The sequence below is a fragment of the Hordeum vulgare genome, chromosome 4H, assembly GCF_904849725.1.
Source record: "Hordeum vulgare subsp. vulgare chromosome 4H, MorexV3_pseudomolecules_assembly, whole genome shotgun sequence".
Lineage (NCBI taxonomy): Eukaryota > Viridiplantae > Streptophyta > Magnoliopsida > Poales > Poaceae > Hordeum > Hordeum vulgare.
Genome location: NC_058521.1, coordinates 13,848,949 through 13,920,320, shown reverse-complemented (window position 1 = coordinate 13,920,320; position 71,372 = coordinate 13,848,949). Strand labels below are relative to the sequence as shown.

General features: G+C 46.4%; 5 protein-coding genes across 5 annotated transcripts in view; 2 read left to right on the top strand and 3 right to left on the bottom strand.

Moving 5' to 3' along the window:
- Positions 1-2,188, bottom strand: part of LOC123447346 (receptor-like protein 2) — a 2,327-nt gene extending 139 nt beyond the window's left edge. Inside the window, exon 1 of the mRNA XM_045123941.1 lies at positions 1-2,188. This exon is cut by the window's left edge and continues 139 nt beyond it. Within this exon, the coding sequence (XP_044979876.1) occupies positions 1-2,042 (2,042 nt within the window). The 5' untranslated portion in view covers positions 2,043-2,188.
- Positions 2,189-20,578: 18,390 nt separating this feature from the next.
- On the top strand, positions 20,579-24,422 carry LOC123447343 (beta-glucosidase 8-like). Its single transcript, XM_045123938.1, has 11 exons — positions 20,579-21,009; positions 21,143-21,201; positions 21,381-21,456; positions 21,549-21,620; positions 21,728-21,815; positions 22,233-22,476; positions 22,926-23,041; positions 23,132-23,349; positions 23,452-23,483; positions 23,601-23,703; positions 23,829-24,422. The coding sequence occupies exons 1-11, from the start codon at positions 20,802-20,804 to the stop codon at positions 24,269-24,271; spliced, it is 1,659 nt and encodes a 552-aa protein (XP_044979873.1). The 5' UTR covers positions 20,579-20,801; the 3' UTR covers positions 24,272-24,422.
- A 17,671-nt stretch (positions 24,423-42,093) lies between these two features.
- Positions 42,094-46,112, top strand: LOC123447344 (beta-glucosidase 7-like). Its single transcript, XM_045123939.1, has 11 exons — positions 42,094-42,537; positions 42,842-42,900; positions 43,423-43,498; positions 43,604-43,675; positions 43,803-43,890; positions 44,213-44,456; positions 44,781-44,896; positions 44,989-45,206; positions 45,299-45,330; positions 45,444-45,546; positions 45,663-46,112. Exons 1-11 carry the CDS (start codon positions 42,315-42,317, stop codon positions 45,935-45,937), a joined length of 1,506 nt encoding a protein of 501 aa, XP_044979874.1. The 5' UTR covers positions 42,094-42,314; the 3' UTR covers positions 45,938-46,112.
- Positions 46,113-47,644: 1,532 nt separating this feature from the next.
- LOC123447345 (eukaryotic peptide chain release factor subunit 1-3-like) lies at positions 47,645-50,766 on the bottom strand. Its single transcript, XM_045123940.1, has 3 exons — positions 50,577-50,766; positions 48,068-49,494; positions 47,645-47,985 (listed from the first exon to the last, which is right to left on the bottom strand). Exon 2 carries the CDS (start codon positions 49,464-49,466, stop codon positions 48,153-48,155), a length of 1,314 nt encoding a protein of 437 aa, XP_044979875.1. The 5' UTR covers positions 49,467-49,494; positions 50,577-50,766; the 3' UTR covers positions 47,645-47,985; positions 48,068-48,152.
- A 1,737-nt stretch (positions 50,767-52,503) lies between these two features.
- LOC123447342 (probable sugar phosphate/phosphate translocator At1g48230) lies at positions 52,504-58,546 on the bottom strand. Its single transcript, XM_045123936.1, has 9 exons — positions 58,204-58,546; positions 57,530-57,637; positions 57,276-57,307; positions 57,127-57,177; positions 56,143-56,204; positions 55,809-56,070; positions 53,987-54,252; positions 53,769-53,863; positions 52,504-53,113 (listed from the first exon to the last, which is right to left on the bottom strand). Exons 1-9 carry the CDS (start codon positions 58,288-58,290, stop codon positions 52,922-52,924), a joined length of 1,155 nt encoding a protein of 384 aa, XP_044979871.1. The 5' UTR covers positions 58,291-58,546; the 3' UTR covers positions 52,504-52,921.
- Positions 58,547-71,372: the final 12,826 nt, after the last annotated feature.

The window sequence follows — 71,372 nt, the reverse complement described above, 5'->3', positions numbered from 1 at the left end:
ATGACCTTGATGCTGGGCTGTTTTGCAGAGATAGCGTAGACAACATCTGCTCCGGTTGAACTACAACGGTGAACAAGCATAATGCCACACAGCTTTGGGTTCCCATCAAAACTGGAATCTGGAAAAGTGCTCAACTGGCCTCCTGTCGGCACAGGCCCTTCTAGGTCATTGTTCGAAATGTTGAATGCAGAAAGGAAGTGAAGTATCTCCAGTGCTGCGGGGATTACACCACTCAGATGGTTATTAGACAAGTCTAGCACCTCAAGCTTCGTGAGATTGCAGACCGACAGCGGAACCACTCCATATAATTTGTTTGAGCTGAAATCGAGTTCAGAAAGCACTTTCAGTTGACCAATCTCTGGTGGAATCACACCTGTGAAATTGTTGATACTCAGATTCAAGATTGTAGGGAAAGCTGTAAGAAAATGGTATTGGCGCGATATATTCCTCCAAAAAAGAGGTAGTTCAACGTGGCCAGGATCCAAATAAGCTGCTGTATTATCTTTGAGCATTGGGATGTCCATCAAGGTGATTGGGATCTGCCCAGTAAAACTGTTGTTTGATACGTCCAGATAGAAGAGGCTATGCAAGGAGTTGATCCAGCCTGGCATTGGTCCGCTGAGTCGATTGTTGGATAACTTCAGTACCTTCAAGTTTCTGAGCTTTGATAACCAAACTGGCAAGTGTCCAGTTAATGCGCTGTCGGCCATGTGGATATATTCAAGATTCCGTAAACCATCTAGGGTCTCATCTTGTGGCATCATCTCATTCACAAAGTTCTCGGCAATAATCAGAATGGTGATGTTCCTGAAGCTATTAAAGACATGAAAAGCTTTTGTAATATTTGTAAAAGGGTTTCTAGCAAGCGATAGGAAGGATAGGTACTGCAGATTCCCTATTCTTGGTGAGATCTCACCATGGAAATGATTCAACGACACCCGCAGTGCAACCAAATTGCTGCATGAGTATATGTTTTCTGGAACTATGCCACTGAAGTTATTTCTCAAAACATCTAAATGTGTTAGGTTCTGCAGGGTGGAGAAGTTCACCCTGCCTAGATCTCCACTGAAGTTGTTGATCTTCAGATCAATGACCATGAGACGTGTGCAGTTACTCAGAGTTGATGGCACCTCCCCAGACATGTTATTGTTACCCAAATAGAGTTCCTCTAGCCTCTTCAACTGACCTATGGAGCGTGGGATCTTTCCACTGAATCTGTTCTCTCTGAGGTCGAGAGTAACCAGATTACTGAGTTTTACTATGCTTGTTCCATCAAGTTCTCCTTGTAATCCATTGCTGGCGAAGGAGAGGTGCTCCAGGGAAGTGGCATGGAAGAGCTCAACAGGGAGAGTGCCACTTAGCTTATTGTGCCCGACCTTGAACAGTCTGAGCATGGAGCAATCACCAAGTGCAGCAGGAACACCACCACTCAATTGGTTGTAACAAAGGTCAAGCATGGCCAGTGATGGTGAGAGGCAAATAGAAGGCGGTATGTGCCCGGTGAAGCTGTTGTTGCTGGCGTTGAGCACCACCAAATTCTGCATCACCTTCCATGTGTGTGATGGAAATTCTGCACCGAATTGGTTGCTTGAGATGTTCAGTACCTGTAGAGGCCGGGTGGCGGTAACGGAAGATGGCGGCTCGTGCAGCACCCCACTAAGCCTGCTGAAGCTGACGTCGAGGACGATGATGCTTCTGGAATACATGAGCTCCGGTGGAAGGCCACCAGAGAATGAGTTGTGTGAAAGGTTGACACGCAGCAGGCCGGTGAGACCAGCAAGGTGCGGCGAGATGTGCCCTTCAAGTCCTCTGGATGCCAGGGAGACCTCAGCGACGCCCCCCTCCCTGTTGCAGGTTATGCCTTCCCACCCGCAGCAGTCTGTGCCGTTTCTCCACGACACGACGAGGCCGCCATCTTGAGATAGCCTGGTGAGGAACTGGAGGAGGGACTGCTCCTCGTGCTCGGTGCATGAGTTGGCAGGAGAGGCCAAGCAGAGCAGCAGCAGAAACAGCTGCAGCGCGACCAGGGCTTTAGAATGCATGGCTAGTAAGCTTAAAGGCTTCTCATCTTAACCTGTTTGTGCAATGGTAGTCTGGTGGTGGTTTCCAATGTTGAAATGGTATCGTTATAACTAGAGAAGATGGTGCTAGTGTAGTTAATGCATCAGAATACGTCTTCTGTCAGCGAGGTAAGGTACCAACCTAGTCACTGACTCTTAGACTTTGTTGGCTCTTGAGGTCCATTAACACATTTTAGTGCTATTTTTAGACATGGTCATGTGGTTCTTTCTGAGCATGCCCATTAAGGCTTTAAGATGGCAATGGATAATTACCTGGCCGGGTAAAGCCTCTTTTTCCATGCACCTGCAAAGCACATAGTTGCCCATTACCAACCCATCGCGTGGAAGAATTTTGCCCATGCCTGTCACCCGACGGGTAATTCTGCCCAGCAGGTATAGCAGCTCGTCTGATGCCAAACTCCAGGAGCAATTTACACATATCAAACCAACAACTTACTATCCAGAATCAGAACATTCTGCGGTTCAATAGCATAGTTGCATAGCGCAATTGCATACCATTACATCATAACATTATCGGTCATCAATTCGATAGAATAATTGCACAGCACAAGTGCATACCATCACATCATGACACTATTATCCATCAATTCTATAGAATAATTGCACAACAAGTGCATGCCATCACATCATAACAGTGATAACACTAACATCCATCAATTTAATAGTACAATTTATGCATCACATCATTATCATAACAAGTAGCAAGGTTCAAATGATCAAGTTTCAAAACTTTCCCATATCTCACAAAGTCACAAGTCATAACTCTCAAGAGTGATTCTAGATGGCATAGTTCATCGCAAGACAAATGACAATGATATAGCTCAAAACTGAGCAACAAAAGACGGGGTCCACATATTAGGCCTTCACTACTGGGTACCAATGGGTAGCAAGCATGGGTAATCACTAATGGATGAACGTACGTGTACCTCTGTTACCCAGTGGGTAAGCATTTTTTTGCCATTTACTTACCCGTCGGCACCAAATGTGGCCCAAACTCGTTCCTTGATAGAGTAGTTACCCGTCGGGATCGGGTAACAGGTACCCGTTGCCATCTTGTTAGGCTTTATTGGTTCATGAGGTCCGCTAACACATGTTAGTCATAGATTTAGGGCTTCCTCACCTCTTATTTTGATAAATAATCTTAGAAGTAAAGCTCTGAATCATATGTTTTGTGTTCGTTTTCTATGGTTGCGTATGTTGTTGATCATACGTCCGCAACTTCATACTACACGGGTAAGCTTGTTAGAGCATGCCCAATGGGTAGCCCCAAAGGTGATGCTTCATAGGCCAACTAGGCTCGGATGCCACTCTGGCAGGAGGACCGCTGCTTGCATGCGCCAGGTGAAGCTTGCAGAGGAGGCTGGTTCTTTAATGAAAAAAGTAGGAAAAAGTAAGGAAGGAGAGAAAAAGAAAGGGAGAAAGAATGAAAAAGATGAACATATGAGGACAGTGGATGACGGCTGTGAGGCAGCATCACCATAGCCACCATTGGACTGAACAATAGCCTCAATCCTTCCAATCCTATGTGTTTGATGGGGCACCTGTCTTTTTTCGCCACCAGTGTTCATGTCCTTATACAACCCATACCACGGATAAACCTCATTGACCATGATCACATTTTCATTCCAGGTGATGCATTCCCAACGAGCCAGAGCTGATGGTGGGAGAGGCACCAGGCATGGACAATGACTATTTCGAGATGAAAATCGGACGAGGGGTTCAATCTAATTTATCTAGAGAAACAATCCTCCTTTAAATGAGCCTCCAATATAATCTAAGCTAGGCCTCGCCTTAAAGGATGGAGTTAAGTTAGGTTCAGTTAGCCTCCAATAACTGTGCTACTGAATTGGTACCCTTAAAGTTCGCTGCTGCCATTTATGTACTGAAGCAGTTCTCTCTTCAAGATACGGGAGCTCCAATCTATGTAAACAACTTTTTTGGTTCTTGAACTGGTTTGGGGCAGCCATAAAAGGGTACTATTGCTGCAGAGCAAAAATTTTTTGACAAACTGCTGCAGAGCATCTTTATATAGTATCAGCGTACGTTTGACGGAAACGTGTCTGATCACATAGCACTCGATTAAAAGAAAAAATAAGACAATATAACTTTTACATGTCTGATCGCAAAAAATTCTCAACTCGACAGTCTATGTAAAAAAATGGATTTATTGTCTTGTCGTCCCGGCTATCCGAGCCTTCACGCTCAACCTGCCGCTGACTCCTTTTCACCATACTCCTCCAAGCAAATGGAAAGTGTGAGATCTTTTATTACATATAAAATCGACCAAAATATTTTACATTTGGTAACATGGGATAGTTTAGGGCATCTCTAACCTAACCTTAAATTGAACACAGTACCCGTTCATGAACTGGTCCAAACCAATTCGTGGATAATGATGCCGGAGCCGACCATCCAACTTCATTTTCTAGACGTGGGTTAAGGTCCGACCAATTTAAAATAAAATGTATAGTGTCTGATCACATAACGCTCGATCATAAAAAAAAAGATAATATAGCTTTTACATGTCCGATCACAAAAGAATCTCAGTACAACAGTCCATGTAAAAAAATTGGATTATTGTCTTGTCGTCCCGGCTATCGGAGCCTCCACTCTCAACCTGTCACCGATCCTTCTTACCATACTCCTCATCGGCGCCTCCAGCTCGGCAGTCATGTGCTTCAACGTCCTAACACAAACGACTTGCACCATCATCCTTGAGTTGTTATTCAACTCCTCCATCTTCAAGGCCAACATCTTCATGTCCTCTGAAGCGACGTGATCTGAACCTTCTTCTTTTCAAACATTATCTTCTTCTCTTCGAGCTTAAACTTCTTTCGGTCTTTTTTCTCCTTGATGTCGGAGCGCTTGACACATGCATCCTTCTTCTTCTCCAAGATGTCCTCAAACCTCTCCGTCATCTTGGCCGCCACGCATTCTCTCTTATCCTTCTCTTCCTCCCACTTCTTTCCTCAGAACCCTCCTCTAACTTTCTTGGATAGTTCTTTTATTGGGTCGACTGAATCACCCGCTTCTTCCTCGGTGCCGATACCGACGGTCTTGACGGTAATTTCACTTGAGTTGTGTGACAGCCCGATGCCGACGTTCCAGAAGATTTTCCCTTCTATTCCGTTTCCGTCGTGTGATTAGATTTATTTGTTGCATCGTCATGTAGTTTGCATCATCGCATCATGCATGGCATCATGTCAACTGTGTTTTGTCGGTGTTGCTTGTTGCCGTGTTGTTGGGTGTTAGTGCCTTGTGAGTGGCGTTGTTTTATTGGAGCGTTGAGAGAGGGTGCGCGAGAGCCACCGCTAAACCATGTTGCACCGCGGACCAAAAACCTTCTCACCCCTCTTTTAGTTGTTGTGCGGTTTGCTAAAGTTTTCGTTTTAACCCCGTCAAAAGATTCGTCTTCTTTTAAAAACCCTTTTGTTAAAAGAGGGGGCAACCCTTAGGTTTTTATTTTATTTCTCCGTTTGTTTTATTTTTAAACCGTCCCATTTTATTTTCTCTTTTAAAAGGCTTTTATTTTATTCGTTAAATAAAAGAGGTTTTATTTAATTCTTCAAAGGGGTTTGATTTTTATTCTTTTGTAAACGGGTTTTAATTTTAATTCTTCAAAAGGGTTTTATTTTATTCTCTTGTTAAAAGAGTTTTATTTTAATTCTTAAAAGGGTTTCATTTTTATTTGTTTAAAAATGCCCAAGCTATTTTTATAGTTGGGGTATATTTTTTTCGAAGGAGCCAAAAGCATTTTTTTTCTTAACCATTTTTTCCTTTTGTTTATGTTTTCTGTTTTTTTTAAACAAAGAGAACAAATTGGGAGAGAGGGTCATGCCAACCTGGGCCAAGCCGACCAAGGCCCAGCCGCCCGGCCCAGCTTACCCCTGCCCTAGCGCCCTCCAGCGTCGCTCGATCCCTCCTTCTTGTCCCGACTGCGCCGTCCTCCCGTGCGCCTCCTCCTCTCGGTTCCATGGCCCCGATTCCCTCTTTCTCATGGAGCTTCCCCCTCCTCTGCCTAGCCCCAAGCCCCCTGCTCCATCCCCTCGCCCCGTCCTCGTTCTCCCGTCGCCTCCAGGGCGATCCCCTTCGCCCAGCGCTCCCTCCTCCACGCCATAGCCTCGATCTCCTCTCTGCTCCTCCCCGCGCGCGCCGCCCCTAGCTCGCCGGCGGTCAGGGCCCCTCAGCGGCGCACCTCGCCGGCCTCCCATCCGAGTCGCGCGCTGCCTCCATCATCCCAGCCGCCCTCGACCTCGCCCCTTCCGCGTGCTGCGTCGCCGCCGTGTCGCTCCGCCGTCGCCGGCCTCGTCCTCCTCGCGCCCACCTCGCCGGCCTCCTCCTCCCGAGCCGCGCCGCCCCCGCCGTGCTCGCCTCCCAGTCGCCCTCGACCTCGCCCCTCCCGCGTGCTGCGTCGCCGCCGTGCCGCTCCGCCTCGCCGGCCTCTCCTTCGCTGCCGTTCCCCTCAGCGGCGCCGCCTCTGCGCGTGGCCCGAGGCGTTGCCGTGCTCGCCATGTCGCCGTGCATGTTGCTGTACCGAGCCGTTGTTGTGGCTGTCTCGTGCTGATGCCTGTTGCCGCAACTCCTGCTGTTGTTCTGCTTGCTATACCTGGCCGATGCATGTTGTCGCTGTTGGAAATATGCCCTAGAGGCAATAATAAATTAGTTATTGTTATATTTCTTAGTTCATGATAATCGTTTATTATCCATGCTATAATTGTATTGATTGGAAACACAATACTTGTGTGGATACATAGACAAAACACTGTCCCTAGTAAGCCTCTAGTTGACTAGCTCGTTGATCAAAGATGGTCAAGGTTTCCTGGCCATAGGCAAGTGTTGTCACTTGATAACGGGATCACATCATTAGGAGAATCATGTGATGGACTAGACCCAAACTAATAGACGTAGCATGTTGATCGTGTCATTTTGTTGCTACTGTTTTCTGCGTGTCAAGTATTTGTTCCTATGACCATGAGATCATATAATTCACGGACACCGGAGGAATGCTTTGTGTGTATCAAACGTCGCAACGTAACTGGGTGACTATAAAGATGCTCTACAGGTATCTCCGAAGGTGTTCGTTGAGTTAGTATGGATCGAGACTGGGATTTGTCACTCTGTGTGACAGAGAGGTATCTCGGGGCCCACTCGGTAATACAACATCACACACAAGCCTTGCAAGCAATGTAACTTAGTTTAAGTTGCGGGATCTTGTATTACGGAACGAGTAAAGAGACTTGCCGGTAAACGAGATTGAAATAGGTATGCGAATACTGACGATCGAATCTCGGGCAAGTAACATACCGAAGGACAAAGGGAATGACATACGGGATTATATGAATCCTTGGCACTGAGGTTCAAACGATAAGATCTTCGTAGAATATGTAGGATCCAATATGGGCATCCAGGTCCCGCTATTGGATATTGACCGAGGAGTCTCTCGGGTCATGTCTACATAGTTCTCGAACCCGCAGGGTCTGCACACTTAAGGTTCGACGTTGTTTTATGCGTATATGAGTTATATGGTTGGTTACCGAATGTTGTTCGGAGTCCCGGATGAGATCACGGACGTCACGAGGGTTTCTGGAATGGTCCGGAAACGAAGATTGATATATAGGATGACCTCATTTGATTACCGGAAGGTTTTCGGAGTTACCGGGAATGTACCGGGAATGACGAATGGGTTCCGGGAGTTCACCGGGGGGCAACCCACCCCGGGGAAGCCCATAGGCCTTGGGGGAGACACACCAGCCCTTAGTGGGCTGGTGGGACAGCCCACAAGTGCCCTATGCGCCAAGGAGAAGAAAATCAAGAGAGGAAGAAAAAAAAAGGAGGAGGTGGGAAGGAAGGGGGACTCCCTCCCACCAAACCTAGTCCAACTCGGTTTGGGGGGGAGAGTCCTCCCCCTTGGACTCGGCCGACCCCCTTGGGGCTCCTTGAGCCCCAAGGCAAGGCCCCCTCCCTCCCACCTATATATACGGAGGTTTTAGGGCTGATTTGAGACGACTTTTCCACGGCAGCCCGACCACATACCTCCACAGTTTTTCCTCTAGATCGCGTTTCTGCGGAGCTCGGGCGGAGCCCTGCTGAGACAAGGTCATCACCAACCTCCGGAGCGCCGTCACGCTGCCGGAGAACTCTTCTACCTATCCGTCTCTCTTGCTGGATCAAGAAGGCCGAGATCATCGTCGAGCTGTACGTGTGCTGAACGCGGAGGTGCCGTCCGTTCGGTACTAGATCGTGGGACTGATCGCGGGATTGTTCGCGGGGCGGATCGAGGGACGTGAGGACGTTCCACTACATCAACCGCGTTCTCTAACGCTTCTGCTGTACGGTCTACAAGGATACGTAGATCACTCATCCCCTCTCGTAGATGGACATCACCATGATAGGTCTTCATGCGCGTAGGAAAATTTTTGTTTCCCATGCGACGTTCCCCAACAGTGGCATCATGAGCTAGGTTCATGCGTAGATGTCTTCTCGAGTAGAACACAAAAGTTTTTGTGGGCGGAGATGTGCGTTTTGCTGCCCTCCTTAGTCTTTTCTTGATTCCGCGGTATTGTTGGATCGAAGCGGCTTGGACCGACATTACTCGTACGCTTACGAGAGACTGGTTTCATCGTTACGAGTAACCCCCTTTGCTCAAAGATGACTGGCAAGTGTCGGTTTCTCCAACTTTAGTTGAATCGGATTTGACCGAGGTGGTCCTTGGATGAGGTTAAATAGCAACTCATATATCTCCGTTGTGGTGTTAGCGTAAGTAAGATGCGATCCTACTAGATACCCTTGGTCACCACGTAAAACATGCAACAACAAAATTAGAGGACGTCTAACTTGTTTTTGCAGGGTATGCTTGTGATGTGATATGGCCAACGATGTGATGTGATATATTGGATGTATGAGATGATCATGTAATAGAAATATCGACTTGCACGTCGATGGTACGGCAACCGGCAGGAGCCATAGGGTTGTCTTTATACTAACGTTTGTGCTTGCAGATGCGTTTACTATATTGCTAGGATGTAGCTTTAGTAGTAATAGCATAAGTAGCACGACAACCCCGATGGCAACACGTTGATGGATGATCATGATGTGGCGCCGGTGACAACAAGATCGTGTCGGTGCTTTGGTGATGGAGATCAAGAAGCACGTGATGATGGCCATATCATGTCACTTATGAATTGCATGTGATGTTAATCCTTTTATGCACCTTATTTTGCTTAAAACGTTGGTAGCATTATGAGGTGATCTCTCACTAAAATTTCAAGACGAAATTGTGTTCTCCCCGACTGTGCACCGTTGCTACAGTTCGTCGTTTCGAGACACCACGTGATGATTGGGTGTGATAGACTCAACGTTCACATACAACGGGTGCAAAACAGTTGCGCACGCGGAACACTCGAGTTAAGCTTGACGAGCCTAGCATGTGCAGACATGGCCTCGGAACACATGAGACCGAAAGGTCGAGCATGAATCGTATAGTTGATATGATTAGCATAGAGATGCTTACCACTGAAACTATTCTCGACTCACGTGATGATCGGACTTGAGATAGTGGATTTGGATCATGTACCACTCAAATGACTAGAGAGATGTACTTTTTGAGTGGGAGTTCTTAAGTAATATGATTAATTGAACTAATTATCATGAACATAGTCTAATGGTCTTTGCGAATTACGATGTAGCTTGCGCTATAGCTCTACTGTTTTTATATGTTCCTAGAGAAAATTTAGTTGAAAATTGATAGTAGCAAACTTTGCAGACTGAGTCTGTAAAATCGAGGATTGTCCTCGTTGCTACGCAGAAGGCTTATGTCCTCAATGCACCACTCGGTGTGCTGCACCTCGAGCGTCGTCTGTGGATGCTATGAACATCCGACATACACGTTTCTGATGACTACATGATAGTTCAGTGCAAAATGCTTAATGGCTTAGAAGCAAGGCGCCGAAAACATTGTAAAACGTCACGGAACATAAGTGATGTTCTAAAGAGATGAAATTGTGATTTCATGCTTGTGCCCTTGTTAAGAGGTACGAGACCTCCAACAAGATTCTTTGTCCACAAAGTAAAGGAGAAAAGCTCAATCGTTGAGCGTGTGCTCAGATTGTCTGAGTACGACAATCACTTGAATCAAGTGGGAGTTAATCTTCCAGATGAGATAGTGATGGTTCTCCAAAGTCACTGCCACCAAGCTGTGAGAGCTTCGTGATGAACTATAACATATCAAGGATAGATACAATGATCCTTGAGCGATTCGCGATGTTTGGCACTGCGAAAGTAGAAATCAAGAAGGAGCGTCAATAGTTGATGGTTTGTAAAACCACTAAGTTTCAAGAAAGGCAAGGGCTAGAAGGGATACTTCGTGAAACGGCAAAACAGTTGCTGCACTAATGAAGAGACCCAAGATTAAACCCAAACCCGAGACTAAGTGCTTCTGTAATGAGGGGAACAGTCACTGAGGCGGAGCAACTCTAGATACTTGGTAGATAAGAAGGCTGGCGAAAGTCGAAAGAAGTGTATTTGATATACATGATGTTGATGTGTACTTTACTAGTACTCCTAGTAGCATGAGGGTATTGGATACCGGTTCGGTTGCTAAGTGATTAGTAACACGAAATGAAAGCTACGGCATAAACGGAGACTAGCTAAAGGCGAGGTGACGATACGTGTTGGAAGTGTTTCCAAGGTTGATATGATCAAACATCGCACGCTCCCTCTACCATCGGGATTGGTGTTAAACCTAAATAATTGTTATTTGGTGCTTGCGTTAAGCATGAACATGATTGGATCGTGTTTATTGCAATACGATTATTCATTTAAAGAGAATAATGGTTACTCTGTTTTCTTGAATAATCACCTTCAATGGTTTATTAAATCTCGATCGTAGTGTTACACATGTTCATGATATTGGTGCCAAAAGATACGAGTTGATGATGATAGTACCACTTACTTGTGGCATTGCCGCTTGAGTCATGTTAGTATAAATTGCATGAAGAGGCTCCATGCTGATGGATCTTTGTACTCACCTGATTTCGAATCACTAGTGACATGCAAATCATACCACATGAGCAAGGCCTTGTTTTCATTGAGATGAAATAAGATAGTAACTTGTTGGAAGTGATACATTTTGATGTATGCAGTCCAATGGGTGCTGAGGCACGCAGTGGATATCATTATGTTCTTACTTCACTGACGATTTGAGTAGATACAGGAGTATTTACTTAATGAATCACAAGTCTGAAATGTTGAAAAGTTCAATTCCGTTTCAGAGTGAAGTTCGTCGTAACAAGAGGATAAAACTGTCTACGATATGATCATGGAAATGAATACCTGAGTTACGAGTTTTGGTACACAGTTAAGACAATGTGGAAATTGTTTCGCAGTTCATGCCACCTGGAACATCATAGTGTGATGATGTGTCTGAACGTCATAGCCACGCACTATTTGGTATGGTGCATACTATGATGTCTCTTATCGAATTACCACTATCGTTTATGGGTTATGCATTAGAGACAACCGCACTCACTTTAAATAGGGCACCGCGTATTTCCGTTGAGATGACACAGTATAGACTGAGGTTTAGAGAAATCTAAACTGTCGTTTCTTGAAAGTTTGGGGCTTCGACACTTATGTGAAAAAGTTTCAGTCTGATAAGCTCGAACCCAAAGCGGATAAATGCATCTTCATAGGATATCCAAAACAGTTGGGTACATCTCCTATCTCAGATTCGAAAGCAAAGTGTTTGTTTCTAGAAACGGATCCTTTCTCGAGGAAAGGTTTCTCTCGAAAGAATTGAGTGGGAGGGTAGTAGAACTTGACGAGGTTATTGAACCATCACTTCTACCAGTGTGTAGCAGGGCGCAGGAAGTTGTTCCTGTGGCGCCTACACCAATTGAAGTGGAAGCTGATGATGGTGATCATCAAGCATCGGATCAAGTTACTACAAGCCTCGTAGGTTGACAAGGTCGCATACTACTACAGAGTGGTACGGTAACCCTGTCTTGGAGGTCATGTTGTTGAGCAACAGTGAACCTACGAGTTATGGAGAAAGCGATGGTGGACCCAGATTCCGACAAATGGGTGGAAGCCATGAAATCCGAGAGAGGATCCATGTATGAAAACAAAGTGTAGACTTTGAAAGAACTACTTGATGGTCATAAGACTATTGAGTAAAGATGGATCTTTAAAAGAAGACAGACGATGATGGTGATAAGTCACTATTAAGAAAAGCTCGACTTGTCGCAAAGATGTTTTCGACAAGATCAAACAGTTGACTATGATGAGACTTTCTCACTCGTAGCGATGCTAAAGGTCTGTTAGAATTATGTTAGTTGTTGATGCATTATTTATTAAATATTGCACGTAGGATGTCAAAACATTGTTTTCTCAACGGTTTCCTTGAGCAAACATTGTATGTAATACAACCAGAAGGTTTTGTCGATCCTAAAGATACTAGCAAGTATGCAAGCTCCAGCGATCCTTCAATGGACTGGTGCAAGCATCTCGGAGTTGGAATATATATACTTTGATGAGATGATCAAAGATTTTGGGTTTGTACAAGGTTTATGAGAAACTTGTATTTCCAAAGAAGTGAGTGGGAGCACTATAGAATTTCTGGTAAGTATATGTGGTTGACATATTGTGGATCAGAAGTAATGTAGAATTTCTGTAAAGCATACAAGGTTGTTTGAAAGGAGTTTTTCAAAGGAATACCTAGATTGCGCTACTTGAACGTTGAGCATCAAAGATCTATGGAGATAGATCGAAAGCGCTTAATAGAAGTTTCAACAAGATGCATGCCTTGACAAGTTTTTGAAGGAGTTCAAAATAGATCAGTAAAGAAGGAGTTCTTTGTTGCGTTGTAAGGTGTGAATTTGAGTAAGACTCAAAACCCGACCACGGCAGAATAAAGAGAATAGACGAAGGTCGTCTTCTATGCCTTAGCCGTAGAATCTAAAGTATGCCATGTTGTGTACCGCACCTCATGTGTGCCTTGACTCAAAGTCTGTTGAGAGGTACAGAGAGTGATCCATGATTGAATCACTAGCAGCGGTCAAAATTTATCCTTAGTAACAAATGGACTAAGGAATTTTTCTCGATTATGGAGGTGGTTAAAGAGTTCGTCGTAAAGGGTTACGTCGATGCAAGCTTTGACACTAATCCAAATAACTATGAGTAGTGAAACGGATTCATATAGTAGAGTAGATATTTGGAGCATTTCCGAATAGCACGTAGTAGCAGCATCTATAAGATGACATAAAGATTTGTAAAGAACGCACGGATCTGAAAGTTTCAGAACCGTTGACTAAAACCTCTCTCACGAGCAAGACGTGATCAGACCCCATAACTATATGGGTGTTGGATTCGTTGGAATCACATGGTGATGTGAACTAGATTATTGACTCTAGTGCAAGTGGGAGACTGTTGGAAATATGCCCTAGAGGCAATAATAAATTAGTTATTGTTATATTTCTTAGTTCATGATAATCGTTTATTATCCATGCTATAATTGTATTGATTGGAAACACAATACTTGTGTGGATACATAGACAAAACACTGTCCCTAGTAAGCCTCTAGTTGACTAGCTCGTTGATCAAAGATGGTCAAGGTTTCCTGGCCATAGGCAAGTGTTGTCACTTGATAACGGGATCACATCATTAGGAGAATCATGTGATGGACTAGACCCAAACTAATAGACGTAGCATGTTGATCGTGTCATTTTGTTGCTACTGTTTTCTGCGTGTCAAGTATTTGTTCCTATGACCATGAGATCATATAATTCACGGACACCGGAGGAATGCTTTGTGTGTATCAAACGTCGCAACGTAACTGGGTGACTATAAAGATGCTCTACAGGTATCTCCGAAGGTGTTCGTTGAGTTAGTATGGATCGAGACTGGGATTTGTCACTCCGTGTGACGGAGAGGTATCTCGGGGCCCACTCGGTAATACAACATCACACACAAGCCTTGCAAGCAATGTAACTTAGTTTAAGTTGCGGGATCTTGTATTACGGAACGAGTAAAGAGACTTGCCGGTAAACGAGATTGAAATAGGTATGCGGATACTGACGATCGAATCTCGGGCAAGTAACATACCGAAGGACAAAGGGAATGACATACGGGATTATATGAATCCTTGGCACTGAGGTTCAAACGATAAGATCTTCATAGAATATGTAGGATCCAATATGGGCATCCAGGTCCCGCTATTGGATATTGACCGAGGAGTCTCTCGGGTCATGTCTACATAGTTCTCGAACCCGCAGGGTCTGCACACTTAAGGTTCGACGTTGTTCTATGCGTATATGAGTTATATGGTTGGTTACCGAATGTTGTTCGGAGTCCCGGATGAGATCACGGACGTCACGAGGGTTTCTGGAATGGTCCGGAAACGAAGATTGATATATAGGATGACCTCATTTGATTACCGGAAGGTTTTCGGAGTTACCGGGAATGTACCGGGAATGACGAATGGGTTCCGGGAGTTCACCGGGGGGGCAACCCACCCCGGGGAAGCCCATAGGCCTTGGGGGAGACACACCAGCCCTTAGTGGGCTGGTGGGACAGCCCACAAGTGCCCTATGCGCCAAGGAGAAGAAAATCAAGAGAGAAAAAAAAGGAGGAGGTGGGAAGGAAGGGGGACTCCCTCCCACCAAACCTAGTCCAACTCGGTTTGGGGGGGGGGAGAGTCCTCCCCCTTGGACTCGGCCGACCCCCTTGGGGCTCCTTGAGCCCCAAGGCAAGACCCCCTCCCTCCCACCTATATATACGGAGGTTTTAGGGCTGATTTGAGACGACTTTTCCACGGCAGCCCGACCACATACCTCCACAGTTTTTCCTCTAGATCGCGTTTCTGCGGAGCTCGGGCGGAGCCCTGCTGAGACAAGGTCATCACCAACCTCCGGAGCGTCGTCACGCTGCCGGAGAACTCTTCTACCTCTCCGTCTCTCTTGCTGGATCAAGAAGGCCGAGATCATCGTCGAGCTGTACGTGTGCTGAACGCGGAGGTGCCGTCCGTTCGGTACTAGATCGTGGGACTGATCGCGGGATTGTTCGCGGGGGCGGATCGAGGGACGTGAGGACGTTCCACTACATCAACCGCGTTCTCTAACGCTTCTGTTGTACGGTCTACAAGGGTACGTAGATCACTCATCCCCTCTCGTAGATGGACATCACCATGATAGGTCTTCGTGCGCGTAGGAAATTTTTTGTTTCCCATGCGACGGTCCCCAACAGTCGTTGTTGCTGCGTAGACAGTAGCTAGCTTGCTGCCTTGCTTTTGCTCTTGTTGTTCCTGCCTATGCTGATAGGTGCTGGTGATGTTGTTGCCTTGCCTGCTGCGGCCGATGCGTGTAGATGATTGCTGTTGCCCGAAGCTTTGTTGTCATATGTTTGCTTGCGTGTGCTGTTGCTCGTGCTAGTGGTAGTTGCTGTTGTTTGCCTTGTTGTTTGCTTTGCTGCTGCTAGGTAGATTTTTGCTAGCTGTTGCCTGCTAGATGCCGTCGTCGCTGCGGTCCGCTAGTTGCTGCCGTAGCGTGCTGTGTTGTGGCCGAAGCTAGTTGCTGTAGTTGTAGTCGGCCGCTGCCCGCTAGATGTTGTTGTGTCGCCGTAGCTTGCTGTTAGTTGCTGCCGCCGGTGCTGCTGTTGCGGCGCTGGTTACCGACGGCGAAGGCCGTGTGCACCTTCCTCGCCTGCCGTGGTTCGTCGACAAGTTCGCCGAGTACCACGACGTTCTCGACGACCCCGGAACGTGTTCGACTACCGACGCCGAAGACCCTGTGCCGACGAGAAGAACCGTGTACGACTACCATCGACAGAGACGTGATCGACTACCAATGTGAAGACCGTGATCCACGAGGTCGAGAGAACGACTACTTCCATGACTTCCACGACGACCACGACCTCCACGACGTCCGCTTCGACCGAACCGCTCCGATGTGCACGCTCCGCAGGTATAACGTTGAGACGTTGTCGTGTACCGTGTACAAGTGATGTATGAATATATGTATGTATGCACCGTATGTTTGACCGTTGCACGTTGTCCCTCTATGTTGTGCCCGACACATGGGAACCCGAGATACGGGATCACCCCATCTTTATTTAGCGTTCCCGCACACGCTTCCTATACGTTGGCACGATATCTCAATGAGTTATCGGGATAGGAACGTTGCCATGGCATCGTTTCCGTTTTGCCGCCATGGTTCCCCTTTCGCTCGCTGTGGCGACACCTGCTTTTTCCCTCCTTGTCGTGATGTGTTATACTTGCACGCATGAGGCATTCATGGCATATATATATTGTGTTGCATGTCTCTTGTGCCGTAGCTCCGATCTATGTTTCGCGTGTTACCCGACTAGGATGTCGTGTAGGACCATCGCTTCACCCTTGCTATGTTAACAACATGTAATATTGCCGTGATAATTAACGGGAGTGAATTAAATAATTAAACGTGGAGTTTCGTCGATATGCAACCCGTTGCATATCGAGCTTCATTTAATGTGTAGTGTTTGCGTGAGGTGATTTGCCATGCCATCCCTTGCATATTGAACTGATCATGCATCATATTAGGGTATGCATCATGTTGTGCATCGTGAGGTGAATATCTATGTTGATGTTTGTTTCCGGTTTGCCCCGTCTCGATAGAGTTCCGCAAGCGTGTCAGAATGTGAGGACCCGTTCGACTACGTTGGTTCGCTGACTTCACAGAGTTGTTCTTCTTCCAAGCGGGATCTCAGGCAAGATGACCATTTCCCCAGATACCATTACTATCATTGCCATGCTAGTTTTACCGTTTCTATCGATTATGTCTCGTTGCCTATCACATGTTAAATATCAGCCTCTCAACAATGCCATGATCACCTTCAACCTGTACGACCTAGCAAACCACTGACTGGCTATGTTACTGCTTGCTTAACCCTGTGTTAGCGTTGCTAGTTGCAGGTGCAGATGCTTCCATGTGATAACATGGGTTCCTTTTCATATCACCTTATTAAATGCTATTTAATTTAATGCACCTATATACTTGGTAAAAGGTGGAAGGCTCGACCTTTCTAGCCTGGTGTTTTGTTCCACCTTTGCTCCCTTAGTTTTCGGCTACCGGTGTTATGTTCCATAAATGAGCGCTCCTAACACGATCGGGGTTGTTATGGGGACCCCCTTGATAATTCGTTTTAGATTAAAGCTGGTCTGGCAAGGCCCAACTTTGGTACTACATTTGCCTAATAACTAATGAACTACATGGGAGTAATTAACCCGAGGATAATTTAATCAACCCCCGGGCCAGTGCTCCTCATGAGTGTTGGTCCCACCTGAGCGATGTCCGGCGCCCCTCTGGTCACCCGGAGGTTTAGCGATCCCGACGTCTAGCTCATCCGTCATGTCCTGAGAATGAGGTACGCGACTCCTATCGGGATCGTCGACACGTCGGGCGGCCTTGCTGGATTAGTTTTACCTTTAACGGAATATCTCTTGCATCGGGATTCCGGTGATGCTTTGGGTAATCTCAGAGTTGAGGTTTTCCACTAGGGAATCCGACGAGATCGCGAGCTTCGTGATTGAGGATTTCTATGCGGCTTGTGGTAATTTGTGATGGACTAGTTGGAGCACCCCTGCAGGGTTAAATCTTTTCGGAAAGCCGTGCCCGCGGTTATGTGGCAACGTGGAAACTTTGTTTAACACTGGTTCTAGATAACTTGAAGTAACTTAATTAAAACATGCCAACTGTGTGCGTAACCGTGACTGTCTCTTTCGTGAGTTCCTTCTCCGATCGAGGACACGGTGGGGTTATGTCTCACGTAGGTAGGTGTTCAGGATCATTCTTTTGATCATCAGTAGTTCACGTCCGTTATGCGTAGATCTTCCCTCTCTTATTTCTTGTACTCGTAAGTTAGCCACCATATATATATGCTTAGCCGCTGCTGCAACCTCACCACTTAACCATACCTCACCCATCAAGCTTTGCTAGTCTTGATACCTTTGGAAATGGGATTGCTGAGTCCCCTGTGGCTCACAGATTACTACAACACCAGTTGCAGGTACAGGTAAAGGTTACTTGACGCGAGCGCGTTGATTGTTTATTTGGATTTGCTTCTTCTTCTTCATCATCATCGATCTAGGACGGGTTCCAGGCCGGCAGCCTGGGATAGCAAGGATGGACGTCGTTCTTATTTTTCTCGTTTGTTTTTCGTCCGTAGTCGGACCCTGCTCTTACTCTTGATGATTATGTAATGTACTGATGTGACTCTGATGTAGCTTGTGGCGAGTGTAAGCCAATTCTAAATATATCTCTTCTTTTCAGTACATGTACTTGTAACGATATCCATTCTTGCGACACGACGAGATGCGCTTCTACCCCTGACGAGGCCTTCGTGCCAAATTAAGGATAGGCTCGCATCTTGGGCGTGACAGGTTGCCCACTCAACTTCAGCCATCAATGCATGAGGACAAAATTCTTCTTCTCCGCCTTCAAGAACAAGTTGCACGCACGAGAAGAATACAAAGAAAAACATTGTCTTCAAGTTGCATCCAACCAAATGACCAACACACATAACAACTTACTTGATCGGTGATGTGTGCACCACTTGGACACCGACTGGTCAGTTGCTTCAAGTGGTCGGAATACTTGGACACAGTCTCTTGAATGATGTACCATCGATGGTTGATCCACTTTACCCCACGGTTGCGGATTAGTTCGTCGGTGTAGCGTTTGAAATGCTTGTGCTCATGGAACCAATTATGAATGTTGGCCCAAAATGTTGCGCCCTTTTGCTCCTTGCCATGGGCACATCGATGCTGGTGGTCAACCACGAATCACACAACAATCTCTCTTATGCTAAAGTTTTCTCCTCCACCATTCTTCTTTGGATTGACAACAAATTCATTTGGATCAAAATTGTCGCCGTCCTCCCCCTCTTGCTTCTGCTGGCCGTTGTACAAATCTGGTTGTTGGGTGTATGTGCCCAAATGTGTGGACTCCAAGTCATCCACTTGCCAGTACCCCCAACAACCTTCAACTCTGTCATGGGTCATCTTAAACATCTACATGTACACGTCATAGTACGTTGTCTCGTCCAGTTGAGACATACCAACGAACAGAGAGCGGACACTCATTCTAGGCAAGTGGACTCGCTTATTCGGGCATACTCATTAATGAGATCATCGGATACTCCATATGCAAGCATCCGAATAGCTGCAATGCATTTTTGATAAGAGGAGAAATCAATCTTTTCGAGGGCATTCTCATTACACTTGAAATACTTATCATATGCCACCCCCCTCCCGGATACGGACGAACACATGTCTAGTCATCCGAAAACGGTGTTGGAATAGGTGGTGTTTGAAAAGCGGGTTAGGGGACTGGAAGTAGTCCTGCCAGAGTAAGTAATGGCCGCTCTATCGGTTGCGATTCAATGCCGGAGTATGCCTCCGGATCGAGCCCCTAAACATCGGCCGCTGCGTACTCATGTGGTCATGGACGACCAAAGCAACAACAACAATCTCCTCACATCGGATGAAGAATCATCCGAATCGCAAATGAAATTGTGGAAAAAGTACTCGTCACAAGAGTCCATTTGTACCTTGGGGCCAAACCGTCGAACACCTCGCGACCGTCCTGGAAGAAGCCGGCCGGTGAAGAGCCTCGCGCCTCTTGGAGACCATGTAGCAGACCTGGAGGCGTGAAGGCGAACGTGGCGACGTTCGACGAGCGAGCTAGTCGCGCTTGCGTGCTGCCGGCAGGGAAGGCAAGGGTGTGGCAGCGTTGACGTCGGGATGCTGCAATGGCGGCAAAAACGGTCCACCAAACGCCGATGTTGGGGGTCATCGAAAAGTGGCGTGCTGCTGGGTGAGGTGTGGGTGTGGGCAACCGGCCTGGGCGGCGGCGGCGGTGGGTGGGGTGACCGGATGTGTTGGTTGTCGATGGAAGGAAGGGGAAATGGCCAATGTGCCATCGACCGACGGACGAGGGGAGTACAAGGGCGAGCGTCACGCACGTCCGCGGTGTGTCTACACCGCTTTGACGGACCAGGGGAGTACGAGGGCGGGCTTCATGCGCGTACGTTGTGTGTCCGCGTCGACGCAAGCGATGTCCAAATTTATGCCTGAAATACGTCACAAGTACGAATAAAATAAAAAAAATGCATGATTCGTCCGTTTGGGTCATCGCGTAGGGTTGACTTTTCAGGAATTTTCGGTCGGCCCGTTGAAGTTAGCTCTAAGTTGGTCATCCACCCACTGAAGATGCTCTAATCGTTTGCATGATGACAGCGCGCTCGAGTCGTCGCGATTCGAGGAGCGAGGCCCGCGGATTTCTACCGCTCTGCTGCCCTGCTGCGCAGCTGGCGTGCCGATGGGCGGGACCGCCGAGCCAGATCGCATCACCGTCGGCGTGCGCGCACACACACTCATCCCCGTCCCAATCCAGTCCGATCCAACCCCGTCCGACCACCGGCGAAAAATCGGGATCACACCACCACGGCACGGTCAGAAAGCGCTCACTGTCACTCCCACCCAGTCCAGTAGGGTACGAGAGCGAGCGAGCGGGACGAGGCTTGTCGTGCTCCGACCACCGGCTAAAAGAACTGGATCGCGTCACATGCGCCACCGAAAAGGCGCTCACTTTTTTCACCGGCCACTTCCACCTGCGAGAGCGAGTGAGTGAGGCCGAGCCCCTGCCGCTGCCGCTGCTCGCTTGGTACCTGCGGCCTAGCTGAGCAGCTCGGATGGCGCCGCCGCGTCTGCTGCTGCTGCTGGCCGCCGCCGCGCTGCTCGGATGCGCGCGCGCCGCGACGGGCACGGGCGGGCTGAGCCGGGCGGCGTTCCCCAAGGGCTTCGTCTTCGGGACGGCCACTTCGGCGTTCCAGGTCGAGGGCATGGCCACCGGCGGCGGCCGCGGGCCCTCCATCTGGGACCCCTTCGTCCACACCCCCGGTAACCCGCTCCTTCTTCTCCTGCTCCACCGGCTGCTAAGCTAGATCCCGCATCATTATGTTACTACCAGTGCGATTGGCAACGAAATTCGCGGAAGCTAACACCTGGCCCTGCTCTCTGCTGCCGCCGACAGGGAACATTGCGGAGAACGCCAACGCAGATGTCGCCACGGACGAGTACCATCGCTACAAGGTAGTACTGTAGGAAGTAGTGCATGATAATCCAGGTTCAAGTCCATTTTTTTACTTCAATTTCATATTACCATAGCTTTGGGAGCCGCAGAAATCTGTTGTAATGAAAAAAGAAAATCATCCCGAGCGAAAAATGGATTCTGTCGGACTCGATTTTTTTATGCTGTTGTGGCACTGCAGGAAGATGTTGATCTCCTGAAAAGCCTGAATTTCGACGCGTATCGGTTTTCAATCTCATGGTCCAGGATCTTCCCAGGTAGGAGTAGTACATAAACTCTGACTCTGCCTACTGCATCTACCCGGGCAGCTTCTCTGTTTGTTTCACTGATGCATTTTGGTTTGATTCAGATGGGGAGGGGAAAGTCAACAAAGAAGGTGTGACGTATTACAACAATCTGATAGACTATGTCATTAAGCAAGGTACGACGGCATCAAAATATCAAACGGAGTAATTCATTCCTTCAAGTGTTCATGTGAACTGAAGTACATTATATTCGGGTCTTAATGTTTCTGTCAAAACTGAGCAGGGCTCACTCCTTATGTCAATCTCAACCACTATGATATCCCTCTTGCACTTCAGAAGAAGTATGATGGCTTCTTAAGCCCAAAGATCGTGTAAGTCACACTAAATATTACTTCTCCCTTTTCGCACACGCACTTCTGACTATTGGTATTGCCTTGCCATTTTGGAGTAAGTACACATTGATAAAATACATATGGACCTTCCAACATTTTAAATATTTAGTCTAGACATCATTTTTTCTAACACAGGATAAGATGAAAGGTATTCTCTTTGAAGATTCCATAAGAGCAGAAACAGCTTAATAAGTACAATTCTTGACCATGACCGAGTTTTCACTTTTCATTGTGAACATACCAATATAAGATAGATAAACCATCTACATTATGCTATCTGTAATTTCTGTGTATAATTGTTGATACATGTAAGAAAGTAACTTCTATGCTTATGAGTTATGACAGTTTTTACAAGGGTCAGGGAGCATTAAAAAGTTTCTCGATCTTCTTTTGTAGGAACATATTTGCAGACTATGCTGAATTTTGTTTCAAGACTTATGGCGATCGAATTAAGAACTGGTTCACATTCAATGAGCCAAGGATAGTAGCAGCACTTGGCTTTGATACTGGAACGAACCCCCCTAACAGGTGCACCAAATGCGCTGCCGGTGGGAACTCAGCAACAGAGCCTTACACTGTTGTCCATAACATTCTCTTATGTCATGCTACTGCAGTTGCGAGATACCGCAATAAGTACCAGGTTAGTAACATGGTAGTTGTATGTACACAATAATAAGCCTAATTTTCAGCCTAAAGTTCTGGGTGTTTTCTTGAATTTGTTTCTGAATGGAATTCAATTCAATATCTTGCAAAAAACAATCCATGCTATGCCAAGTGGTTAAAGTTTCTTATCAACATTTATTTTTTCAAAGAAGGATATTCGGCTGCAAGTTTGAAATTCTTTTGCTTTCCCATATGGTTTGTATATGGTGCGAAATTAGCGAAAACATTTTTGCCTACTAAAATAATGTGCTTCTAATATGTGAATATAACAAATAGTGTGGGAACTCACTTGCACTTGGGAACAACTGGAATATATCATATGTTATGTGCATGCGTAGCGGAAAAACAAGTATTGAGGCAACCATGTCACATATGTATTTGTATTGCTGTGTACGATCCTGTCATCTGACTTCAACCAAAATTTAGGCAAGTCAGAAAGGCAAAGTTGGGATAGTTTTGGACTTCAACTGGTATGATGCTGCTACCGACTCACCTGCCGACAAAGCAGCAGCCCAAAGGGCCAGGGACTTCCATGTTGGTTGGTAAGACCATGGCAGTAATGCGTCACAAAACTTCAGGTTTTCATTTGACACAGTTATCCTTTATTGACAAATTTTCTTCCGGAAATTCAGGTTTCTTGATCCACTACTAAATGGTCAATACCCGAAGACCATGCAAGATATAGTAAAAGAGAGGTTACCTAGTTTCACACCTGAACAATCTAAGTTGGTCAAGGGCTCTGTAGATTACATTGGGATAAATCAGTATACAGCGACCTACATGGCAGACCAACCAACGCTCCAGCAACCACCAACAAGCTACTCATCTGACTGGCATGTTCAATATATATGTGAGTTGTCCGTCAACTTTAGTATGATTCAGTTTTTATAAATACAAATCAATGCGGTTACTCAAAATAAGTCACTTTTCACCTTCCCCTTTAAATCTGCAGTTCAGCGAAATGGCGTACCGATTGGACAGAAGGTACATATAGCTGTTTCCTCTTGCAACATCACATTGCGGTTTCTTCAGCCATTAAAACAAGATTTGATGAGTGCGAAACTAACACGCGTGTATCTGGCTGTGTGTCAATGTGTGCAGGCGAACTCCAATTGGCTTTACATCGTCCCAACAGGCATGTATGGATGTGTGAACTACATAAGGGAGAAGTACAACAACCCGACGATCATTATATCCGAAAACGGTATTCGAAACGGCCTTATCCTCCTTTTCTTTAACTTGAAATAAACAAGTTCCACATCCAATGCCCGTCGAAAAACAAATGTACATACATAATACGAATCACGGCGCGCTATGGTGGCATGCCAGGAATGGATCAACCCGCGAACCTGACCCGCGAGGAGTTCCTGCACGACGCCTCGAGGGTCGAGTTCTACAAGACCTACCTCGCCGAGCTGAAGAAGGCGATCGACGACGGCGCGAACGTGGTCGGCTACTTCGCCTGGTCCCTCCTCGACAACTTCGAGTGGCTGTCGGGCTACACCTCCAAGTTCGGCATCGTGTACGTCGACTTCACCACCCTCAAGCGGTACCCAAAGGACTCGGCCTACTGGTTCAAGAACATGCTGCAGGCGTCGGGGCCCGGCTCGAAAGATGGCACGGTCACTTCTGGCAGCACCCAAGCTGGCTCTGGCAGCTCGAGCGGCAACCTGGCGGCTGGTTCGGCCACCTCGAGCAGCCCCAGGGTTCTGCTCTCCCTGCTGGTCTGCTTGTATCTGGCTCTTCCGTCCATCTTCGTGCTCTCCTTCTAGTGGTGAGTTTATTTTCCATTGGTGTGGCCGTTAGCAGTGCTTGTTAAGCAGTGGACGCCAGCAGCATATTCGTTTTGAGAATCTGATGCGGCGAAGAGTGTGTTGGAAGAACATCCTGAAGGGTCTGGTCCTGTAGCTCAGTTTCACATTATTGTGTGTGTGTGTGACATGATTGGATGCTGTGATTCGCACCCAGATCTGTTTGTTTGCACAGACTGGGCCTTAGAGCAACTCCGTTTGGGGTCGACGCGAACAAAATGGATGCCCCAACGCGCCGATCCATTTTCAAAACACCTCCGCTGCGCGTTCGCACCGATCCATTTTCCGGTCCAAATTTAGGAATGAAATGCGTCGGCGCGGACGCACGCATCCTCTCGATGTCCGCTCCCAACCACCGCGGTCAACATTATTTATGACGATCGTCCTTTTCGGGCTCACGCGTCAGTGACCGCGGTCGGCCTTTTTTAATCCGAACGTACTGTGGGTTCCGCCTCATCTGCTTCTAGAATCCACCTGTCCCCATCTCGCCACCTTTTCGCCGACCAAACCCTAGCACCATGACCGGCTCCCTCCTGCTCAAGGGCAAGGCCCCACTCTACCCCGCGCCATCTCCACGCTGGCGTCTTCTGGTTCCCTCCCGTCCAAGGGCAAGGCCCCGCTCTACCCCCGCGCCATCTCCTGTTGGGGAACGTCGCATGGGAAACAAAAAATTTCCTACGCGCACGAAGACCTATCATGGTAATGTCCATCTACGAGAGGGGATGAGTGATCTACGTACCCTTGTAGATCGTACAGCAGAAGCGTTAGTGAACGCGGTTGATGTAGTGGAACGTCCTCACGTTCCTCGATCCGCCCCGCGAACAATCCCGCGATCAGTCCCACGATCTAGTACCGAACGGACGGCACCTCCGCGTTCAGCACACGTACAGCTCGGCGATGATCTCGGCCTTCTTGATCCAGCAAGAGAGACGGAGAGGTAGAAGAGTTCTCCGGCAGCGTGACGGCGCTCCGGAGGTTGGTGATGACCTTGTCTCAGCAGGGCTCCGCCCGAGCTCCGCAGAAACGCGATCTAGAGGAAAAACCGTGGAGGTATGTGGTCGGGCTGCCGTGGAAAAATCGTCTCAAATCAGCCCCAATACCTCCGTATATATAGGTGGGAGGGAGGGGACCTTACCTTGGGGCTCAAGGAGCCCCAAGGGGGTCGGCCGAGTCCAAGGGGGGAAGGCTCCCCCCCCAAACCGAGTTGGACTTGGTTTGGTGGGTGGGAGTCCTTCCCTTCCTTCCCACCTCCCTCTTTTTTTTTCTTTCTCTTTGATTTTCCTTTGTATGGCGCATAGGGCCCTTTTGGGCTGTCCCACCAGCCCACTAAGGGCTGGTGCGCCACCCTTATGGCCTATGGGCTTCCCCGGGGTGGGTTGCCCCCCCCCCCCCCCCCCCGTGAACTCCCGGAACCCATTCGTCATTCCCGGTACATTCTCGGTAACTCCGAAAACCTTCCGGTAATCAAATGAGGTCATCCTATATATCAATCTTCGTTTCCGGACCATTCCCGAAACCCTCGTGACGTCTGTGATCTCATCCGGGACTCCGAACAACATTCGGTAACCAACCATATAACTCAAATACGCATAAAACAACGTCGAACCTTAAGTGTGCAGACCCTGCGGGTTCGAGAACCATGTAGACATGACCCGAGAGACTCCTCGGTCAATATCCAATAGCGGGACCTGGATGCCCATATTGGATCCTACATATTCTACGAAGATCTTATCGTTTGAACCTCAGTGCTAAGGATTCATATAATCCCGTATATCATTCCCTTTGTCCTTCGGTATGTTACTTGCCCGAGATTCGATCGTCAGTATCCGCATACCTATTTCAATCTCGTTTACCGGCAAGTCTCTTTACTCGTTCCGTAATACAAGATCCCGCAACTTACACTAAGTTACATTGCTTGCAAGGCTTGTGTGTGATGTTGTATTACCGAGTGGGCCCCGAGATACCTCTCCGTCACACGGAGTGACAAGTCCCAGTCTTGATCCATACTAACTCAACTAACACCTTCGGAGATACATGTAGAGCATCTTTATAGTCACCCAGTTACGTTGCGACGTTTGATACACACAAAGTATTCCTCCGGTGTCAGTGAGTTATATGATCTCATGGTCATAGGAACAAATACTTGACACGCAGAAAACAATAGCAACAAAATGACACGATCAACATGCTACGTCTATTAGTTTGGGTCTAGTCCATCACGTGATTCTCCTAATGACGTGATCCAGTTATCAAGCAACAACACCTTGTTCATAATCAGAAGACACTGACTATCTTTGATCAACTGGCTAGCCAACTAGAGGCTTGCTAGGGACGGTGTTTTGTCTATGTATCCACACATGTAAATGAGTCTTCATTCAATACAATTATAGCATGGATAATAAACGATTATCTTAATACAGGAATTATAATAATAACTATATTTATTATTGCCTCTAGGGCATAATTCCATCAGTCTCCCACTTGCACTAGAGTCAATAATCTAGCCCTCACATCATCATGCGAATTACATTGTAATAAATCTAACACCCATACAGTTCTGATGTTGATCATGCTTTGGCCGTGGAAGAGGTTTAGTCAGCGGGTCTGCTACATTCAGATCCGTGTGCACTTTGCATATATTTACGTCCTCTCCCTCGACGTAGTCGCGGATGAGGTTAAAGCGTCGTTTGATGTGTCTGGTCTTCTTGTGAAACCGTGGTTCCTTTGCTAAGGCAATGGCACCCGTGTTGTCACAGAACAAGGTTATTGGATTCAGTGCGCTTGGCACCACTCCAAGATCCGTCATGAACTGCTTCATCCAGACACCCTCCTTAGCCGCCTCCGAGGCAGCCATATACTCCGCTTCACATGTAGAATCTGCTACAACGCTTTGCTTGGAACTGCACCAGCTTACCGCACCCCCATTAAGAATAAATACGTATCCGGTTTGCGACTTAGAGTCGTCCGGATCTGTGTCAAAGCTTGCATCGACGTAACCTTTTACGGCGAGCTCTTCGTCACCTCCATATACGAGAAACATCTCCTTAGTCCTTTTCAGGTACTTCAGGATATTCTTGACCGCCGTCCAGTGATCCGCTCCTGGATTACTCTGGAACCTACCTACCATACTTATGGCCAGGCTAACATCCGGTCTAGTGCACAGCATTGCATACATGATAGAACCTATGGCTGAAGCATAGGGGACGGAGCACATATGCTCTCTATCTTCATCAGTTGCTGGGCACTGAGTCTTACTCAATCTCGTACCTTGTAAAACTGGCAAGAACCCTTTCTTGGACTGTTCCATTTTGAACCTCTTCAAAACTTTATCAAGGTATGTGCTTTGTGAAAGTTCTATCAGGCGTTTTGATCTATCCCTATAGATCTTAATGCCTAGAATGTAAGCAGCTTCTCCTAGGTCCTTCATAGAGAAACTCTTATTCAAGTAATCCTTTATGCTCTCCAAAAACTCCACGTTGTTTCCAATCAGCAATATGTCATCCACATATAATATTAGAAACGCCACAGAGCTCCCACTCACTTTCTTGTAAATACAAGATTCTCCAACCACTTGTATAAACCCAAATGCTTTGATCACCTCATCAAAACGTTTGTTCCAACTCCGAGATGCTTGCACCAGTCCATAAATGGATCGCTGGAGCTTGCACACCTTGTTAGCATTCTTAGGATCGACAAAACCTTCGGGTTGTATCATATACAACTCTTCCTTAAGGAAACCGTTAAGGAACGCCGTTTTGACATCCATCTGCCAGATTTCATAATCGAAAAATGCAGCTATTGCTAACATGATTCTGACGGACTTAAGCATCGCTACGGGTGAGAATGTCTCATCGTAGTCAACTCCTTGAACTTGTGAAAAACCCTTTGCCACAAGTCGAGCTTTATAAACGGTCACATTGCCGTCAGCATCCGTCTTCCTCTTAAAGATCCATTTGTTCTGAATAGCCTTACGGCCCTCAGGTAGTACCTCCAAAGTCCACACTCTGTTCTCATACATGGATCCTATCTCGGACTTCATGGCTTCTAGCCATTTGTTGGAATCTGGGCCCACCATTGCTTCTTCATAATTTGCAGGTTCATTGTTGTCTAACAACATGATTGATAAGACGGGATTACCGTACCACTCTAGAGCAGCACGTGGTCTCGTCGACCTGCGTGGTTCGACAGAAACTTGAACCAGAGTTTCATGATCATCATCATTAACTTCCTCCTCAACCGGCGTCGCAATGACAGAGGTTTCCCCTTGCCCTGCGCCACCATCCAGAGGGATGAGAGGTGCGACAACCTCGTCAAGTTCTATCTTCCTCCCACTCAATTCTCTCGAGAGAAACTCCTTCTCGAGAAAAGCTCCGTTTTTAGCAACAAACACTTTGCCCTCGGATTTGAGATAGAAGGTGTACCCAACTGTCTCTTTTGGGTAACCTATGAAGACGCACCTTTCCGCTTTGGGTTCCAGCTTTTCAGGCTGAAGCTTTTTGACATAAGCATCACATCCCCAAACTTTAAGAAACGACAACTTTGGCCTTTTGCCATACCACAGTTCGTATGGTGTCGTCTCAACGGATTTTGATGGTGCCCTATTTAAAGTGAATGCAGCTGTTTCTAATGCATAACCCCAAAATGATAACGGAAAATCGGTAAGAGACATCATAGATCGCACCATCTCTAGTAGAGTACGATTACGACGTTCGGACACACCATTACGCTGTGGTGTTCCAGGCGGTGTTAACTGTGAAACAATTCCACATTGTCTTAAGCGAGTACCAAACTCGAAACTTAGATATTCACCCCCACGATCAGACCGTAGGAACTTCATCTTCTTGTTACGATGATTTTCCACTTCACTCTGAAATTGCTTGAACTTTTCAAATGTTTCAGACTTGTGCTTCATCAAATAGACATAACCATATCTACTCAAATCGTCAGTGAAGGTGAGAAAATAACGATATCCGTCGCGTGCCTCCACGCTCATCGGACCACACACATCAGTATGTATGATTTCCAACAAGTCACTTGCACGCTCCATTGTTCCGGAGAATGGAGTCGTAGTCATCTTGCCCATGAGGCATGGTTCGCACGTGTCAAGTGAATCAAAGTCAAGTGACTCCAAAAGTCCATCAGCATGGAGTTTCTTCATGCGCTTTACACCAATATGACCTAAGCGGCAGTGCCACAAAAATATGGCGCTATCATTGTTAACTCTAACTCTTTTGGTCTCAATGTTATGTATATGCGTATCGCTATCAAGATTCAACATGAACAATCCTCTCACATTAGGTGCATGACCATAAAAGATGTTACTCATAGAAATAGAACAACCATTATTCTCTGACTTAAAAGAGTAACCGTCTCGCAATAAACAAGATCCAGATATAATGTTCATGCTCAACGCAGGCACTAAATAACAATGATTTAAGTTCATCACTAATCCTGATGGTAACTGAAGTGAAACTGTGCCGACGGCGATTGCATCAACCTTGGAACCATTTCCTACGCGCATCGTCACTTCATCTTTCGCCAGCCTTCGTCTATTCCGTAGTTCCTGTTTCGAGTTGCAAATATGAGCAACAGAACCGGTATCGAATACCCAGGCACTACTACGAGAGCCGGTTAAGTACACATCAATAACATGTATATCAAATATACCTGATTTTTCTTTGGCTGCCTTCTTATCTGTCAGATACTTGGGGCAATTGCGCTTCCAGTGACCCATACCCTTGCAATAGTAACACTCTGTTTCAGGCTTAGGTCCAGCTTTGGGTTTCTTCGGCGGATTGGCAACAGGCTTGCCGCTCTTCTTCGAATTACCCTTTTTGCCTTTGCCGTTTCTTTTGAAACTAGTGGTCTTATTCACCATCAACACTTGATGCTCTTTACGGAGTTCCGACTCTCCGACTTTCAGCATCGCAAACAACTCGCCGGGAGACTTGTTCATCCCTTGCATGTTGTAGTTCAACACAAAGCTTTTATAGCTTGGCGGCAGTGATTGAAGGATTCTGTCAGTGATAGCCTCTTGCGGGAGTTCAATCCCCAGCTCAGCTAGACGGTTTGAGTAACCAGACATTTTGAGCACATGTTCACTGACAGGCGAGTTTTCCTCCATCTTGCAAGCATAGAATTTATCGGAGGTCTCATACCTCTCGATCCGGGCGTTCTTCTGAAAGATAAACTTCAACTCCTGAAACATCTCAAATGCTCCATGACGCTCAAAGCGACGTTGAAGTCCCGGTTCTAAGCCATACAAGACTGCACATTGAACTATTGAGTAGTCCTCCTTACGTGCTAACCAAGCGTTCTTAACATCCTAATCAGCCGTAGCGGGTGGTTCATCTCCTAGCGCAGCATTAAGGACATAATCCTTCTTCCCAGCTTGTAAGATTAGCTTAAGATTACGAGCCCAGTCTACAAAGTTGCTTCCATCATCTTTCAACTTAGTTTTCTCTAGGAACGTATTAAAATTCAGGATGACTGTCGCGTGAGCCATGATCTACAACACAAATATATTCAAAGTGGACTTAGACTATGTTCAAGATAATTAGAGTTTAACTTAATCAAATTATTTGTTAAACTCCCACTCAAAAAGTACATCTCTCTAGTCATTTGAGTGGTTCATGATCCACTTACACTAGCTCAAGTCCGATCATCACGTGAGTTGAGTATAGTTTCAGTGGAAGCATCCCTATGCTAATCATATCATCTATATGATTCATGATCGACCTTACGGTCTCATGTGTTCCGAGGCCATGTCTGCACATGCTAGGCTCGTCAAGCTTAACCCGAGTGTTCCGCGTGCGCAACTGTTTTGCACCCGTTGTATGTGAACGTTGAGTCTATCACACCCGATCATCACGTGGTGTCTCGAAACGATGAACTGTAGCAACGGTGCACAGTCGGGGAGAACACAATTTCGTCTTGAAATTTTAGTGAGAGATCACCTCATAATGCTACCGTCGTTCTAAGCAAAATAAGGTGCATAAAAGGATTAACATCACATGCAATTCATAAGTGACATGATATGGCCATCATCACGTGCTTCTTGATCTCCATCACCAAAGCACCGGCACGATCTTCTTGTCACCGGCGCCACACCATGATCTCCATCAACGTGTTGCCATCGGGGTTGTCGTGCTACTCATGCTATTACTACTAAAGCTACATCCTAGCAAAATAGTAAACGCATCTGCAAGCAAACGTTAGTATAATGACAACCCTATGGCTCCTGCCGGTTGCCGTACCATCGACGTGCAAGTCGATATTTTCTATTACAACATGATCATCTCATACATCCAATATATCACATCACATCGTTGGTCATATCACATCACAAGCATACCCTGCAAAAACAAGTTAGACGTCCTCTAATTTTGTTGTTGCATGTGTTTACGTGGTGACCATGGGTATCTAGTAGGATCGCATCTTACTTACGCAAACACCACAACGGAGATATATGAGTTGCTATTTAACCTCATCCAAGGACCTCCTCGGTCAAATCCGATTCAACTAAAGTTGGAGAAACCGACACTTGTCAGTCATCTTTGAGCAACGGGGTTACTCGTAGCGATGAAACCAGTCTCTCGTAAGCGTACGAGTAATGTCGGTCCAAGCCGCTTCAATCCAACAATACCGCGGAATCAAGAAAAGACTAAGGAGGGCAGCAAAACGCACATCACCGCCCACAAAAACTTTTGTGTTCTACTCGAGAAGACATCTACGCATGAACCTAGCTCATGATGCCACTGTTGGGGAACGTCGCATGGGAAACAAAAAATTTCCTACGCGCACGAAGACCTATCATGCTAATGTCCATCTACGAGAGGGGATGAGTGATCTACGTACCCTTGTAGATCGTACAGCAGAAGCGTTAGTGAACGCGGTTGATGTAGTGGAACGTCCTCACGTCCCTCGATCCGCCCCGCGAACAATCCCGCGATCAGTCCCACGATCTAGTACCGAACGGACGGCACCTCCGCGTTCAGCACACGTACAACTCGACGATGATCTCGGCCTTCTTGATCCAGCAAGAGAGACGGAGAGGTAGAAGAGTTCTCCGGCAGCGTGACGGCGCTCCGGAGGTTGGTGATGACCTTGTCTCAGCAGGGCTCCGTCCGAGCTCCGCAGAAACGCGATCTAGAGGAAAAACCGTGGAGGTATGTGGTCGGGCTGCCGTGGAAAAATCGTCTCAAATCAGCCCCAATACCTCCGTATATATAGGTGGGAGGGAGGGGACCTTACCTTGGGGCTCAAGGAGCCCCAAGGGGGTCGGCCGAGTCCAAGGGGGGAAGGCTCCCCCCCCCCCCAAACCGAGTTGGACTTGGTTTGGTGGGTGGGAGTCCTTCCCTTCCTTCCCACCTCCCTCTTTTTTTTCTTTCTCTTTGATTTTCCTTTGTATGGCGCATAGGGCCCTTTTGGGCTGTCCCACCAGCTCACTAAGGGCTGGTGCGCCACCCTTATGGCCTATGGGCTTCCCCGGGGTGGGTTGCCCCCCCCCCCCCCGGCGAACTCCCAGAACCCATTCGTCATTCCCGGTACATTCCCGGTAACTCCGAAAACCTTCCGGTAATCAAATGAGGTCATCCTATATATCAATCTTCGTTTCCGGACCATTCCGGAAACCCTCGTGACGTCCGTGATCTCATCCGGGACTCCGAACAACATTCGGTAACCAACCATATAACTCAAATACGCATAAAACAACGTCGAACCTTAAGTGTGCAGACCCTGCGGGTTCGAGAACCATGTAGACATGACCCGAGAGACTCCTCGGTCAATATCCAATAGCGGGACCTGGATGCCCATATTGGATCCTACATATTCTACGAAGATCTTATCGTTTGAACCTCAGTGCCAAGGATTCATATAATCCCGTATATCATTCCCTTTGTCCTTCGGTATGTTACTTGCCCGAGATTCGATCGTCAGTATCCGCATACCTATTTCAATCTCGTTTACCGGCAAGTCTCTTTACTCGTTCCGTAATACAAGATCCCGCAACTTACACTAAGTTACATTGCTTGCAAGGCTTGTGTGTGATGTTGTATTACCGAGTGGGCCCCGAGATACCTCTCCGTCACACGGAGTGACAAATCCCAGTCTTGATCCATACTAACTCAACTAACACCTTCGGAGATACCTGTAGAGCATCTTTATAGTCACCCAGTTACGTTGCGACGTTTGATACACACAAAGTATTCCTCCGGTGTCAGTGAGTTATATGATCTCATGGTCATAGGAACAAATACTTGACACGCAGAAAACAGTAGCAACAAAATGACACGATCAACATGCTACGTCTATTAGTTTGGGTCTAGTCCATCACGTGATTCTCCTAATGACGTGATCCAGTTATCAAGCAACAACACCTTGTTCATAATCAGAAGACACTGACTATCTTTGATCAACTGGCTAGCCAACTAGAGGCTTGCTAGGGACGGTGTTTTGTCTATGTATCCACACATGTAAATGAGTCTTCATTCAATACAATTATAGCATGAATAATAAACGATTATCTTGATACAGGAATTATAATAATAACTATATTTATTATTGCCTCTAGGGCATAATTCCAACATCTCCATGCCGGCATCTTCCCGTCGGCCTCGCTAGCGTGTGAGCGTTCCGGTGCATCAAGCGCGGCGGCACTGGGAGCACCGCGTGCCGCTGCCTTACCCCGATGTCACCCTGCGGCACCACTGGCATCTGGATCCGGAGAGGATCCCGGTGTCAGTTGTGTCGCGGTCGGCGCGTGTGCACGCGAACGAGGTGAGCCGCCGTCGGTGTCTGCTGACGCCGGAGCAGCGACAAAACCCTGCATACGCGACCGACTCCCCCAACTGGGAGTTGTGGTTCGCGGTGGAGCACGAGGAGCAGCGTCGTCGTGGCGTGCGCGACGTGCAGCCAAGAGGCCCTCCGCTGGCCCCTCCTGTCGTCAGCGACGAGGACCAGGATGTTGAGGCCTCCTACCAGGCGGTGCTGGCAGTTGTTCTCCATGACAGCGAGGAGGAAGAGCTGCGCAGGGCCGACGAGGAGGCAGCGTACCACCACCAGCTCGCGGAGGCCATCGCGCTGTCGGCCACCGGCAACTGCGTCGTGCCACCTCCGCCGAAGCCCGAGCCCACAGAGCCGCGGGAGGTCTACCAGTGGAACGACGTCGTCAGCGGGTTTGTCAATGCGTCGCCCATATGGTTGGGTGTGACACCGCAGCAAGAGCAAGCCTACCTCGAGCACTGGTGGACGGAGCACCTGCGGGCGGAGCGCGCCGAAGGCCTTCGGCTGATGGAGCTGGAGAAGGAGGCGGAGAAGGAACGACGGGAGATGGAGGAGGAGGAGCGCGCCCTGCTGCTGCGCTGCTGCCGCCACGAGCACAACCCACGCCGACGTGACAGACGACGGAGGCGCAGGCAGCTGCGCTCTAGAACGCGACGTTTCCCTGGGCCGGCCCTGCGCCTATGCTGGTCGATCTCACCGTCCCTAACGACGCCGTCGCCCCCGCCTAGGGCTGCCTCGTAGTTTTAGGTTTTTTTTATGTTTAATTAATGTAATGCGGACGAGTGAACTCTCGCCGGCTTTCGTGGTCAGCTTTTAATATTTAATTATGCATGTTTATTATTTTCGTATATTTTTTTTACATGACAAAAATTGACCCGCGAGCGTTGGACGCATGCGTCAACCCAAACGCGAAAGGGACATTCATGTCTGTTGGATCGATCCAAACGAACAAAAAGCAAACAAAATCACGTCCGTTTGGATCGGTCCGTTAGAGTTGCCCTTAGACAGCTCACCACCATCAAAAATTTCTTTGTATGTAAGTCGTTCGCACTAACTCAAGCACATGCCTATGCTCCTTAGAGCAAGTGTCACAATGTGCCCTTTTTCATAGAGTTGGTAGTGTTGGCAGCAATCTTTAATGGAAGGGTACCAACCCTACGTGGATGCAAACCGAGGTTCAAAGTGGAGTTGATTTTTTTGTTTGATTTTTTTTACTTACTGTTCACATCAGGAGTATTTGAGCTCAGGTATAGAAAGGTACTTTCGGCCATAAGGCCTCTTTGAGTGCTTGGATGAGGTACTGAGTGCATTAAAAGGCTCACAACTTATCTTTTCATTAAATAGGTGTTTAGCTTTTGTGGCTAAACTCTCGTCATTTAATTGTTTAGAAACTAAACTCTTTCATGCATTGGTTAATAGGCATTCTTCATCGGTTCGCACCGCACGCTTGGCATTATTTAACCTAAGGTCATCAAAATGCTCTCTCTTTTTCTTGATTGCTTTGTCACATAAGGTTTTTGCCTACTCTCTTCGTTTTGGTTTATAAGTCATCTTACGTTGTGCACTGTGATCAATATTAAAAAAATGAGAGAATTTAATGTTTATTTGCTAATTAATATCATTACATACAAGAACTAACCACTGCATGCTGTGTTAGGTAGTCTCAAGTCATTAAAAACATAAATGTCTCACGTCTCTTATTGACTAATTGTTTTAATTATTTCAAAAAACAATAAACGAGGTGGTAGTTAATGAACCGTGTCTAAATATTTTAAAATTATTTAATTTTCATAAGATGACTTATGCACCGAGACAAAGGGAGTATATGACATTCTAAGTATTTGTATGCCGTGGGGCACCAGAAGTGCCTAAAATCATCCTAGGAGCTAAGGTCCTTCTCGATGCTTTGTGGTGTATAGCGGTGCATGGCGGTGGGTACAAAACGCAGGTGCGCACAAACTGCGACAGGTTAGCTCTTGCCATGTTCGAGGTTTGCTTGGCCCATGCCGCATTGAAGCGGGATGATGCCCCTTCGTCTAGCCTGGCCGCGACTATTTAAGGCTTCCGTTGGCGATGCATAGAGCCGCGCTCCCCCCCCCCCCCCCCCCCAGCATCGGTCCTCTCCTCCTCCCATTCCCCAAGCACCGACCCTCTCCTCCTTCCCCTCCCCGTCATCGTTCCCAGCGGCGATGCCGAAGTCCTGGTTCAATGCGTCGGCGGGCGAACGTCGGCGCCGCCGCGTTTTCTCTTCGGCCCCTCGGCACACAAACTATTTATATACACTTTTTACTTAAACGGTTGAAACATCATCCGTTTTATGTAAATTATATCCGAACTTTAATAAAATCTGTAGCGTTTGCACGGATTTCGCACATGTTTAGTCGAACCACGTTTGAAATGCACACCAGTAACATTGGCCGGGCCGGCACCCGCATACGTGTCCGCAGACGGATACGGTACCAAATTTACAGGTCAGTGTTGGAGATGTCGTAAAGTTTCAAAAAAAAAAAAAACAGATTTGTCCGTCTTCTCACCAATCATGCCATGAAACTGCCCGGGTGGAATGGAACTAGTGATGTTCGGTCAATCAAGCGAGGTCTCAACTGCCAATCAACGGCAGCGCGTCTTCCACCTGTACCAACGTGCCTAGCGCACGCAGCACCGACCGGTGCCGGTGCAGCTCAGAGCCCCAGCCCAGGCCACAGCTCCGAGGTAAACCGCGCGCACATGTTGGGCGCTGCCATGTTCGAGGCTCGTACCTCCGCTATCCGCGTCAGAACCAGCTTCCCTCCACAGAGTCCACACTCCCACATGCCGCGTCACATGGCTGAGCTGATTCCCCCCGGAGGCAGGGGCGGAGCCAAAAAAATTGGTCATTGTGTTTACCCCATGACTCATTGTGAGAACTTGATACAAATATGTTTATGTAAAGTCAATTATAAATCATCTTACAACAAAATTATAGCACCCAAAAACAACATAATGAATAAAAACATGGTATCCGATATCACATATTGTGTTGCATTAAAAACTGAAGAGTGTAAGACATACATGTTCAATAAAATTACGAACTAACTTGTTTACATATTATAAATAGAGTAGTATCAAATAATGTTGTAACTTCAGGTGTAGCTTCTCAGCTTACTGGAACATTGAAAAAACGGCAAGCTAGTAAGACGGGTTTACAATAAGCACTACAAAGCGAAAGAATTTTATAAAGTCAACCACATTTTAGAGTGTCCCCTTCCAATATTTCTCTGCCTTAAAAAGATTAAGCACTGCATCATTACTAATGGTCAAAAAATATCTTTCTCCATAGCAAATTAAACACTCGTGACATGATCACCTATTTTGTAGCACGACTTGTTTTTAACATTCATAACTGAAAATCTCTCAATATTAGTATTAGCTGTAAAATGTGATATACCAAAGGAAACGTTACATGCTTATTTGTTTGCACCATTACTTTAGCAAGATCACCAATTTCAGCCAAATTGGCAAATCTTTCATCTGCTAACACATTGTCAATGTAAGTGCGAAGTTCGGGACTAAGATCATTCTATTTTATTTGTAATCAAAGCCATCTAGATAAAACTTATCTAGCTTCACTATCTGGTGATCGAATTCTCTTTGAAAGAAGCAAGATCTGGATGGGTGATCTTGATGTGCTTGTATCAATATTGAATCCAGTGACCGAGTTCTGTTTGAAAAATACCATAGCCTAGATCAATCAAAAAACAAATAGAAAACTTGGGAAAAAATCACTGTTACTAGGCTATTGGGCTAGACAGAGCATATGAAGCAATTTTGATCTAATTACCTTAAATTTTAGGTTTCAACTGTTGTGCTGTCGATCTGTAGCGGTTTGCTTGCCACTGGCGTACCACGGCCGACCGCCGAGGCGGCGAGGCACCGAGGAACACCAGCAGAACTGATGAGAGGGGAGATCAGATGCGAATTACAAAACGAAGGGCGTGCGTGCGTGCGACAAAACGCTAGTACGCGACTAATCAACAGGGGCTGCTAATCACGATTTAGGGCTGGCAAGGACTCCCGTAGGCTTTTCACTTTTGTGCCCTTTATTTAGTTGTTCACATGGCAACCTTTCGATTGATGGGGTCAGCCACGATTTTTTAATGGGTTCATGAAGACAAATAAGCACCTACACACGCGTACGAGTTAAAATCTCTTGGGTTCATTTGAACCCAATGCTTATACCTTGGCTCTGCCACTAGCATGAGGACGACCCCGCCACGTGAACGTTCTCCTCCCCGAACTGGCCACCATCATTGAATGGGCACGGGACGACTACGTCGGAAGGAGATGAAACGCTAGCGTTGCGTCCTGGAGGAGATTGCTGCCCGTCGCCGCGGCCTCGAAGAGGACGACGTCATCATCCTCGACGAGAGCGGCGAGGAGGCATCGGAGCCTTCGAACCCCGCTCGCCACGGCGCCCCAAGGCAGACAGCGAAGAGCGGACGGCAAACTAGATATAACTTATTGAAGTAGTTATATGTTAAGATGTTGATTGATGACATGACATATTTTATTAACAAGCTAATCAACAAACTGTTGGAGATGCCCTAAGTTGAATGTTGGTATCGCCGTCCTCGCTCCCCGTGCCCCTTGAGATACAAACTATTTTTATATAGTTTTTATTTAAATGGTCGAAATATCGTTTGTTTCATATAGATTATATCCAAACTTTACTGAAATCCGTATTGTTTGCACGAATTTCACCCGGTTTAGTTGAATCACGTATACGGGAGACGTATCCTCCTGCTGCCGAGCTCAAATGAGCTTGGCTGAAAATAAATTCGAAAAAATAGAAAAATTCCTTTTTTGATAAAATTTAACGCCTTTTTTAAGATGTTGTCAATTTCCATTCTTGAAACGTCGATTTTATTGCTCAGGCAGGCTCATTTAAGCACGGGGCTCAAAATAGTTGTGTCTGATTGGTTCTCACCTGTGCGGGACGGATGAGAGAGCAAATTTGTAATAAAGGACCAGATTTGTCTATTTTATCACCAACCATAACATAAGAGCAACTTTAATGTGACGATCCATTTCGTCCGTCATCGTCCGTTTGGGTCGGCGCGGACACAAAAGTCGGCCCAACACGCCGAGCCAAACGAACGCGCGTCCGCTTGGCGATCCATTGCCGGCCTAATTTTAAGCCGGATTTGCGTCGGCGCGGGCACGAGACGGACGCGCGCGCGCCTACTCCTCTGCCATGGCCCGCCGGTCGGTGGCATCCACCACCATTTACCCTTATTTCCCCCAAAAACCGTCCCGCCCGCGCGCGCTCCCGCCCCACGCCCGCCATGGACGACGACCTCGACCTCGCCGCCGCCGCCGGCCTCGCCTCCCTCGCCTCATCCGACAAAGGCAAGCCTCGCGCCCCCCGTAAGGCCGCCACGCCGAAGCCGAAGAAGGCGCTGACGCCCGAACAACGGGCAAAGGAGTCGGCCAAGAGGAAGGACCAGAGGCACGCGGCGAACGCGAGGGATGAAGCCATCGCGGCGGCCGCCGCGCAGCAGCGGGTCACCAACGCCCGCGTTGCGGCGGCAACGAGGGAGGCGCTCTGCATGCTGGGGTTAAACCCTAGCCAGCATGACCTCGTCAACACCGCCGTGGCCGCCGTGGTCAGCACCGATTCATCCGCCTTCCCTCGGACGGTGCTGCCCGATGCGTCGGCTTGCAACCTGGTGCCCGGCTTCCACGTCTACCCCCAGCCCCCCGTCTCTCGGTGAGTGCTCGCCCGAGGTGAGCGTGGTCACGCCTTCCACGCCCGCGCCCACGACCATCGACCTCAACGCCACACCGGTGGTCGCTGGCTCGTCAGCCGGAGGCGCGAGAGACGCCGGTCGACCAGCTGCCGGGCACGTGCAACCTGTTCGACGGAATGCCGGCTGTGGACGACGACGACTACATGCAGAACATGATCTTCGAGGGTGGTGCGCAGGCTGCTGGCTTCGATCCCGACGAGACACAAAGCCAGGATGGCCGAGGCTACAATGAAAATTAGGTCGCCTTCATGAGTGATGGACCATGAGTTCGAGAAGATGCATGAGTTCCCGGAGGACTACGGGCTAGAGGAAGAGGACGAGTGCGACATCGAAGCGGAGCCTTTGTTTGAGGACGAGCTCGCCAACCAAGCCGAAGGGACGAAGCCGAAGCGCAAGAGCAAGCGGACCAAGGCATACACGACGGTCGAGGACAAGCTTCTTTGCGAGTGTTGGAGAGACATTGGGCAAGACCCCAAGACGGGCGCCGAACAAAAGCATTCAACCTATTAAATTCGTGTTCACCATGAGTTCCATAAGCGTAAGAAGTTTCCGCCATACCAAATAGTAAGGCCCGCGGGTGGGTGTCCATTTCAAATTGTTGGAGGATGATCCAACAAGAATGCAACAAGTTTTGTGCCACTCTTGAGAGCGTCAAGGCCCGCCCCGTGAGCGGCATCGGCGTGCAAGACATGGTAAGCTAGCAAGCCGCCCTTTTTTTGTGGCATCAAGTTTATGCTTTTGGGCGTTTGCATATCATTTTGCCAATATGCTTGCATGAAATACATTTGTAGGCATTTCAAGCTTTGGAGGCATTCAAGGTCCAACACAATGGCAAGTGCTTCAATTCCATTGCTTTAGGGTGATCAAAGACGAGGAGAAGTTCAAGGCGCAATATGCCGCCCTCAAGTCGCGTGGTGGGAAGCAAGCCCTGAAGGAGGTTGGGGACGACGAGAAGGCCCGGCCGCGGGGAAAGACCAACTTCAAGAAGGAGGACAAGCGGGATGCGACATCGATCACCTTAATCGCAACCGTGGAGGGCATGATCACCAAGAAGGACTCAAGGGAGGAGAAGTGCCGGCAAGAAATAGAAGAGCAAATGAACGCCTTTTTGGAGATCCGAAGAAGGAGGCTTGAGATGGAGGCGGAGAAGCAAGCCAAGATGCTAGAGATCGAGGCCGCTAACATCAAGGCCAAGGCCAAAGAAGTGGATCTCGCGATCATGATGATCGGTGTGGAGATCATGAAGGCAGATCTGAACATCGTGTCGCCAAGGAAGAGGTCGTGGTTCGAGAAGATGCAGGCCGACATGCTCAAGTTCAACGAGGAGTGATCTATGGCGACGAGCGTCATCTTTTTTGGATGCCGGCAGGTGTGCTGGCATGACTACGGATGCTGCGATGACGTGGTCGAACTCAAGCCCCACCCTTTTTGTGTGCCGGTCGGCTGGCGAGCGTCATGTTTTGACATGATGCCGGCATGAGACATGGTCGCTGGCATGATCAGCCGCGGGCCTTTTTAAAAGAAAATGTTGATCGCAGGCATGAAATGAACCGACGTGTTGGATGCAATATCGATTTAAATCTAAAACAGAGCGGACGCCGGCCGGACGATCGATTCAAACGAATAAAAAAATAAACAAATTCATCGTTCGTTTGGATCGGCCGTTGAAGTTGCTCTAAAGTGCCCGTGCATGACCGGGTGGAACCACTGATGTTCAATCAAGCGAGCCATCTGTGACTACTGCCACCGACCCGATCATGTGCTAGGCGCCTAGGCCTCAACTACCAATCAACGGCGGCGCGTCTTCGATTGTGTACCAACGTGCCTAGCGCACGCAGCCTGTGCAGCTCAGCCCAGGCCACACCTCCGAGGTAAAACCCCGACGCCCGTCGTTTCCCGCGCGCACATGGCGGTGGACGCAGAGCGCAGCCCCGCAAGGACCGCGACATGTTCGAGGCGGCTCGCACCTCCGCTACCCGCGCCAGAACCATCTTCCCTCCACACTCCCACATGCCGCGTCACATGGCTGGGCTGATTCCCGTCCCCGACAGCCGTGAACTGGCCACCATCAATCATTCATTCATTCCCGCCGGCCACGCCTCGTCACCTCCTCCTCCCTTCCTTCCCCGTCAACGGACACCGTGGCCCACGCGGCGTTATCACCGGCGTGCCACAAAAGATGCCCTCCGCCCCCGCCCCACCGCGCCGGCAATTATTTCTCGGACGCCGCAATTATTAGGCCGCGCCCACGACCGCTGCCACTACTTCTTGAAGAGCGCGCCGCTGCTCTGGCACTGGCACCGGCACTAGCCAGCGAGTAGCGAGCGAGCCGCCACTAGTACCAGTCGCAGGCCAGCGGGGTGGGTGGGCGTGAGCAGCGGACAAGAGCGCGCGAGCGGGGCTAGGTTGGTCGGTCGGTCGGCGGCGAGATGGCCGCGAGGTCGGCGCTGCTGCTCGCGCTGGTGGCGGCGGCGGCGGCGGCGTGCCATGGCGTGGGAGCCGCGGGCGCCAACTGGCTGGGCGGGCTGAGCCGGGCGTCCTTCCCCAAGGGCTTCGTCTTCGGGACGGCGACGTCGGCGTACCAGGTGGAGGGCATGGCCACCGGCGGCGGCCGCGGGCCCTCCATCTGGGACGCGTTCGCCCACGTCCCAGGTCATCCCCTCCTCTCCTCTCCTCTCCTCTCCTCCGTCTCTTGCTTTGCTCAGCACCAGCAGACTTACCACTCACCATTACCAGTGGCCAACGAGCTGCTTACTACATCTGCCAATGGCGAAATGTTTGAGAACGATTGATTATGTCTCGATTGATGGTACTGCAGCTAATTGTTTGCAGATGATAGATCCGCGACTAAACACTCGAATTAGAATTTTGAACTGAGATCCAAAGTGCATTCGTCATCTTCTTCGACCTCATCCATCCACACTCACAATTTTCTTGTTTGTGTTGCAATGAGCAGGAAACATTGCGGGCAACCAAAATGCGGACGTTACTACGGATCAATACCATCGATACAAGGTACTGCCACCACACCCGAAGCAACAAAAAAAAACGACAAGGGGAATATATTAATATACATCCAAACTTCCAGAGCAAATAGAGGCGCATCTCATAGTATTAGAAATCATAAATAACATCCATGCTAGAAATTAGCTGAAAATGTCACTTTTATTGCTCCTCTGGGTTCTTTATAGCACCGCGCAAACAGAGGCGCATCTTCTAGTATTAGAAATCATAATAATTTCCATCTCCATAGAAGCTAATGGGTGGCAATGTTCGTCTTCGTTTGGTCAGTCAAGTGATGGCTGACCAATGCCAGCTTTCTATCTACAAGTGAAATATCTGTACGCGTTTCGAAATTACGCCGCATAGATCACAGTTCACAAAAATTGAGCTGATTGACATATCCCAGTGCGGTACTAATTGTAAACACTATATATGCATAGCTTTATTCTGGGGGAAACATTAATATTCACCCTACGACTAACTGTCCAGAAAGAACTCCAGGGCCTTAAGATATGTTCTTTTATGTTTGGACAGGAAGATGTTAACCTCATGAAAGGATTGAATTTCGATGCCTACCGGTTTTCTATCTCATGGTCCAGAATCTTCCCAGGTAATTCAGAAATTTGGCTGGACGTAGCATGCTAATACATAACTTCAGTATTGTTCTGACTGAAACACAAGAGTTACCACCCTTATTCATCTTTGACTTGTGCAGATGGTGACGGAAAAGTTAACCAAGAAGGTGTCGCGTATTACAATAATCTGATAAACTACCTTCTTCAGAAAGGTATAGCATATGACTAAGCACCTTTTTTTTTTTTTGCGCACGGAACTAAGCATCTATTTCAACCTGTGAAACTTCCATGGGAACCAGAATGCATTAATATCTGAATGTTTCCATGAAAACTGAGCAGGCATTACTCCTTACATCAATCTTTACCACTACGATCTCCCTCTTGCACTTGAGAAGAAGTATGGAGGCTGGTTAAATGCAAAGACGGTGTAAGTCAAACTAATATTCTATCCATCTATGTACTCATGTGTTACATGTACCTTCTCCCTTTGGAGTTACTGTATACTTGTAGATTGGAATTAGATGCTAGCACATATACGTGAGAACGCTAAAATGGTTTAGACAAATTACCAGTTACTCTGTACAGTAAATTATCTATTAAAAGTGACTTTGCGCATTGAGACATGAGCATTATGCATGTGGAAGTTTTTGTATGTTTGCCCAAAAGTAAAATGCACAACATACAGGCGCTATATGTTTTTCTAGGTAAATACAGCATGCATGACCATCTTCGTAACATTTGTTTTGTAGGGGACTATTTGCAGACTATGCTGACTTTTGTTTTAAGACCTTTGGCGATCGTGTAAAGCACTGGTTTACATTCAATGAACCAAGGATAGTTGCGCTTCTTGGTTACGACGTAGGGTCGAATCCTCCTCAAAGGTGCAGCAAATGCACTGCCGGTGGGAACTCAGCAACAGAACCTTACATTGTTGCTCACAATTTTCTCTTAGCACACGGTTATGCAGTTGCAAGATACCGGACCAAGTATCAGGTATTTTCCTACTTTAATACAGTATAAGAGTTAATTCTAATATGATCAACCTTCAGGAATGTAGTTTGAATCAGTTTTCTCTTGAAAAGTTAAGTGTGACAGGCAGGGCCAATGTGCATTAACTGTGGAACAATGCCCCCCGACATGATTTTACTTTTATTATTGTGTATATATCCATGAATGTATTAGTATTATTTTCCAAACCCCATTGAGCATGTAAGTGACAACAAATCTTGAGATATCAAATAAGTTGTGATTTGTCGTGGGCATCAATCTGTCTAGACTGATGATAGAATAGTATCTGAATAATTTAAAAAAATGCAGGCAGCTCAGAAGGGGAAGGTTGGTATAGTTCTGGATTTCAACTGGTACGAGGCTCTTACCAACTCAACTGAAGACCAAGCAGCAGCTCAAAGAGCCAGGGACTTCCATGTTGGCTGGTAAGGCCTTACTAGTATCCTCTGCAGAGCATTTTAAATAGATAAACAAAAAAATATCAATGCTTATACCATCAACGTTGCATCGGATGCAGGTTTGTCGACCCGCTGATAAACGGGCATTACCCACAGATAATGCAAGACCTTGTGAAAGAGAGGTTGCCCAAGTTCACTCCTGCTGAAGCTAAAATGGTCATGGGCTCCGCGGACTATATTGGGATCAATCAGTACACAGCTAGCCTCATGAAGGGCCAGAAATTGCTGCAGCAGACGCCGACCAGCTATTCAGCCGATTGGCAGGTTACCTATGCCTGTGAGTTTCTTGTCTCAAGCTCTAGGTTTTGCATCACTACATTTCAATGAATATTGTCGGCTCATCCTTCAATTATCGCCGATATTTTGCAGTTGAGAGAAATGGCAAGCCGATTGGACCAAAGGTATGCAGTGGTAGCTCTTAGCTGCAATCCTTTTCAGCTTTATTTTCTCCCACAATATCTAATCTAACTGTTGAGTTCAAAATTAACATTGCCAATGCATGAATTCGTCACAGGCGAATTCGAACTGGCTCTACATCGTCCCATCGGGGATGTATGGGTGCGTGCACTACCTCAGCCAGAAGTACGGGAACCCGCCGATCGTCATAACTGAAAACGGTACTGGATAGTGGATACACAGCTCCATGTCTCTCTTTGCTCGGTTTCATGCCGCCTTTCGATCATCCTGTCATACTAACCTTAGCATCATCATCATCATCATGTGGAACTGCCAGGAATGGATCAGCCGGGGGGGCTCACGCGCGACCAGTACCTGCGGGACACGACGAGGGTCCGGTTCTACCGGAGCTACCTCAGCGAGCTGAAGAAGGCCATCGACGGTGGCGCCAACGTTCTCGGCTACTTCGCGTGGTCTCTCCTCGACAACTTTGAGTGGATGTCCGGCTACTCGTCCAAGTTCGGCATCGTCTACGTCGACTTCAACAGCCCCAACCTGGATCGGCACCCCAAGGCGTCGGCCTACTGGTTCAGAGACCTTCTGCGACACTGAATATGGATGGAGCACCTCTGAATCAACCAACCTGATGCTGTCATCATCATCATGATCATGATCTTGCTGAGTTTCTGCCTACTGTTGTTCGAATGGAACCATGATTCAGACTTCAGAGATACCAATTGGAATTGGAAATAATAAAAAGATGGCACGATGTTTGAGTCCTGCATTATTTCATGTTTCTTTTCTCTGCCAAAATGAGCAAATTTAGCCAGGTGAAAACACACCCCAAAATTAGCATAGAGGGGGGGAAAACGAGCTCATTCGCCTCTGTGCGCTGCCTAAGTTTGCCTTCCTCCGCTGTGGCCTCCCTCCCTCAGCCCAAGGAAAGATCACGGCGAAACATGCATGAGCGAGGCCTTGCATGCCAGCCTCCACCGCACGCGTACGCCACCGCCGCCGCAGCATCGTTGTTGTCATGGCCGCGGGGCCGGTGAAGATGGTCGTCCTCGCCGTCCTGATCGCCGCGGTGGTGGCGATCAGCTACTTCTTCCGGTACAGGTGCCCGCACCTGGCGTCGCCGTTCCTGCCGGGCGCGGCGCCGAAGCTGGTGATCGTGGTGATCAACGAGCAGCAGGTGGGCGAGGAGCTGGACCTGGCGGACGGCAACGTGCAGCTGCTGTGCCACGGCTACAGCGAGCACAACCTGAGCCAAGCCGTGTGGTCGACGCGGGCGGAGATCCCCAGCGCGGCGGCGGCGCGCATGTCGCTGCCGGCGGTGCGCGGCGACGAGGTGTTCGAGGTGCTCTGCTCCTACCGCGGCGCCAACCGGTGCTGGGCGCACGGCGTGCGCATCTTCTGGAACCCCGGCCACGACCTGCTCATGTGCAGGGAGGACGGCGGCGGGTGCAAGGTCAGGTTCAGGGAGGACGGCGGCGTCGAGAAGCAGTACGGGGTCATGGGCACCAAGCTCGGGATGGAGACGCAGCCGCCGCTGTTCCTCGGCTTCGCGCCGGACTTCGACAACGCCAGGGACGGCGCCTGCGCCTCCTCCAGCTGCGTCGGCAGGACCGTCAACAGGGTCATCGGCGAGGAGAGCTGCTGCGACGACTCCTGCGGCGGCTGGGAGAAGGCCAACCCAAGGAAGTAGTCCTCATGATCGATCCTCCATTGTAGAGTACCTTCATGGTTTTTCTTTGTCTTCCCTGTATGTATGTATGATGTTGATGGTGTAGAGTACCAGATGATTCCAGTATGGTGTAGACTATGCAATGAGATACTGATTAATAGGAGAACATACACACACTTAAATGACAAGAAATAAGCATAAGGTTCCTCTTCCCACCGCCGATCCGCCTCGGCTCCGATGGCCCTAGGACGGCCATGAAGCCGTGGTGAGCCCACGATGGCTCTCTGAAGATGGAATAAGATTTTTCCCGCTTAGTTCATATCCCCGCAATGCGTTAGCGCTGTTGGAAGGCATGTCTACAACAGATCTCACGAGGCAATGTGTTAGCGTTGTCGGAAGGCATGTCTACAACAGATCTCACGAGATTCAATTCATGTCGATCTTCTATGAGGGAGAGGATGGATCTGAATCCGATGAGGGAGAGGCGAATGTCAGCGTGCCCTTCCGCTCATTTCAGTGTTTGCAGTCTTCCCTAGTGGGCCTGGATATACTTTTTGTTGCTTTTGATGCACTTTGCATTGGCATGACAGATGATGAATATATCATAAGTTTTTCTGAAAAAAACAAAGACACACTTGAATGAATCCCAATCCAATTCAAACTTTCCCGCATGACAACAATAATAAGTACCTTACAACAACTCAAATTTAGGGCAGACATTTGCCATGTTCCACCATTAGGGAAGACAAGTTGCTAATTCGAACCTTAGACACAGAGTCAGTTCAGACAACGGCAGACAAGGAGTTCCCGGGGAAAAAAGATTGGCAAAATAAGAGGCAACAAAAGGTTCGGTACACGGTTATCATTGCGATTTAGGATAACATCTCGACATCTTTTGATAGAGGAATTGTGGCTGTATCGTCTCAGACTTCTAAAGCATGGTATGAAGCTGACCCGAGCGCATCAGTCACTGGATCTGAAAATAGAACATGAGAGCTTCAGAAATCATATAACTGACAATGGAATTACAAGCTAATTGCATGGGAGACAAAACTCACAGCTTCTTTGAGGTGCCCCGGAACAAATAGTCGCGCAAAATTCAGATTTAACCGCGACTGCTTCAGGCATGTGATTGATTGGTTGCTAGTCAGAATCTTCATAGACACCCTCATCGTCATCAAGATCATCAAAGGAACGAATGTCCAGCTGATAGCGCAGGATACCACCAATGCCACCAAACCCTCTACAGAACTGTGATCCCTCCTGAGATTTATTGGTAACAAATTCAAGGGTGCACCCAAACTTCTTGTATTCATTAGCGAACCATTCCAAAAGTGAGGTCTTCTCCTGGACTTCTAACTCAGCGTTGGTGGATGGATCACGGAAGTTGCTCTGGTCGGTTTCAGTTTCTTTGTTCAGATGCTTTATGATAATTTCTCCAGTTGCACTGTGCTTAAGCACATACCGATTGACATCAAGGTTTTCCCACACCATCAAAGTTTCAACAGCACCCATTTCAAGAGCCTTCAGGGTGTCATCAACACCAAAGACATACTTCCCAGTATCTTGACTAATCTCTTCAAAGTACTTCCCGATCAACTTCTTCTCTTGTATGAACTTCACATTTGCTAGAATTTCAGCTGATAACTCAATGGCTTGATTGAAACCGCTCTCACCACCATACGAAACATCAACCACATTAAGTATTTTGGTCTGAAGGCGCTGATCAAACATGTCAGACTGGCTGAGTTCTGTTTTAAAATCAGCAGAACCAGCCAATATTAGTCCCGCAACATTAGGCTGGCTGGTAGCTTGGTTGATGAAGAACTGGGTAGCAAGTTCAGCTGTTTTCCGGACATAATTGTGACGCTTCTCCATCCGAAGGCGAGCAAAACGCAGAGCAGATTGCCCTCCTCTTCCATGCTTCTTCGGGAGATCCACAGTGAATTTGTGAAGCACTTCACGAGTATTGCCGCTGAGTGTGCCAAAAAGAGTACCATTACCATCCATGATAATGAAACCAAACTTGTCATCGGATTCCAGGAGCTCACTCAAGGCTTCAGTGTGGAACTTGTTGTCACAAAGGTACAAGGACGCATTGATGGGCTTGAATGGCTCAAAATCGATTGTAACCTTCTTTTCCTTGCCATCATCAGTAACAATTGTTCCAGTGTAAAGAACTAATCCATTTGGGGGAACCCTGTTATACAGCTTCAGCCTCTGCTGAGCTGAGGTGATGGCTCCCAAGACAGATTGACGATTGACTCTACTCTTTATGTTTGAAGCAGTACCATATTCATCACCCAACATCTTGGTCACACGCGAGACTTGATCACGTGGAGGCATGATCAGAGAGATCATGCTTGTGCCATTGCCTCTAGCAGACTCAAGTCCCTTGATCAGCTTCTTAATCTTCCACATCTCAATATTCTTGTCGGTTTCATGACTGTCAGACATCTTGACAAAAGTTGGGTGCTCAGTTCACCTGGAGAACACAGAGGCTACCAAGTGTAAGAAACGAGCAGAGTGGTGACAAGTGATGGGAGCCTAAGATACTGCTGCAAGGAAATTAACTTTAGATTTTGGGTGGAAAAAAGAGCGATGCATCCAATGCAATACAGCAACATATGTTAACCTATTCCAGTAGCTGCACAATCATTTTACTTAAATACTTAAGAACTACATCAAACATGTGATCTACGTTAAATGAAAAAAATGGCAGCCAGCAAAGTGGATAACCGCATAAGCTCTACAATTTAAATATTTAATAGCCAATGCCAGCAACGGTAAAAATACCATATATGAGCTGACCGATTCGTAAATAACTCGGGAAACACATGATATCCTTTCCAAACAAAAAAAACAAAGGAAGCTCTGCATATATATCAAGCGAGAAATGTTACAGCCTCACAAAAAGCAGGAAGTGTGTGGACTTCAATCAAGGTCCTCACATTGATTCTCAACATTCACCACTTGGCAATCACATGTAACCCGCCATGTAATGTTCGGCTTCGAAAAACATCCAAAAGCCCAAGAACCAGAAGATCTAGAATTGCAGGCAACTTCTTACTACACAGCACTAACGAATAGCAGCACTAACGAATAGCGCGTGCTCAAAAGTAGAAAATACGATAGACCAAGCCTCCAGCATGGAGCTGTACCACTGTGAGTGCGTGTTGATCTAAAAGTGGTGCTTCTCATCGAACATAGCCTCAAATCTAGCATCCGAGAAAAATAATACATAAAACGATGTAAAATAGGACCCGATGAGGCACAACCGGATGAGAACATGCGTATACCAGGGTAAATAGCGGCACGAGGCGACGGGCGCCACCAATCCGCATCGGCGGAAACGCAAAAAAAACGAAAAACCCTAATAAGCAACCAACCCGACCAGATCTCTAAGCCTATATGGTAGAGCTAAGAACAACGCCGCAGCCAAACGGAAACCTGGCCGGAACTAAGCCCAAACGCGGACGCAGGGGCGGATCTAGGGTTCTAGGCGGCGTGGCGGCGCGGGCGTTCGCTTTTGGGTTCGGGTGGCCCGTGGATGACTGGACGGCATACCTCAAAAGCCGATGACGGAGACTGCGGACGGGGATGGAGGCGACGAGGTGGAACGACGACGGCGACGGCGGCGGGCGGAGCCGTGGAGGGGGCTGTGTGTCTGGGGGAGGGAGGCGTCGGCGTTGACGCTAAGGTACGGCACAGCACAGCACAGCGGCGATGGACTGCAGCCTGCAATACAGATTTTAGAGCCCTGGGTCGGATCGGGCTGGAGCTTTGGGTAAGGCCGAGGACACATTATTAGGCTGGGCCGGGCCGGGCCGGGCCGGGCTCGAGGAGAGGGGGTCGGGTCAGGTGACGACTGACGACACCGCTGAGAGTAACTTTAAAATTGTCTCCAAAAAAGAAACTTCAAAATTATGTGTCCTCTCAAGAATCCCTAAAAAAATGTGTTCTCTCAAGAAAAAACCCTTCAAAATTATGCCGCCATTCTTCCTTTCACCTGTCTCGTCTAGGGTTTATAAACGACTGTGAAAAAACGTTTTTATATCATTGGACGGAAGGGATAAAGGCATATGTACAATAGTTTATAAGATAGTCTTATCGTAAGTGTTGCGTGTAATCTAGAATGTGTTATTTTTTAGCATTATCTTCAATAACTAGTTATTCTTAAAAAAATATGATAAGATATGTTGTGCTAAGGAATCGTCTTTTAAATAAGAGAAGACAAATTTATTTTATGATTTCTCTCGCCTCCATCTCAGCATTTATGCTACGCCGCACTCCTAAAATAGGATCAATGTACATGCTCTCAAACCCTATTCCAAAAACTGCTCTTTCATCTTGGGTCCCTCCATCCACATTGTCTTTCTTCCAAATGTGTAGGGGCAACTATGAAGGTTCTCCATTCCTTCGTGAGTCCTATTGGCCGGTATATGTCATTGTTGACCGCGTGATTGTGTCCATTCTTTGTCGTCGTCCACCGACAACCGTCATCGCTTGCCTCGGTCTGTCACCTCCCGCCATCACTTGTCATGGTTCACCATCAATGAGTTTTTTTTTTTTTATTTCATTGTCAAATAGAAGAAGAATAAACCTAGAAAGGGGGAGATTTTGGAGGATATCATTGTAATGTCACTAAAAAAAAGTAGAGGCTATTTTGGGAGCCCCCTCCCAACAAATAGTGTTTTACGATGGAGGAAAAAATGTGCTCCGCGTCAAATGACTCAATGTTGTTTACTCGCTATAATATGGATTTAATGGAGTGGACAAAATAACCTTCTTTGCATGGATGGAGTGAAAAAAAATACTGTTATAGTCATATTTGTATCCAAGTATTATCCACTTTGCATAAAAGTACGGCCTTGTGAGAATATAATTAAGTTATGATTTGAGAAAGCTAGATTACTTAAACACATCAAATCCGCATTACCGTTAAGTGACCACGATTGCAAACTATGGGTCGACAACACATAGCAACGCTTCTTCTTTTAAGTCAATCTTTTGGGTTCTGATCCTTCTTAAGTAAATTCAGCGAGACAAATTAGACCGAGCATACACAACAATGAGATTTGGTGTCAACCCCTTCAGATTGATTCAAGGATTCATCGACGATGACCATGGCTCTGGTATGGGAGAGACAACATCAACATTCGTTCGATGATTCATGGACCCCGGTGTAATTTTTATTACGTTTAAGGTGATTGTACATGAATCTTTATAATAGATCTAATTCTTAAAAAAACTTACATTGTAGTTTTTCCTACATTTTTACATGCTCAGACTTTGAAAAAAATTGAGAAAAACATCCCCAACAGCGCTTGCACGTACACTGTCCAACAGAAAGGGCCCATGCATTTGGTGCTTATACGTACCAGTTCACTGGAAAAGCTCCATGCCACTACCATGCAGAATATCAGATCATGTTATCCGGCGAAATCCACATTTAGTACTCATACTGAAGACAATAAGAACAGCACATATGGACTGACGGAATGGAACCTCTGCCATTAGATTTAGCATCTACAAAGATGCCTTACACCATCTATGATCCGCAGCATTTCCATACGCTGGGTTAAGAAATGTCGTATATCTAACATGGACTACCGGAAAAAATTCCTCAAAAAATGCAGGTACAGATAACAAGTAATCAATCATTCTATCACTGCTACTTCCTCTAATTCACCACCAGGTGTCTCCTGAAAAAGCTTTCCGCGCCAACTAGCAAGACGTCGCAAACATGTCGTGGAGAAAAGGAACGTGCAAGACAAATCAATCGATCGGCGGAGCTTCCAAAGAGGGTCTTCTCGTAGTTCTCGGGCTATCCAGGAGGAAGATATAGGATGACGGTCAATCTGGGATGAAGTTTGCTACCTCAACCGACTCAAAACTTTAGAAAACCGTGGTCATCTGCTGCTGAGACCGCCTGTTTGTGTCCGGGTTACATGGGAGAGGCGTGATGAAGGGATCAATGGGGCTTCCTCGTCAACAGCTGCGGCTTCTGTTGCCAGACCTCCAACTGCCACACCTCCAACAACAGTTTCATCAATACTGTCAATGGAACTGTCGGGTTTGAATACGTTGACAATCTTCTTATCCTGGAAGAGGAAAAGGAATGCATCAGAAACTGAAGGCAGACATTTCGTGACCGGAAGGACAGCAGAACGCTTATACTATAATACAACTTGACATCCCCGGGAGACAAACTCCAAAACTAGTATCCGTGGATTAATAAGGTGTTTGTGACCAGATGAGAACAACATACGCTACAAACTGGAACCATATGTTCTATCAACTTTAGTGGAAGCTAAGCGAAGAGACAACATGCCAAGCATGTCTGACACTAAGATGGTCGCTGTCAGGTGCATATCATATGATTGTAAAGTTTGTAAGATAATAGAATAGAACAAGGATAAGCTCAAGAAATAGGAGATAAAAAAGGCATGTACTAAATGGTGAGAAAACATAGGAATCAGAATAGCCATCTCTGGCCCACAACCTCATATGTCCTGTCTGACAGCACGATACTGGATACTCATCGATCAGCAGGGCAAGATAATTGAATTTTTTGTACTAGAGGTGTCATACACAACAAAAAACAGAAGTACGGAAGAAGAATATGAAAAATGAAACAATAATGCCCTCTGAAGTAGCGATATAGCAAAGGCTTCTCTTGATAACATTGTACAACAGACGACCTAAAAAAGCTAAAAAATAAATAAATAGAAACTGCAGTACGATCTGTAGACTGACCTTGGTAGCTCTATCAGCAGTGTTATCAATTGGAAGTTGAGTTGCTGTCACATCTTTCATCTTCAAATAATTGTACATGACAACGCCAGAGAGCGCTACACATTAAATTACTACAAGTTAAAAGTTTGTTAACAAAAAGAAAACAGGCATATCAACTTATTATTACAAGATCCATTTGCAAATTATATATCTACGGAAACTGAATACATAATAATTACCAACGGCATATCCAATTATGTTGAGGCTTGTAATAGTAGATTCAGGAAAGATAATGGTCGAGAGGGCAATGAGTATCCAGTCCTTTAGAACTCCTGCAACTCTGACAGTGACTGCTCCTGTTCTTCCAATAACTAGGAATATGGATATGTTCAATGCAAATGCAGAAAGCGCATTCGAGAAAAAGATCCAATAATTGAACTGAATTGGAGAGATGTCCATTTCTGGCTTTTCCAGTAAATACCATGGAAGAAATAAGAAGATGAAACTGCATGAAAGAGTAATACATTAGATAAATTGCATCAAGAAAAAATGTGCAAGACTAAAGCATTTTAGAGACATACAGAACCTGCAATATTAGTTATATTACAGAACAAGTCGCAAGATAATCTCATATGGGAATGACAGAGGCTGCAAACGAATGTCAATCAAAGATATTTCCACAGCATGTTCTAAAAGGAAAGAAACATTGAGCTCGTCATTAGTATTGACATGATCTGCTTGTTTTACTCAACATATATGGCTCATAGAATAGCGCATATGGTTTGGTTTCTAATAATACAAAGAGGCTCTTCTGCAATAAGCTGAGAGAGTTCAAACTTAATTAAATCATTATGAGCAAATGCTATTCTAAAGCGTGAAAAGGAATGACACTCATAAGTCATACAATCGTGAGAAATCAAATGTTTCTAGATGTATATGTACCTTCACAAAGTATAGGATTTCAGCTAACCAGGCTTAAAACAAACTTGACTCGACACTCAACTAGACTTAACTTCTTGTCTTCTTGACTGAAATGGGCAACGCTAAGCAACAGCCAACGGGTTGTAGATGGCTAAACAAAATTTATGGTTCATGCTTAAAAACAAATGTTCCTTGTAAAGTACGTTTGACAATAATTTCATGGATACTCCCTCCGTCACAATTTTTTTTGTCTTAGGTTTGTTTAGAAATGAATGTATCTAAATACTAAAACTTGACTAGATACATTTATATCTAGACAAATTTAAGACAAGAATTTTGGGACGGAGGGAGTATTAATCTAGTACTAAAACACTGTAGAGTACTTTATAACAAGTAAAATAGTCATCTCATATAAACTTAAGCCCTTCGGTACAGGTATATGATTCTTTGATTGACATATAGGCAACATATGTTCTGAATCTAAATTCACCAATGAATACAAAAACTTCAGTAATATGACCAATCAAATATAGCAAGTTAATTAATTTTGACAACTCATTTGAACAGAGTACTGAAAAAAAGTAGGCAGCAGATGTTTGTTAGAAAGAACCTCATATAAGAGTCCAGCGTCATATAAGAATCCTAGCAAAAGTTAAATGGACAGATGAATCTACCGAATGGGCTTGTTGCATAATGCATATGTACGTCTACCAGAAACATGACATCATTACAGAATTTGAACATATGCCTAATAGGATTATATATGCACTTTGATATGCCTTTTGGGAACTACTGATCCGATTCAGAATATCGTACAAAAACCAGTAACAATAGTGTGTTCTAGTTTATTTTAGGTATATATTACAAACGTAGTTGTGGGGCCTCAATCTCTTGTGAAGTTGTCATATCTATTTCTTAGGTCGGCCCTATCCAATCATATATCAAGCATTAAGAGCATTTTAAGTCACTGGTTCGTTGCTATCACTTAAGAGAATTTAAGAAAATGTCAGTCGTCATTTTTTGGTACACGTATCCTGTTAGATAGAAATCATAATTCACATATTTCTGTACAAGGATTCTGCAGGAGAGAATATAATAAGCAAGTAAGTGTTCAGAACTTTTAGATAAAGTATCCGGTACCTGCAAGGCGCTATGTAATACAGGCTTGTAATAGGGTTCAGGGTTAATCCTTTTTTTTGGAGGAGGACCTGTGTCAGGACCAGCCTGAGGGCTTCCGCAACAATGCCAGTTACTTGGTATAACGTTCCTATTACATTAAAATGAATCTCGCCATATGATGAAACTACAACACCAACACTGACCAGCACCATGTTCAAGAAAAGGTCCCGTCTTAATTTGTCAGTACCACATAGAACGGCCATTATAAATGTTGCCACAGGCACTGCAATTCAAATCAATCCAAATCAGTGCCATATCATAACGGCAATAAAAGGAAGGTGTGCAGTAAACTCACTCAAAGCCTTCAGCATTTGAATGAAAGCAACTGAAATGTACAAGTATGCTGTATTTCCAAACCTGTAAAATAGTAAACAAAAATCAATGAAGTTTTGTATGAATATTATGCAAGGGAGAGACATGCTGCGAACACCTGAGTTAAGAAAACTCTACAGAAAAGTAACAAACCGCCATTCAGTCATGGGTGATAAGTACTCTATGGAGCTTGAGAATGGAAAGTACTCCCTCCGTTCCTAAATATAAGTCTTTTTAGAGATTTCACTAGGGGACTACATTCGGAGCAAAATGAGTGAATCTACACTCTAAAGTATGTCTATATACATATGTATGTAGTCCCCTAGTGGAACCTCTAAAAAGACTTATATTTAGGAACAGAGGGAGTAGTAAATTAACTAAGTTATAATTGGTATACAATGTTCAATTTGTAAACATAACCAGATTCAGTTAAAGGCTTAACGGACGTGTAGAAAGCACTCCTTTGTCCATACAGTAACCCATGTCAACTAAGATTGCCATTGTACTCCCTCCGTCCCAAAATAAGTGTCTTAACCTTAGTACAACTTTGTACTAGAGCTAGTACAAAGTTGAGACAGTTATTTTGGGACGGAGGGAGTATTAAGCAATTTCACATAATAAGTAGGTTGCGTCATCCAATTCCAAGCAACAGGTATATCAGGCAAATTGCAATAAGACAGTCGAACACAAAGAACATCACAGAACCTGCTAGGTTTGCAAATAACTTCGACAGACACACATAATTTCAAGGGGAACGATTCGGTCGACACAAACACCAAAATTGCAAGTATGCATCTGTCAATATTAATAGTCAGAGCTACTTTAAGATGCTTCCCCATTTTAGGCATACATACATTCACATACTACATGCCTGCATAGGCTTGCTTTTGCATGTAGGGATATTGTAAAGAAGCCTAGAGAAATAAAGAGATGGAATAAAATTTCGTAGTGTTTTCAATCAGCTTACCAAAGACTTGACGCAAAGAAGGCACTAATGGGGATTACAGATGTGGCATAGCTGCATCAGGGATGACACGAATTACATCAGCTTTATACAATGAACAAAAATGAATGCTCAGCTTTATAAAATGAAGGGCCAAAAATGAATGCTCTTACATTTGGAAAGTCATCTTGACAGGTGCAACAACCTGCATAACAAAAATACAAGTGACTCCATTAGCTCATCTATGAAAAACCAAATGACATACCAGAAAAACTAACGATTCAATCAATTGCTGCTTGGGAATGTTATAGATTTACAGATTGTTATGCTCAAGCAGGCCTACCACTATTCGTTAAAAGGGAGACAGGATAGCAGTATACAAGGAGCAACGAAGGCTCTAACAGGGAAGTGGCATGGAGAAGCATACCTTGAAAACACGGACTAGGAAGAATGTCACGACACCAGAAAATGCCATGTGAATCATTGTGAGAGTAATAGGAAAGGGAAACTTGAAGTGCTTGGGAGATAGTACCCACTGTAAAAATAAACAATACGTAGTATTTTAGAAAAAACATACATACATCATAATCGAAGTCATAAATGAAGTTACATACATAAGAAAGCACATATGATACCAAAAGCAAAAGGGGTTAAAGAATAAAATGCTTTGGATCTGCACTATTATAGCATGCCAATACAAGATTCGTCCGTATTAAAATGCTTTGGAGCTACATTATACTACTACAGACACCTAACAGCGTGATGCAGCAAAACCTTGATCCACCTACCAACCGCAGAAACCCCTGCGGAGCGTAAGTGGGCATTGTAACTGACCGCGCGCCGAATCAACGAGCGCGGGCAACCAAAGCGGCAGAGGCATTCACGCTGGAGCTAGCACCAAACATAATCCGCGCTACACCCGAAATCGGTCGACCGGAAATAAAGTAATCCGCCATGTGAAGGAAATCGTGAGCAGGACGAATGCTATAGTTCATCGTGACGTCACTTGCTCCACTCCGCCACATAGTGGGACTGGACACACGCAAACGCAAGGATGACCTCCGCCACATAGTGGGACTGGAGGCGAAACCGGCGCCGTACCTTGTTGAAGAGGATGACCCCCGAGGAGAGGCAGATGTAGATGAGCAGGTAGAGGTAGGTGAGCAGGAGCTGCCTGCTGATCATCATCGCCCTCCCTCCCCCGCGCGCGCGGGGCGGATGCAGTCGGCGCGCCTCGCGTCGTTCACGGGGGCGCGCGCAATGGCGGCGGCCGCGGCCGGGGTGCGCCGGCGAGGTGGCCGCGGCGGGGGCGGCGCGCGCGATCTGGCGCGCTCGCGGCGGTGCGGTGCGGGGGCGGGGATTGGGAGGGAGGTCGGGGAGAGGGGGCGGAGATGGGATGCTTTGGGAAACTCGGTGGGTTTTCTGCAAAAAGGCGAGTGAACGAATGCCAGCTGTGGAGCTGGAGCGGGGCCTCGCTGGCTGCTCTTTTATTGTGTGATTATCGATTATTTTATGGCCACTGATCTTTCTCTTTGACCGTCGGATCGAGGCATACATAAAAAATTATCGATAATAGCAAAAATAAATGATGACGTAGCAAATTTCGATTACAGATGCAGCAAAAATATGGTTGCAGTAAAATCATGGTCGTCGTCGTCGCGAGGTCACAACACCGCCTTGATGGATGTAGCAAAAAAGTTCGCCGGTAGTAGCAAAATACAACTACGGTTGCAGCAAAAATTCGTTGCAATTGTCGCTAGGTCGCAGGTCCATCTTGATGGATGTAGCAAAAAAGTTAAATCGGTAGTAGCAAAATGCAACTACGGTTGCAGCTTTACTTGCTGGGCAAAGCCGATTGAATCTTTCTTTGTCTATGGTTAAAGCTTTTTAACAACGTTTGAAGCTGTTTTTGTTGACAGTTGCAACACTTGTATACGCGTGAGCCCAACCATGACAGCAGGCGACAAGGACGACAGGCGTAGGCTGGAACCGACGGAGCGGGCGGCCGACGGGGCCGGAACCGGCGATGCAGGCGGTCGACGGCGATAGGCACCGGCGAAGCAGGCGACAACAGTGCAGGGGTCGCCAGATCAAAGGGATTGCATGGGTCGCACGTGACCAGTCGAGCGTTCGGCCGGACACACCCGCTGTAAAAGTTTATCTTATATTTTATTGATTGAAACGAGGAAACACAAAAAATGTTTTTTTTTCTTTTTTTTATTGGAACGAGGCGGAATCTTTGGGTGCAAGCGTGTCACACAAGTCTGGAAGCAGCTGGATCTCCTGGAGATTGATAAACAAAGCAACCTGCTGTGACCGATCGGGCTCAAGTTAAACACGAGTCAAAAACAATTGCGGGGTCAACTGCTTGTGCTTGCTGACAATACGGAGAAGAAACTCTGGACTCCTTTGGTTTATAGAAATTTTTGTAAGGATTTCAGAGGATGTGGATTTTTATTAGAGAAAAAATTGTTTGAAATCATTCGATTTGTGATAATAGATTTGTATTTTAATTTTTTTTGCGGTGAATGGATTCGTGTTTTTATGTACTCCCTCCGTCCCAAAATAAGTGTCTCAACTTTGTACTAGTTAAAGTTGTACTAAGCTTGAGACACTTATTTTAGGACGGAGGGAGTAGGATGAAAATCAGTTTTTCATGTTTCAAAGAAAAAAATATTAGCACGGGCTCAATGAAGAAAAGGGAGTTGAGACGCTTGTCATCTTGATTTTTATGACTTTTCTGTTGTCGTGATATTCTCATTCTATGAATCGAAGGAGACCCCACAGATGATGTGCTTATCCATTAGCTTAGGGGGTGTTTGTTTAGAGGGACTTTTTGGTGTACGGACTAAAAATCCCTTTTAGTCCCATCTAAATTAAACATGAGGGTTTTTTTAAGACTAAAAGTGGGCATTTGAGACTACAGAAAGAAGTCCCTAAGGGAGAGTAATTTGGAGACTTTTTTGGACTTTTTCCAACTGTGTTCCCGCTTTTTCCAACTGTGAGAGCTTTATACACAAACTTCATGTGAGCAACAAGCACTAAGATTGAGACGAAGAAGAAAGATAAAAAATGAAATGCAATATTGATGCTTCTTTCCACGAGGAGGAATTGGCTGGGGCTACTCGAGCAATAAACACAGAGGAATGTGGGTAGCTTATAGCTGCCGCAACTTGGTTCACCCCCATGTCTCTAATGTTGTTACGACGAAAACCATTGCACTTCATAATGGATTGGATTTGGCGGCGCATATTGGGTGCTCAAAGGTTGAAGCCGAATCACATACCTTGATTGTTATCGATGTTGTCAAAACTGGGTCAAGAATCCCGTGGATGATCTCACACGCAATCTAAACTACCCCATTTTCAAAACACAAAGTATTTTAGTCGATTTTATAGTATCATAAAAGACCTCACGACTTCCAATTGCTTGGAACGCAAAAAATTGTGAGCAGGACTCTCACACCTTCTACATGGTCATGATCTTTCTTCTAGGAATCTTCCCTCGCAATCGATTATGCGCAATTTAAACAACATTTGGGTACCAACTCAGAAGAGTAGTATACTGGAGGCTAATTGGACCTAACTTAACTCCATTTTTAAGGTGAGACTGTCACGCCCAAGATGCGACCCTATCCTCAATTTGGCACGAGGGCCTCGTCAGGAATAGAAGCGCATCTCGTCTTGTCGTAAGAATGGATATCGTTACAAATACATGTACTGAAAAGAAGAGATATATAAAGAGTTGGCTTACACTCGCCACAAGCTACATCAGAGTCACATCAGTACATTACATAATCATCAAGAGTAAGAGCAGGGTCCGACTACGGACGAAAACAAACGATAAAAGAAAGAACGACGTCCATCCTTGCTATCCCATGCTGCCGGCCTGGAACCCATCCTAGATCGATGAAGAAGAAGAAGAAGAAGCAACTCCAAATGAACAATCAACGCTCGCGTCAAGTAACCTTTACCTGTACCTGCAATTGGTGTTGTAGTAATCTGTGAGCCACAGGGGACTCAGCAATCTCATTTCCAAAGGTATCAAGACTAGCAAAGCTTAATGGGTGAGGCATGGTTATGTGGTGAGGTTGCAGCAGCGGCTAAGCATATATATATGGTGGCTAACTTACGAGTACAAGAATAGGAGGGGGAAGATCTACGCATAGCGGACGTGAACTACGGATGATCAAATGAATGATCCTGAACACCTACCTGCGTCAAACATAACCCCACCGTGTCCTCGATCGAAGAAGGAACTCACGAAAGAGACAGTCACGGTTACGCACACAGTGGGCATGTTTTAATTAAATTAACTTCAAGTTATCTAGAACCAGTGTTAAACAAAGTTTCCACGTTGCCACATAACCGCAGGCACGGCTTTCCGAAAGATTTAACCCTGCAGGGGTGCTCCAACTAGTCCATCACAAATTACCACAAGCCGCATAGAAATCCTCAATCACGAAGCTCGCGATCTCGTCGGATTCCCTAGTGGAAAACCTCAACTCTGAGATTACCCAAAGCATCACCGGAATCCCGATGCACAAGATATCTCGTCAAAGGTAAAACTAATCCAGCAAGGTCGCCCGACGTGTCGACGATCCCGATAGGAGTCGCGTACCTCGTTCTCAGGACACGACGGATGAGCTATGGTTACCACGCCAAACGCCGAGTTGCCCCGGGTAGCGTTAATAAGCTGCTCTGTTTTGGACCAACACTCATGAGGAGCACTGGCCCGGGGGTTGATTTAAATAGTCCGCGGGTGCCGGCGGGTCCCTATGCAATTTTATTAGGTGATTAGGCAAATGTAGTACCAATGTTGGGCCTTGCCAGACCAGCTTTAATCTAAAACGAATTATCAAGGGGGTCCCCATAACAACCCCGATCGTGTTAGGAGCGCTCATTTATGGAACATAACACCGATAGCCGGTAACTAAAGGGGGCAAAGGTGAAACAAAACACCAGGCTAGAAAGGCCGAGCCTTCCACCTTTTACCAAGTATATAGGTCCATTAAATTAAATAGCATTAATATGGTGATATAACAAGGAACCAACCCATGTTTCACATGGAAGCAACTGCACCTGCAACTAGCAACGCTATCAGGATTAAGCAAGCGGTAACATAGCCAATCAGTGGTTTGCTAGGTCGAACAGGTTGAAGGTATTCATGGCATTGTTGAGAGGTTGATATTTAACATGTGGTAGGCAACGAGACATAAACGATAGCAACGGTAAAACTAGCATGGCAATGATAGTAATGGTATCTGGGGAAATGATCTTCTTGCCTGAGATCCCGCTTAGAAGAAGGATGCCTCCGTGAAGCAGACGAACCGACGTAGTCGAACGGGTCCTCACAATCCGGCACGCTTGCGGAACTCTATCGAGACGGGGAAACCGGAAACAAGCATCAACACACGAAATTCACCACACGATGCACAACACATATGATGCATGAGCTACTGAATACATGCAAGTCATGGCATGACAATTCACAACAAACAAACACTACACATTAAGTGAAGTTCAATATGCACGAGTTGCATATTGACGTAACTCCACGTTAATTATTTAGTTCACTTCCGGTTATCTACACGGCAATATTAATGTTGTCAAACATGCAAGAGGTGGAGCGGAAATTAAACTACCTATCTAGGCATTTTAAATGAGGTCGGAAACGACATATAGCATCTCCGAAATGACCCCACGTGTTAAAACTTAATTCTGACCAGATCTGAATTAATAACTTTAATTGGTTGTTAAACAGCAAAACAAATAGGTTTACGTGATTCTACGCGTCAAGGCAAGCAACCTACACGTAAAGAACATCTCCAACGGAGCTACGGATCAAAAGATACAAGCACCGCAAGATATGATGGCATGAATGCAAAATGTGTGCAACGACGGCTACGAGCACTTCAAAACATACGAACAGCAAGAGAAAATGAAACTATACGAGATTCTAAGCAAGTTTCATGTAGGACACGATCAAATGGGAGCTACGGTTCGAAAACTACGAGCAAAACAAGAAAACACTACAATCTGCCAAAATCAGCCTCATAACATTTTCTACGCCTCACAACTTCGGCTACATAACTCCGATAAGCATAAGCAAGGCATGGCACGGAAGAGGGCAAGGAGCACTACTACAAACATCTAACAACAACTAGCATGGCAGCAAGGAGCACTAGGAAAAGAAGACACAAAATGGCATCTCACACACTATTTCAGACTTAGTGAAAATTTCACCTCCTGAAAGTGCAGTTTTCAGCCTGAAGCAATATTGACAGCAGCATAACCTATATCTACAGGACTCCAAATGGCATGAAAATTAACAGCATGCTAGAGAAACATAAGGGGTACAACTAACTCCATTGGACAAACCCCAAAAGAGCTACAGATCACAAGATGCAAGCTAGACAAGACAGCAACAAAATAATAACAGATTCCAGACTTAGAAATATTTCAACTCCTCTAAAACAGCACTATTTCTAGCAACTTGAGAGCAAGCAAATCACACCTAAACATGCATTTCTATTGCAACCAAAAATACCAGGGGCTAAACAAAACATCCAAGAACAAATTCCTAGTTGACAACTCCGTCAAACAACGCACGGAATAAATCCTACGAATTAAACAAAAGGACATCACGGCAAAATATCTCGCGAACTAACTTCCTCAAAAGCTAAAACTTATTGCACAGAAAAATCCATGCCGAAAACATATAAAATTTGTGGGGTTTGTAACGCAAAATAAAGCCACACAATAAAGCGGGAAAATAATCCTAGACATGAAAAATAATCTACCGGCTAACCCCTACACGCAAAAATACGAGTGACCGCGCTAAAATACGTAGAAATATGGTCCCTAAAACATGGACATTAAATCTATGGCATACAGGCAGTTCAAACACGCGAGGAAAATAAATGCGGGCACCTACTTATGGAGACAACACGTAAATCCACGCATTAGGCACTCTAAACGGCGTCAAATGAATACGCAAGTCCCAAAAACGGATACTACGCGAAAAGCATATAAAAAACATCGCGATCCGACTTACGGACATTAAACTACGGGCGTTTAAAAATCTAGTGTTTTCCTGAAAAAGATAAAACTGAAAACCTAATAAAATACTAACGGGCCGAACCTCTAATGGGTTCAACACGGCACGAGCACAACTTAATTACACAGTGCTCGGGCACGATTAGAGGGGCTCGCAGGAGAGCTCACATTGGGCTTGATGGGCCGATCGGTGGAGAGGCTGGGCAGGCCGGCGGTGGTGGAGCTGGGTCGCGGAGCTGGACCGCAGAGCTGGGCCACGTGGCGCCGGTGCTGGCCGGCCCATGCGCTGGTTGGGGGCAGGGAGCGGGGCGGCGCTGGCCCTGTCGCCCTCCAGCTCGAGTACGGCCATGGCGGCGGCAGGCCGTCGCACTGACGTAGGGTGGCACGGGCTCCCGGCGGGTCGAGGAAGGCGGGGGAAAGCGGCGCTGGATAGATCCGACCGTCGGGGTTGCGTTCCTGGCGGCGGCGGCTCGAGGCGACTCCTGGCGAGGAGGTCGGCGCGCGCGGGATCTGGGACTACGGCGGCTGGAGGAGGCTCTGAGCAGCGGCGGCTGTCGATGACGTGGGACGGGCCGGTCCTAGCGGGGGCTCCGGCGACTGGGGCTCGCCGGACGGCGCAGGTTGAGGCGGGAGACGGCCCGGGACGCCGCGACGCGAGGGGCGGCTTGGCCTGCGGAGGCGCGCCGGCCAGTGCACGCGGCGACGGCTGCCTCGGGCCGAGATGGGCTCGGGAGGGCCTGCCTCGGGCTCGCGGGCCCGGCGGCGGCGCAGAGGAGGAGAGAGAGGTGGGAGAGGCTAGGGTTTCGGGTAGGTTGCGCGGATTTCGAGGAGAGATGAGAGGGGGCTGTCCGAAAATTAGAGGGGGGTCTATATATAGACAACCGGGGGGCTCGGTTAACCGGAATTTCGTTCCGGATCCAACCGCGGGGTCGGATTCGGACAATTCCGTACGCGGGTACGGGTACGTGGCCGTGGAGGGGATAACCGGAGACGAGAGGGAGAGCGGGCGGCGCGGCAACGATTTAAAAACACCGGCACACGTCCGACGGTAGCCCGAATACGGTGCCGCAACGGTCGATCGTTCGGGTACCAGGCGGTCTCCGATCGCGACGAAATTCGACAGGCGGCCTCGCTATAACTAAACACGACCGCACGTCAAATCTCAACCCGATCAGAGAAAGTTTTAAACGCACTTTAAAAACAAGGGTTCGACGGTGCCACGGGCGCGTGCGAGTGCGGTCGGGCTCAGAACGGACGACGACGCGAACCGACAACTAACAACGAATGCAAGTTTTGAAAACTGGCGGCAACGGAGATGCCGATGCAATGCTGATGATGCGCATGATGCGATGATGATGCGGCAACTGAAAATACGCACACGACGAAAACGGAAAGAAAAAGGGAAGCTTCTGGAACGTCGGCATCGGGCTGTCACAACTCTCCTACACTACAAGAGGATCTCGCCCCGAGATCCAAGAATGAAAGGGGGAGAGGATGAGAAAGCAAGAGGTAAAAATTTAGTCGCTTCTTTGACAAACGAGTGAAACCAACGATCCTTGAAGGTTGCAAAGAGATGAGGACTGATATGAGAGACGAGGAAGAATTCACGGAAAATTTCGGCAACACTTCGGTAGGAAAATGGGACAAAAAATTCGGAAAGGTGGAAGGAATAGACAACATTCACAACAAAGAAGTAAATAGAGCAAGGGAAGACCATGATCTTGCTAGAATAACAAGATAGACCCAAAAGAGCAATATCACAATGCCTCCGGAAGAAGAGAATATGAACTAGCTCAAGCGGAAGAAGAGAATGAAGAAACAAATGACAACTATCATCACAATAGAATTGAAGAGCCTCGGACATAGAATTGACGTAGTGGTTAGAAAACCAACAACGAAAAGAATAAGATAGTAGTGGGCTTATGAAAATCATCTCAACAAATATGAGGTGACAACCAACCACTAAAAGAAACAAGGATAGATTGGGAGAAACAAGATATGAACAATCTCTTACCCAAGAGGACACATTGAGAACTTGGGTTAATGACAAGCACCATGATTGCAACAATCCATAGGAAGGCATTAGGTGAAGTCCAAACCAAGATAGCTCAACGGAGAAATCAAGGGTTACAAATATCTCATGATCATAGAATTGGTGGGTTTAATTATCTCATTCTTGAGAGGAAAACTCTTCAAGTCTCCTACACTAACAAGAAGGCTATAATACCACCTCAAAGGGTAAAGGAAAAAACAAATGCACTAGGGAATGCAAGAGAACGGATACTTGAGAAAAGAATTGATATCAAGATGAACCACCATGAAGGACCTCCGTATACGAATGAATGATGCGAAGATACGAATGTAGAAGGATATAAGATTATGACCTTGCCAAGATTTAGATGAAGCTTCACAAAGAGAAACTTAAAAGAACTTGGAACTCCGGAAAAAGATAAGCACACGAGAAAAGAATTGATATCATGAGCCCCTCCGGAAGAAGAATTGAGATCTCTTGGAAGAAGGAAGGACAAGAATAAGAATTATGTTATGCTTATCCTTCATCAAGTTAAATTGATGACAAGCAATAGATCTAGCATACAACTTATTATTCTTGAAATGATCTTGAAGAGGCACAGAGAGATAAGCACCACTTGAGGCAAAATTGAAGGAAGCACCGGTAAGAATTCACAAATGAATGGGAACACCACGAATTAATGGAGATACAAGAGAATGAAGGGATCATGAGCCACCTGAGAGAAAACTTGAACAAGACACCGGATAATCGAGAGACGAACGAAGAGACAACAATGGAGAAGAATTGAGGATGAAAGCTGAAAGCTGAGAACGAAGAAGTCTTCTGAAATGATGGCCTTCGGAGGAACAAGAAGTAAAAACAACTCATAGAGGCACCGGATAGCACGAAAGGGATTACTCATTATTGGAAATAATGAGAGGGTAACACGAAGCTGAGATGACAATCTTCACAAGAACGAAGCAAGATTTACGAGGAACACTCCTTTGAATCTTCAAAGGAGAGAATGACGAGGAGAACATCACCAAGAATACTGAGACACTCCGGAATAAAGAAGGATGCAAGGTTGAGCCAAATAATAGAATTAATTCAAATAGATCTTGAAGAAGGGATATGACTGATGAAATTCATACTTACGTCACAGTTGAAAAGAATTAAAGATCTTCGGAAGATTACAAGAGCTAAAACTGATCCTGGGAAAAAAACTGTGGGTTATGGGCCCACTCAAAGAAACCACCGTTGAAAAGATTGCTAGAAAGATTGATATAGCACCGATACAAATGAAGACTAGATGAGGTTAGCACCCCGAAATAGTTGAAGGATCGAGAATCAGGACAACTGAAATATCTTCAACACTCCGGATAGAAAGAGAGAGGAATGAATAACAAGATAGGCTCAAAAGAATTCCCAACATAGGAAAGAATTACACGGATAAAAAGGATATAATGAACACGGACAACTGAATTAAATTCACCGGAAAAATAACAAGACTGAATAAGGATGAACATGAAGCTCCTGAGAATCTTCACAACGAATCAACGGATAAGATAGAAAAGAACAGACAGCGGAAACACAAAGAAGAGAAAACTCTTGGATGAAAATTGAATCACTGAAGAAAAGGGCGGGAGGGCGGGGAAAACAAAGACAACATGGGACAGATGAGAGAACTCTGAAATAAAGAGAGAATGATCTTGCAAAATTGGAGAGGATTGAATCCCCTTGGAGAAAAACACACCGGTTGAATGGAATTGATACGATGACTCCGGTTGCCAAAAATTGATATGACAATCTGGTTGAGCAAAGAATTTGCATTCCCACAAAATATGAGTACATAGATTAGGAAAGATTTGAAATCACCACTTGACATCGAAGCAACTTGAATTACCATATTCAACAAAACAAGGAAGCGACTTGCAATTAGCCAGAACAAACTCATGAGAAAGATTTCCATTCGATATTTTCGTGGACAGGACCGCACGGGCACGATTTACAGAAGCCATCAAGTGCAAGACAGTGCACCTGACATACGAAGCGCCCCCGAGTCGTAGCAAGCTACAAGGACTCTTTAAGACACAACGTGTACCGCTGTAAGTCGACCGTGAACAAACGAATCCACTAGATGTCGAACCCCAACCTAACATCATTCATTTGTTGGAAGATTGTCCTATAAGCAACTACTTGAATTCCCACCTATGAATTCCCGAAATATCTGGTCATGCAATCTGGTACACGGATACAAGGAGTAATATCACACAACTCCTATACTAACCCGTCACTTGTATCACTTCCGTCAACACATGACCAGAATCTCGGACCTTCATCTACAACAGACCCTCGTGATCACACCGATACAAAGTATGGCAGTACTCCCGAACAATCTGCACCAGTACTGGGGACATCGGGGTTATCTCGCCACTACTAGTATTGAAGCAATTACGAACATCCTTCGTTCTGAGATACTAAGAAATCTGAATGATAATGATGTGCTCAAGAATCCCCTGGAGCTCAACTCCCCGGAAGAAGATCAAGTCAGACAGGAGGCACCAAGACAGAACTCCGTCACATCGACATCATATAGATTCCAAAAATATCCGCGTGATCCTAAAAAAATTTGAGTGAGAAGAGGAGTAGAATAAATTATTACGTCAAGATTCCTCACCAGAGCATAGAAGAGGAGAAAAAAGAATCCTACACTCCGATATATAACTAAGACTCAAATAGTTTTCACTAGACTCGACTCGGCCACGTTCGATCAATCAAGGGGGCTCCTAGGTCGGTCCTTGCTCTGATACCAACTTGTCACGCCCAAGATGCGACCCTATCCTCAATTTGGCACGAGGGCCTCGTCAGGAATAGAAGCGCATCTCGTCTTGTCGTAAGAATGGATATCGTTACAAATACATGTACTGAAAAGAAGAGATATATAAAGAGTTGGCTTACACTCGCCACAAGCTACATCAGAGTCACATCAGTACATTACATAATCATCAAGAGTAAGAGCAGGGTCCGACTACGGACGAAAACAAACGATAAAAGAAAGAACGACGTCCATCCTTGCTATCCCATGCTGCCGGCCTGGAACCCATCCTAGATCGATGAAGAAGAAGAAGAAGAAGCAACTCCAAATGAACAATCAACGCTCGCGTCAAGTAACCTTTACCTGTACCTGCAATTGGTGTTGTAGTAATCTGTGAGCCACAGGGGACTCAGCAATCTCATTTCCAAAGGTATCAAGACTAGCAAAGCTTAATGGGTGAGGCATGGTTATGTGGTGAGGTTGCAGCAGCGGCTAAGCATATATATATGGTGGCTAACTTACGAGTACAAGAATAGGAGGGGGAAGATCTACGCATAGCGGACGTGAACTACGGATGATCAAATGAATGATCCTGAACACCTACCTGCGTCAAACATAACCCCACCGTGTCCTCGATCGAAGAAGGAACTCACGAAAGAGACAGTCACGGTTACGCACACAGTGGGCATGTTTTAATTAAATTAACTTCAAGTTATCTAGAACCAGTGTTAAACAAAGTTTCCACGTTGCCACATAACCGCAGGCACGGCTTTCCGAAAGATTTAACCCTGCAGGGGTGCTCCAACTAGTCCATCACAAATTACCACAAGCCGCATAGAAATCCTCAATCACGAAGCTCGCGATCTCGTCGGATTCCCTAGTGGAAAACCTCAACTCTGAGATTACCCAAAGCATCACCGGAATCCCGATGCACAAGATATCTCGTCAAAGGTAAAACTAATCCAGCAAGGTCGCCCGACGTGTCGACGATCCCGATAGGAGTCGCGTACCTCGTTCTCAGGACACGACGGATGAGCTATGGTTACCACGCCAAACGCCGAGTTGCCCCGGGTAGCGTTAATAAGCTGCTCTGTTTTGGACCAACACTCATGAGGAGCACTGGCCCGGGGGTTGATTTAAATAGTCCGCGGGTGCCGGCGGGTCCCTATGCAATTTTATTAGGTGATTAGGCAAATGTAGTACCAATGTTGGGCCTTGCCAGACCAGCTTTAATCTAAAACGAATTATCAAGGGGGTCCCCATAACAACCCCGATCGTGTTAGGAGCGCTCATTTATGGAACATAACACCGATAGCCGGTAACTAAAGGGGGCAAAGGTGAAACAAAACACCAGGCTAGAAAGGCCGAGCCTTCCACCTTTTACCAAGTATATAGGTCCATTAAATTAAATAGCATTAATATGGTGATATAACAAGGAACCAACCCATGTTTCACATGGAAGCAACTGCACCTGCAACTAGCAACGCTATCAGGATTAAGCAAGCGGTAACATAGCCAATCAGTGGTTTGCTAGGTCGAACAGGTTGAAGGTATTCATGGCATTGTTGAGAGGTTGATATTTAACATGTGGTAGGCAACGAGACATAAACGATAGCAACGGTAAAACTAGCATGGCAATGATAGTAATGGTATCTGGGGAAATGATCTTCTTGCCTGAGATCCCGCTTAGAAGAAGGATGCCTCCGTGAAGCAGACGAACCGACGTAGTCGAACGGGTCCTCACAATCCGGCACGCTTGCGGAACTCTATCGAGACGGGGAAACCGGAAACAAGCATCAACACACGAAATTCACCACACGATGCACAACACATATGATGCATGAGCTACTGAATACATGCAAGTCACGGCATGACAATTCACAACAAACAAACACTACACATTAAGTGAAGTTCAATATGCACGAGTTGCATATTGACGTAACTCCACGTTAATTATTTAGTTCACTTCCGGTTATCTACACGGCAATATTAATGTTGTCAAACATGCAAGAGGTGGAGCGGAAATTAAACTACCTATCTAGGCATTTTAAATGAGGTCGGAAACGACATATAGCATCTCCGAAATGACCCCACGTGTTAAAACTTAATTCTGACCAGATCTGAATTAATAACTTTAATTGGTTGTTAAACAGCAAAACAAATAGGTTCACGTGATTCTACGCGTCAAGGCAAGCAACCTACACGTAAAGAACATCTCCAACGGAGCTACGGATCAAAAGATACAAGCACCGCAAGATATGATGGCATGAATGCAAAATGTGTGCAACGGCGGCTACGAGCACTTCAAAACATACGAACAGCAAGAGAAAATGAAACTATATGAGATTCTAAGCAAGTTTCATGTAGGACACGATCAAATGGGAGC

Bases quoted from the DNA above. Each gene is read 5' to 3' on its own strand.
- LOC123447343 (XM_045123938.1), top strand. From the start codon at position 20,802: ATGGCGCCGCCGCGTCTGCTGCTGCTGCTGGCCGCCGCCGCGCTGCTC. The intron at 21,457-21,548 runs GTAGGAGTAGTA...GGTTTGATTCAG, and splicing joins ATGGTCCAGGATCTTCCCAG to ATGGGGAGGGGAAAGTCAAC. The intron at 21,621-21,727 runs GTACGACGGCAT...AAAACTGAGCAG, and splicing joins AGACTATGTCATTAAGCAAG to GGCTCACTCCTTATGTCAAT.
- LOC123447344 (XM_045123939.1), top strand. From the start codon at position 42,315: ATGGCCGCGAGGTCGGCGCTGCTGCTCGCGCTGGTGGCGGCGGCGGCG. The intron at 43,499-43,603 runs GTAATTCAGAAA...TGACTTGTGCAG, and splicing joins ATGGTCCAGAATCTTCCCAG to ATGGTGACGGAAAAGTTAAC. The intron at 43,891-44,212 runs GTAAGTCAAACT...TTTGTTTTGTAG, and splicing joins TGGTTAAATGCAAAGACGGT to GGGACTATTTGCAGACTATG.
- LOC123447345 (XM_045123940.1), bottom strand. From the start codon at position 49,466: ATGTCTGACAGTCATGAAACCGACAAGAATATTGAGATGTGGAAGATT.
- LOC123447342 (XM_045123936.1), bottom strand. From the start codon at position 58,290: ATGATGATCAGCAGGCAGCTCCTGCTCACCTACCTCTACCTGCTCATC. The intron at 54,253-55,808 runs GTACCGGATACT...TCTTTCATGCAG, and splicing joins TATTACATAGCGCCTTGCAG to TTTCATCTTCTTATTTCTTC. The intron at 53,114-53,768 runs GTCAGTCTACAG...TTCCTCTTCCAG, and splicing joins CTGCTGATAGAGCTACCAAG to GATAAGAAGATTGTCAACGT.